General features: G+C 40.8%; 1 protein-coding gene across 1 annotated transcript; it reads right to left on the bottom strand.

The window, feature by feature from the left end:
• Nucleotides 1–18,313: 18,313 nt before the first annotated feature.
• Nucleotides 18,314–70,898, bottom strand: LOC134347546 (cell surface glycoprotein CD200 receptor 5-like). The gene is made up of 7 exons (XM_063049901.1): nucleotides 70,765–70,898; nucleotides 54,445–54,765; nucleotides 35,023–35,292; nucleotides 32,881–32,928; nucleotides 26,797–26,880; nucleotides 19,386–19,436; nucleotides 18,314–18,712 (listed from the first exon to the last, which is right to left on the bottom strand). The coding sequence occupies exons 1-7, from the start codon at nucleotides 70,868–70,870 to the stop codon at nucleotides 18,630–18,632; spliced, it is 963 nt and encodes a 320-aa protein (XP_062905971.1). The 5' UTR covers nucleotides 70,871–70,898; the 3' UTR covers nucleotides 18,314–18,629.
• Nucleotides 70,899–72,089: the final 1,191 nt, after the last annotated feature.

Raw genomic sequence — 72,089 nt, 5'->3', positions numbered from 1 at the left:
AACCAGAGACTGTCACAACTGCTTAATGCTAATGAGAAGGAGTTTGAGAACATTACTGGTAAACTCAAAGGCATGAAGGCCAGAATATGAACTGAATGAAGCAGCAACACAAGATTCCATAGAGCACATCCAGTGCCTTATTTACTATGTCCTAAAGTGGATGCTGAAGTTCAGAGCTTGGAGACTTCTGGCATTATCTCCAAGGCTGAGTCGAGAGAGTGGGCCATGCCCATTTTCCCAGTGATCAGGAAAGGGAAGGCCAGAGCTATTCGCATGTGCAGGGACTTCAAAGTGAGCATCAACGCTGTGTTGCATACTGTACAGTATCCCCTACTGCGAATTGAAGACATTTTTGTGTCTTTGGCAGGCGGGGAGAGTTTTTCAAAGATTGACTTGCCACAAGCCTATTTACAAATGGAGATTAGATTGAGAGTCAAGAAGGAAGTTCCTCACAATTAACACTCACAAGGGACTGTTCCAATATAATCGTCTTTGGCATTGCATCAACTCCAGCAATTTGGCAAAGAGCAAAGGACCAAGTGCTCCAAGATATCCCAGGAGCACAATGTAACCTTGACAACATCATTGTGCCTGGCAAGAACAATGAAGAGTGCCTCCAGAACCTTGGTAAAGTGTTTACCAGGCTGAGTGAGTATGGGCTACATGCAAAGAGAGAGAAACATGAGTTTTTCAAGTATGAAATCTCATATTGTGAACATGTCATTGACAAGCATGGCTTACGTAAGTTACAAGAGAAGACTGAAACAGTGCTGCAGGTACCCAAACCGGAAAATGTGTCACAACTCAGGTCATAGTTGGGCCTTGTGAACTACTACCATTGGTTTCTCCAAAGCATTGCAACAGTGCTGCACCCGTTGAACACACTGTTACAGACAGGAGCAAAGTGGGAGTGGTCAGAAAGATGTGAAAAAGCATTCAAGGAAACACAAAGACTAATAACATCAGATGAATTGCTCACCCATTATGACCCATCGCTGCCCATCAGATGGGAGTGCAACCCGTCCCCTTATGGCATTGGTGATGTTTTGCCACACACTATGAAAGATGGATCTGAAAGCCCGATTGCATTTGCTTCAAGATCATTGGCTTGCACAGAACACAACTACATACAGATCGACCAAGAGGTCTTTAGTCTAGTGTGAGTAGTAAAGAAGTTCCATCACTGCCTCTACAGGTAATGTTTATGCTAGTGACAGACCACCAGCCCCTTGTGTCCATCTTCAGTCCTCAGAAGGGAATCCCGGTTGCAATGCTGGGCACTTTTCCAGGAGTCCACTCTAATGACATAGAGTTCAAGGGTACCAAACAACACAGCAACAATGACGGCTTGTCACGTTTTCTACTGTTGAAAGCTGAAGAAGAAAAATCTTCATTCTATGACCCAGCAGAGGTGTTCCACACAGCATTGGTGGACCAGCTGCCAGTAACAATTTCTGAAATGCAAAGAGAAACAAGAAATGACCCGACATTGTCAAAAGTCAAAAGTCTATGACATCACCATGCAAGGATGGCCAGCTCATGGTAATCTTACGATTCCAGGTTTCTCAGTGAGGTGAGACCAACTGTCTGTATGTCAAATAACCTTGATGTTTGGATCTCGTGTTGTGTTTCCCTCTAAACTGTGCATCGAAGTGTTAGAGAATCTGCATGAAGGACACCTGGGTACAGTCAAGATTAAGAGTCTTGCCCAGAGCTAAATGTGGTGGCCAGGAATTGATAGACAAATTGAAGATTTGACTAAAAGCTACTCGGAATGCCGCAGAGTTCAAAATACATCCCCCCAGGCACATTTACAGCCATGGGGGTGACCGTCTTCACAATGGCAAATAATTCATGTTGTCTTTTCTGGGCCATTCATGAACTCCACGTTTCTGATTGCTGTGAATGCTCATTAGAAGTAGCCTGAGGTCATGCCAATAAAGTCAAGCACATCAGAAAAGTCTGTTTCCTCTCTGACGACTATCTTCTCCAGAATGGCTTACCCAAACAAATTGTGAGTGACAACAGACGACAATACGCCTCAGACGAATTCCAACTGTTAATGAAGAAAAATGTCATTGAATATTTCAAGTCAGCTCCTCACCACCCAGCAACGAATGGGTTAGCTGAAAGGTTAGTTCAAACCTTCAAGAAGTCCATTAAAGCTGTGGACAAACAGGAAATTTCTCTTCAACACAAGGTGGACAATTTCCTTTTTGCATTTCTGAACTCTGACATGCATCAACAAATCAAACACCTGCAATACTGTTCATGAACAGGAATCAGAGATCTCACATAGATCCCATGAAACTAGATCACTGAGGGAAGTGTAGAATAAACAGTTCAACCAGTTGCTATGTAAATCAACAAGGAGCTTCGAGGTTGGACAGGAAGTCCTAGCGTGTGATTACCGAGAGGACAAGTAGACACTCAGTAGGATAGCTACAGGAACCGGACCACTGACGGACACAGTGGATGTCAGAGATCATGCATGGAGATGTCATGTGGAACAGATACTGGATGCTCAGCCAAGGGACACACCTGGGTCGTCTGCTTCCAACAAGATGGACACATTTCATCCACCGGACTTACCATTCAGTGATGATCATGTCACTAACAGCAACATGACACCTGCAACAGAGAATGTTGTCTTTGACAAGACACCGGCCAACCCTGATACCACTTCATAGGTCCAGAGGTACTGCACTGAAAGAACAAAGTGCTTCTCAAAGAACTGGATCTTTAGTATAGACTTACTTTTAAAAAAATCAAGCAAACTCTGATATTGTGAAAGCTTGTTCATTTGAACATGGTCTGTTAAAGGGAAATTGAATGTTTTGATACATATACAGTTTTATGTTACATTAACCTAAAGGGGAGGAATTGTAGTGCAGGGATCTATTTCTTTTAGCGCAGTGACTCCCCTTGGCACTAATTATTGACTGATAACTTACGCATGCTCAATGATTTGTTGTTCTCTCTGCAAAGTGAATATACATGTAAACTTCACCTCTGAGTGCATGCAGAGTGCGCATGCGCCGGTCGTGCATGCAGCCTGGTACAGCCGTTCCGATCTATTCTTACTTTCTTCTTCTTACTTTTTAATTTACGTTATCTTTGTATTTTTTTTTCACGGTAACACGTCGAAGCTGCACCCTCTCTAACATGCTGGTAGAGAGAGTTTTATTTGGGTTTTCTTTAGCACTGGAAATGGTTACATCCCGACACGCGGGACAGAAGCAAGGTCGCATTGTGTATTTCACAGACCAGCAAAGACCGGCCGGTTTAGCGAACAGAGCGGTGGACACCCCTGCTGAAATCCGGAGGAAAACACACAGAGGGGGATCACAAAGCCGAGGAAAGAGGACCGGGTTGAGACAACAGAGACTTTTGGAGAAGAGGAGTTTGGTGGGTAATACCGTTCCGGCTGACCGGAAGTGTACTGACAGCGGTAAGCTTAAAGGAATTGGGTGCTTACTGTTCTGGCTAACAAGGGATGGTGCAATCCAGGGCATATTACGATCAAGGAACGTGTTTGCAGACTGGATATTGAACTTTTTACTGTTGGACTTCGGCCACATTCCACCGTGATACAACACTTGGCGGCACGGGAGGTCGTTCCTGCCTGTGGCCATCGAACGTGCAGCTCCTCCCGTGGAGGGTCAGACACCCTGAGCCAACAGACTGCTCCTGGACGTATTTTCCATCTGGCATAGTTCGCATTTTGGTGTTTGATTGTTTGGGTTTTTGTATTGCTATATTTACACTCTATTCTTGGTTGGTGCGGCTGTAACGAAACCAAATTTCCCTCGGGATTAATAAAGTATATCTATCTATCTATCTTTATTTATTTGATAATTCATTGTCCTGACACAACACGTACTGTCAGACTTGGAAATACAATCCTGTTCCGTTGTTATCACCACAGCATTGTGGAACTCTGACTCTTACAATAATACCTTTAAATGAATTGATTTTAGAGGACAGCTCACCCCTCCTTCTCTAGGGAAATTAGGCATGGCCAATATCCAAAACGGATAAACTCAGTGTTGAAAAACAGACTGAACAACCTCACATCAAGGAAGCACTAGGCATTACCATCGTCCTTAGAAGAAACCACCTTTATGGTTGAAACTGGTATAATGTGATACAAGAAAACAGAAGTATTAGAAAAGCTATTTTAAGTAACTTGGGAATGATCTTACCATTAAAACAATCTTGTCCCACAAAACAAAAAAGATACATACATATGTGGTAGTTCGCTTTGTGAAGATAAAATATATGAGCTTTAACTTTTATTTTTTTTCTCTCACCACCTGCTGGCAGCAGCTGTCTCAATCATTGCAACTAGGAAATAGTGTCAGAGTCCATTCCTTATCTGTGCTGCTGTCAGTCATAACGAGAGAGAACAAAAACAGGCCATTTGGTCACCATTAACTTCTCTTTTACAGTAATCCTTCATTAGCTCCATTTTTCATTTTCCCCACATTCTCATCCACACCCCCAGATTCCATAACTTGTCCAGAGACCAGGGGAACACAGAGTGGCCAACAACCTATACGTTAATGTGAAGTAGAAGAGGATGAGCAGGACCAGGTGGAAACCCACATGATCACAGGGAGATGGTGCAAACTGCACGTATACAGTAGCAGTAGCCAGGGCTAGACCTAGGTCCACAAAATTAGATCACTGGAGGAACTCAATGGATTGAATAGCATCTTGTGGATGGAGCGGAGAGTGGGGCTTTATAGAGGAATTGTCAGTATTTCTGGTGGAGTCTCTGTTTTAAGACAGAAAGTGGAGAAGGGAGATAGCTGGAATAAAGGGGACCACCTGGGTCTCTGCACTGTAAGGTAGTAACTCCACCAGCTCTGCCACACATCAATGTACATCAGAGCCAGTAATCATCTATCAATGTTCCCTCTAATCTGTAATGATTAACGTATGCAAAAATTTCGTGCTGTGCAATTTTTTGCCCAGTGACAAAAACATGTGTGCACTGAATTTTTCAGTGGAAGTAAATCTGAAACTATTCTAAGGATAATAAGCCATTCCGCTTTAAATGAACTAGGAGTTCTTTTGCACTTCACGCCCTTTGATTCTTTGGAATTCGACATAGTGGTTCAATAATTTCTTCAATAAAAACAGCATAAATAAGCCAGTTCTAAAATCTGCAAACAAATCATCACAAACTCCACGTTGTCAACACCATCTGCATCAGAAATAGGAAAAGGAAACGTGATCGTGTACAATCATGGAATATACTTACCATTCTATTGAGGTAGAGGGTGACAACCTTTTGTGTACAGTTTAAATTCCATTGTGTGCTAGTAGCTAAAGATGTGTGCATGTACACATGCACACACCTTAGAGGAAACATTGTTCTTCATGCTGAATTAGCCCTTCAGGGTGGATGACTAGCGGTTCCTCAGCTTTGGGTGGTGATTAGAAGGCCTTGTGTCTTTACACACTCCTTGTAGATCTGGGGAAAGATCATTTTGCTTTGTCTCTCAAGATAATGTTCTGATTTCACATTCCAATCACTGCTTTACTACTAGACCCTGTTAAACTCCCCACCAACTGCCTAGTTGGTCACTTTTTACACACCTGCTTCCCCCCAACCGATCCATTGACCACAATAGTTTCCTTTGCTAAATGCAATGACCATTCTTTAACTGTAGTGTAGCTGTTTGGTGCTGAGTTTTGTTTCTCATGTTCTCCCCATCTAACTCCACAAAGCAAAACTAAACCATCAAAAGTTTACAATAAGGTGATTTATTATTGGTGAAATAAATGTATATGTTGATATCTATGAATTCTAAGTTCCGGAGCAGAAAATCAAACCACTGGAGGAATTCAGAGGGTCAAACAATATGTGTGATAGCAGACTACCATCATTAACAAAACTTTCAGTGGCCTTTTCAATATTATTTGGCTTTGTGAAATTCATCCAGGCACCTAAATTCAGAATTTGAGAAGTCTTTTCCATCTACTTCCTGTGAAGAAAAGAGCTTCATCCTCATCACAGCAAATATCAATCTTGGAGCAAAGCCAAGCAAAGATGGTAGCCAAAGTCCTACATGACCTCTGCCAAGTTTTAGTGGTGGAAAATTAATGGACTTCCTGAGACTGAATCTATCCCAGGGATAAATATGCCTAATTAGGGTTGTAGTACAGGCTGAAACTCCAGTCGGGCTACACTTGGGATCTGATTAGTGCAGAAACACAGATAATCCTGGAGCACAGAAATCATCTCCAATCATCCTCTTGTGAGCTGACCTGATCTTTTTAAGTGTAGCCACTTCCCAGCTTACAAAGGGTTCCAAAATTCGCCTGCAACCTAAAGTTTCCAGAAGTCAGAAAAGTTGTTCGATGAGATCATTATCAGCTTTGATTGCAAAAGTTACATGGGTAGGTTAATTAGCTACAGATTAGCAGAGATATTAGTTAACTTTAAATCTTAGTTGGACTTAGTTGCAGAGTTTTACTACAAATTCAAACATGTTGCACCATCAGCTGTTGGATCACAGGCTGTTGGATCTGGGAGATTCAATCTGTAGTAACTTGAGATGAGTATAGTGCAGAAGTGAAGGAAAGCTTCTTGGGCCCTAACTCAGGCCATCCTGATCTTTTCTGGTGCCAGATCATCTATTTGACAAGTCTTAAAGCCGCATATGATTCGTGTCCACCCGTGTGGCAGTGTGTTAATTGTAAAACTCCATACAAAGCCATTTTACTTAAATTCTTGTGTAGGAACTAATTTTGAGGAGATTCCGTGCTTCTAGGTCATAAATTTTCATTGACATACTGTATGGTAATGTTATAGGTGACAGATGACACATATTGTTCGTAATGGAAACTGTTCTACATAATTCGTAAACATCGACATTCAGTTGTTGTGTGCATTTTAAGAGGTAGTGTCTGGCAAAATGATGTCAGTGCAAGGTGACAACTTTTGGTTTGTTCAGAATCAGGTTTATTATCACCGGCATATGACGTGAAATTTGTTAACTTAGCAGCAGCAGTTCAATGCAATACATAATCTAACAGAGAGAAAAAAAATTAAAAAAAAATAAACAAGTAAACCAATTATATATATTGAGTAAATTTTTTAAAGTGCAAAAACAGAAATACTGTATATTAAGAAAACAAAAAGTGAGGTAGTGTCCAAAGATTCAGTGTCCATTTAGCAATCAAATGGTGGAGGGGAAGAAGCTGTTCTTGAATTGGTGAGTGTGTGCCTTCAGGCTTCTATACCTCCTACCTGATGGTAACAGTGAGAAAAGGCCATGCCCTGGGTGCTGGAGGTCCTTAATAATGGATGCTGCCTTTCTGAGACACCGTTCCCTAGAGACATCCTGGGTACTTTGTAGGCTAGTACCCAAGATGGTGCTAACTGGATTTACAACTTCTGCAGCTTCTTTCGGTCCTGTGCAGTAGCACCTCCATAACAGACAGTGATGCAGCCTGTCAGAATGCTCTCCATGGTACAGCTATGGAAGTTTTTGATTGTATTTGTTGACATGCCAGATCTCTTCAAACTCCTAATAAAGTATAGCCACTGTCTTGTCTTCTTTATAACTACTTCAATATGTTGGGACCAGATTAGATCCTCAGAGATCTTGACACCCAGGAACTTGAAGCTGCTCACTCTCTCCACTTCTGCTCCCTCTATCAGGTTTGGTATGTGTTCCTTCGTCTTACCCTTCCTGAAGTCCACAATCAGCTCTTTCGTCTTACTGATGTTGAGTGCCACGTTCATAATAGAAGTAAAGGGTTGCAGCTTTGGTTAAGCTCAGAAAGCCGCTCTCGCATGTTTTATTCACAAAACTGTACATTGCCGACCCTAACACTCTCAGGTGATTCTAGAGTTACTCATGTCCATCTATGCAGTCACTTTGAAGCTGCCAGAGTTTTGGAAGCAGCATGCTCCCGTGTGGTTTGCACAGGTGGAAGCCCACTTCGCACTGCGAGAAATCACCACATATAATACCAAATTTTACTACATTGTAGCATCACTAAGTAGTTACTCTGCTGCCAGAGCGGTGAGTGTACTGGAGTACCAGCATGAGCGTGATAAATATGTCACTCTGAAAACTCACCTGTTAGAGACTTTCAGACAGACTGAGTCCAAGCCCACCAAATAGTTGTTCTCCTTTCCAGGCCTTCAAAGCTAATGGAGCACAAGTTATCTCTTCTGGGAAATCCCCACCATTGGAAGAGCTCTTTATGCAATAAATGCCTGATCAAGTTCACATAGCCCTCGCCAATACACCCATGAAAGACTATAGGGAGCTTACGAAAATAGCCGAAAGTGTACACTCAGCTAGGCAGAGGTGCATCATTCCTTCTCCTTTCTTTGTCTCAATAAGCCCTATCTGTAGAGCCCCTAGCAGACTCAAACCCGTGACTCTGAATCAGACGATGACTGTTCTGTGTTTTATCACGCATGTTTCAGTATGGATGCCAAGATGTACTGACCACCACGCAGCTTCAACAGTGCCAGCACATTGGGTCATCAGAGGTCTGTGAACGCCAAGGGATCCAGCAACCAGGGCCTTCTAATGTTTATTACGGACACCCTTTCAGGGCAACGTTCCTGTGCAGCACAGGTGCTATAATGAGTGTGCTGTTAGCAGCGCCCATTGATTATAAGGCAAACATCAACAGACCCTTGCTGGAGGCTTCCGGACTTATAGGACACGATGCATGATGCTCTGTGTCAGTGAGCAACACCTCACATGGGACTTTGTCTTGTCAAAAGTTATCAGACCTCTGCTTAACATAGTTTTCTTCTGTGCCAAAGGACTGTTAGTAGATCTTAAGAACTGCTGGTTTACGGACACAAAGGACTTTGGGTCATTGCCCTGTACCCTCAGTAAGTTCCCCATGCTGACCCTATCTAGCACATGCACCACTGCATGAGAATTCACCTGCCTGTTGTGCAAATTCCTAAATCTCATCAAGCCCACGTTTTCACTATAGTCACAAAGCATGTGGTCGAGTACTACATTGCCACAGCTGGCTTGCTGGTCCAAGCCCGTCCGCATAGACTCGACTCAGAAAAGCTGGCTGGCTCAGAAGCTGAGTTTGCTAACATGGAAATTCTAAGCATTGTATGCAGGGTGAATATCCCTTGGGCTTCAACTCTGCACATGGTCCCGATGGTGGTACCCATCCATGCAACGATTACCACTGCCTTAACAACACCCCTAATCATTACCCAGTCCCACATAGTCAAAATTTTAGCTGGAAAGATGATCTTTTTTCTAAAGTGGACTTTGTCAGGGGCTACCATCAGGTACATGTTTGCTTGGAGGATGTTCCCAAAACACTTGGCTTTTTTAGTTTCTGTTCAAGTTGAAAAATGCTGAAATGCTGAAAAATGCAGCCCAGACTTTCTAATGACTAATGGACACTGTGTTAAGGACTTAGATTTTCTTTTGTTTATCTGGATGACATACTTGTCGCCAGCGCATCCCAAAGTGAACACTTACCACATCTCCACACCCATTTCAGGCGCTTAGGACAACATAGGCTGATTATTAACCCTGCTAAATACCAGTTCAGGTTGTCTACTATTGACTTTCTTGGCCACTGTATTTCCGCAGAAGGTGTAACACCCTTGCCGTCAAAATTCACCGCTATTATGGACTTTCCACTGCCCCACACTACCAAAGCACTGCAAGAGTTTGAGCTATCACTGTTTCATTCCATGAACTACTGAGCTTATGTTCCCCTTGCATAGTACCCTTGATGGCAGTTTTCTAATTGCATGCTTGAGTGGTCGGTGGTCATGACCAGAGAATTTGACGGCATCAAAGGAGCTATTTCAAACCCAACCCTACAGGTGCACCCACTCTCCAACAAACCTATAGTCATCACTACTGACACCTCAGACTATGCTGTGGGTCCTGTGCATGAACAGATGGTTAGAGGCGTGTTGCAGCCACTTGCTTTCAGCTGGTAGCTTTGTGTCCCCGCCCCCACCCCCCCAAGAGGAAGATTAGCAGGTTTGACCATAAGCTTCTCAGTCTCTATCTGGCCATCTGCTATTTTCATTTTCTACTAGAGAATGGACATTTCACAGTGGTCGTTAATCACGAACTCCTCATGCGTGATGGCCAAAGTGTCAGATCCTTGGTCTGCACGTCAGCAATGCCAACTGGCCTACATTTCAGAATTTATGCCTGACATACAGGTACATTGTATAGGGTAATATGTAGGGCAACGTGACAGGTGACAGATGACACACATTGTTCATAATAGTAACTAATCTACATAAATCAGAAACACTGCCATTGAGTTGTTATGTTCACTTTAAGGGACGGTGTCTAACTTAATGACATTTGGTTTGTTTGTAATGGAAGTAAAAGGCTTTTGTTAATGTTGGAAACCACTTTTTTTAAACAATACTTTTTATAAGATTTGTACTTTTTAACAAAATCATGAATTTTTCACAGTATGTGGTGGTTCATCCCCACTCACTGGCAGAGACTGGTATAGCAGCTAAACTAACAGTTTATAACCTTTCTCATTTTTCATTGGCTAAATATTAGCACATTATTCATGTGATGTAATTGTTTTAGTTACGTAACCTATTAACTAGTTTATTCCTATCTAAGGAATTTCTTATCTTATCTATAAGAGTGATGGATTTTTCAGAGGTGCCATCTTTTTACTTTCTGTCTTCACATTCATTCACACCTCAGCATTGTTTCTCTGCTCTTTATTAATTTTGCTTAGTACTTGTATGTTTGTTTGTACTCTAAAATTAAGTGATCATTAGAAGTAAGACTGCTTGCCAGTGTTGACTCCCGGAAGAACCCTAAATAAATAAATACAACAATTCGGTGCCCAGATGTCGGGCGATTAATTGAAGAAAAAATGAACTGAGAAAGAAGGGTTTGAGCGGGCTGCTGGGATGTAGGATATTCCTTCATTCCTTAATTGTCCAAGAATAAGTATCTTCAGTACATCATTTAAAAGGAATTTAAGAGTGAGCAGAGTCTGTATTTATTGTGGCAGATTTTTCATGGCTGGCTTAAATTATCAGAACCCGGCGTCTGATACTACAGTCACCACGGCTTGTCTGAGTTGTTGGATAAGAGGCCAACAAAAGTTTTAAGATATTGAATGGATCTTTGTTTGGTTGTAACCTGATATTATCATCACAAGATTTTTGACATCTAAAAGTGAAGAGTGCTCCTTAAGATCAAAACTAATCCAATAGCCAAAGCTTTGAAACAGACTGCCAGGTCCTTCAATTTCCCAGCTGAGAGGGGAAAATCTCAAGCACTTACTTAAATGATGCATATCAATGATACCGTTGGTAAAGAAATAAAGAAGAAATGGGCTATCGATGCTTTGTCTAATGAGGACTGACTTATAAGTGACGTTGAAGTGATATGTTGGAGGATCAAAAAGATGTGGTCGGAAAGTAGAAAAAACAGCTAGGATGCTAGCAAGCTTAAAGGAGCTGCAAAGGCGCGAGTACGTTGAGTTGCTGGTCTAAATAAATACCTTAAAATGTGAATGTGCTGAATTAGAAAATCAAATTGATAAAAAAGAAAAATGCATAAAATGCTAAAAGAGCAGTATGAAAGAAATAATAAATCAGCAAAAAATGTCTGCATTAACAGAATGAGTTAAAAGACAACATGCAAAGTATGTCTGTAGTTGAGAGTGTAGACCTCTACCTTGCCGAGGCACAGCGACAACTCACGGATACCTCCTCTTATTTACCCCTCGATCGTGACCCCACTAAGGAGCACCAGGCCATTGTCTCCCACACCATCACCGACTTTATCCGCTCAGGGGATCTCCCATCCACGGCTACCAACCTTATAGTTCCCACACCTCGCACTTCCCGTTTCTACCTCCTACCCAAGATCCAAAAACCTGCCTGTCCTGGCCGACCTATTGTCTCAGCTTGCTCCTGCCCCACCGAACTCGTTTCTGCATACCTTGACACGGTTTTATCCCCCCTTGTTCAATCTCTTCCAACCTATGTTCGTGACACTTCTCACGCTCTTAAACTTTTTGATGATTTTAAGTCTCCTGGTCCCCACCGCTTTATTTTCACCGTGGATGTCCAGTCCCTATATACTTCCATCCCCCATCAGGAAGGTCTCAAAGCTCTACGCTTCTTTTTGGATTCCAGACCTAATCAGTTCCCCTCTACCACCACTCTGCTCCGTCTAGCGGAATTAGTCCTTACTCTTAATAATTTCTCCTTTGGCTCCTCCCACTTCCTCCAAACTAAAGGTGTAGCTATGGGCACCCGTATGGGTCCTAGCTATGCCTGCCTTTTTGTTGGGTTTGTGGAACAATCTATGTTCCGTGCCTATTCTGGTATCTGTCCCCCACTTTTCCTTCGCTACATCGACGACTGCATTGGCGCTGCTTCCTGCACGCATGCAGAACTCGTTGACTTTATTAACTTTGCCTCCAACTTTCACCCTGCCCTCAAGTTTACCTGGTCCATTTCCCACACCTCCCTCCCCTTTCTAGATCTTTCTGTCTCTGTCTCTGGAGACAGCTTATCCACTGATGTCTACTATAAGCCTACTGACTCTCATAGCTATCTGGACTATTCCTCTTCTCACCCTGTCTCTTGCAAAATCGCCATCCCCTTCTCGCAATTCCTCCGTCTCCGCCGCATCTGCTCTCAGGATGAGGCTTTTCATTCTAGGACGAGGGAGATGTCTTCCTTTTTTAAAGACAGGGGCTTCCCTTCCTCCACTATCAACTCTGCTCTTCAACGCATCTCCCCCATTTCATGTACATCTGCTCTCACTCCATCCTCCCGCCACCCCACTAGGAATAGGGTTCCCCTGGTCCTCTCCTACCACCCCACCAGCCTCCGGGTCCAACATATTATTCTCCGTAACTTCCACCACCTCCAACGAGATCCCACCACTAAGCACATCTTTCCCTCCCCCCCTCTCTCTGCATTCCGCAGGGATCGCTCCCTACGCAACTCCCTTGTCCATTCGTCCCCCCCATTCCTCCCCACTGATCTCCCTCCTGGCACTTATCCATGTAAGCGGAACAAGTGCTACACATGCCCTTACACTTCCTCCCTTACCACCATTCAGGGCCCCAAACAGTCCTTCCAGGTGAGGCAACACTTCACCTGTGAGTCGACTGGGGTGATATACTGTGTCCGGTGCTCCCGATGTGGCCTTTTATATATTGGCGAGACCCGACGCAGACTGGGAGACCGCTTTGCTGAACATCTACGCTCTGCCAGAGAAAGCAGGATCTCCCAGTGGCCACACATTTTAATTCCACATCCCATTCCCATTCTGACATGTCTATCCACGGCCTCCTCTACCGTAAAGATGAAGCCACGCTCAGGTTGGAGGAACAACACCTTATATTCCATCTGGGTAGCCTCCAACCTGATGGCATGAACATCGACTTCTCTAACTTCCGCTAAGGCCCCACCTCCCCCTCGTACCCCATCTGTTACCTTTTTTTATGCACACATTCTTTCTCTCACTCTCCTTTTTCTCCCTCTGTCCCTCTGAATATACCCCTTGCCCATCCTCTGGGTCCCCCCGCCTTGTCTTTCTTCCCGGACCTCCTGTCCCATGATCCTCTCGTATCCCTTTTGCCTATCGCCTGTCCAGCTCTTGGCTCCATCCCTCCCCCTCCTGTCTTCTCCCATCATTTTGGATCTCCCCCTCCCCCTCCCCCTCCAACTTTCAAATCCCTTACTCACTCTTCCTTCAGTTAGTCCTGACGAAGGGTCTCGGCCTGAAACTTCGACTGCACCTCTTCCTACAGATGCTGCCTGGCCTGCTGCGTTCACCAGCAACTTTGATGTGTGTTGCTTGAATTTCCAGCATCTGCAGAATTCCTGTTGTTTCCTGTAGTTGAGAGCTCTGTTCAGAGTTGCAAAGTGAAATGGGGCTATACTGCGTGGCATCAGGAAGACCTTCAGTGGATGTTATTAAAGGTGATATCAATCATGTTGAGAGGCTGCCAACACTGACTAGTCTCCAGAAAAAGTGACACCTTGGGAACTCCAAGGAACTGTAAAGTGTTACTGACTAACAGAGACCCCTAGTGGCTCAAGTGATGATGACAGTAACGAGGTAACTGGTCTGGCAGAGGTGGCAAGGCCTGCCACAGTAAAAACAAAGAGAGTGAAAACACGGAAGATTGATATTGGAGAGTATGAAAGGAAATAGGATGTTTGTCATCAACCACCAGATCTGGAAAAAATTGACCAATAGTCTAGGGAAGTTCCATATCCTAAAAAAGGAAGCTTAAAGACAGGCTGAACCTTAACAAATTAAGAATATATACAAGTTGCATCCATATGATGGCATTCAAATTTTAGCCACCATGCTAACAAGTCAGCAAATAAACCACTTGACAAGATGAGTTGAAGATAGAATAGGAGAGGACAAATAGGACTTACCAGCTGGTTGGGAAGCAATTAAGGATTGGTTGGAGGGCCAAGCCCCAAACCAGATTAATTGGAAGAAAGTGGTCGATTGTAAACAAAAACCTTCAGAAGATGTTTCTGAATATGAAGACTGCTATAGGACAGTATGGCTCAGTTACTCAGGAGTCCCAGGAATAAACAAAGATAATTTCAATGATGCTATATATGGCCCTCTCAAGCTGACTTTCATAGATGAATTGAAACCAGATGTTGCCAAAATGGTGAAGCTAACAAATCCAAATGGGAGTGAAATTCTTGTTTCCTACAGTGAACTGATACAAGTGGAGTGGGATATCAATGTCTGAAAAAGATCGGTACAGACAGACCAATGGTCTGCACCTGCTACCCAACTGAACAAGTGGAATTGGATATTTAAATTGTGTGATCGAAGAGGACATTGGGCTAGATCTTGCTGGCAAAAAAAAATCAACTTCACCACAAGGTCAACAACAATCTCAATAGCAAACTCAACCCTTTACCACACAAGGGAAGAAAAACATTGATTGGACAGCACAACTTCAGGCAATAATTGCAGACATAATGGAGATGCTGTCATTGTTGTAAAAATGACTAGGCCCTGTCCTTATCTGTAGCTGTAGAGCAAAAATCTGGTGGCTATATACACTGTTGTCAAAAGTTGAAGACTATGATGATTATGATTGAGCAAGAACAATAACATGCCAAGAAGATGCTAATTACCATAAAGAAGTGCTTTGTTGTGCCCAGATCTGGTTCTGTACACTAATGGCTCCACAACCATTGAGGGAGGAATTCAAATAGATGGTTGGGTGCTATCACAGAAAATGAAGTGATAGTTCAGGAAACATGGCTTCTGCTACCTCTGCACAACAGGCAAAACTGAAAGCTTTAATTGAAGCTGTAAGCTAGCAGAAGGAAGATCAGCTAATATCTACCTATATTCTTGATATACTTTTGGAGTTGTTCAAGAATTTGGAAATTTATGGAGCCAAAGAAGATTCTTACTGTCGTGTGGGACTCCAAACGAGAGTAGTGAACTAGTATGAAAGCTCATGGAAGTCATGCAACTACCATCAGAAGTTGCAGTATTAAACTGTAAAGGTCACTCCAATATGTCCACATATTCATTTGTAGACAAAACTACAAAAAGGGCAGCGGAAGAAGGAATAAAGAAAATAGAAGAAATGGAAGAGAACCCAATACTGAAATCAAGTTAAACTGTGTCACAGATGAGCATGGAAGATATTCAGGAAATGCAAGATCAATGCTCAAATGAAACAAGAGGTACTGGATGGAAAATGGTGGATAATTACATGACAATGGAGTATGGAGATATCGTACTAGTCGCAGACTGGTAGCCCCAGCTGAGGTGCTTCCTTACTTGGAGGTAAGATAGGGGTAAGATGGTAAGAAGGTAAGAGGAGTATTTGGTGGTTTGGTGCTACTGTTGCTGTTCTTTTCTGTGAGTGCGGGGGTCAGGGAATATCATGTGTAGGGGGTCATTGATTATTATTGTGACTTTTTTTTTGTTGCAGGGAAGGGGGGAGTTTTGGGGTCTGTGAGTTTTGTTTCTTTACATTTTCATGCCAGTTGGCAGTAGTTAATGTCTTTTCTTCCATCAACACCCATGGTCTTTCTATATTTAATAGCAATCTGGAGTAGATAAATATCAGAGTTGCATCATACATGCATACTTTGACAACAAAATTAACCTTTGAACATTTTTTGACCAAGGAATACATTTCACTGGAATTATGTCAACTGATGAACCTTGCATGGTCTTTCATCAGGTCAAGTTGAAAGTGTGAATGGCATCATCAAACAATGGCTTAGTGTCATGAGGAAGATCAGAATCAGAATCAGGTTTATTATCACCGACATGTGACGTGAAATTTGTTAACTTAGCAGCAGCAGTTCAATGCAATACATAATCTAGCAAAGAGAAAAAAAATAATAATAATAAACAAGTAAACTAAAACATAATAATAAATAAACAAGTAAATCAATTACGTATATTGAATAGATTATTAAAACTGTGCAAAAACAGAAATACTGTATACTAAAAAAATTGAGGTAGTCTCCAAAGCTTCAAAGTCCATCTAGGAATTGGATGGAAAAGGGGAAGAAGCTGTTCTTGAATCATTGAGTGTGTGCCTTCAGGCTTCTGTACCTCCTATCTGATGGTAACAGTGAGAAAAGGGCATGCCCTGGGTGCTTGACGTCTTTAATAATGGACGCTGCCTGTCTGAGACACCGCTCCCTAAAGATGTCCTGGATACTTTGTAGGCTAGTGCCCAAGATGGAGCTGACTACATTTAAAACCTTCTGCAGCTTCTTTCGGTCCTGTGCAGTAGCTTCTCCATATCAGACAGTGATGCAGCCTGTCAGAATGCTCTCTACAGTACAAATACAGATGTTTTTGAGTGTATTTGTTGTCATGCAAAATTGCTTCAAACTCCTAATAAAGCACAGCTGCTGTCTTGCCTTCTTTATGACTACATCAATATGTTGGGAGCAGGTTAGATCCTTAGAGATCTTGACACCCAGGAACTTGAAGCTGCTCACTCTCTCCACTTCTGATCCCTCTATCAGGATTGGTATGTATTCCTTCATCTTACCCTTCCTGAAGTCCACAATCAGCTCTTTTGTCTTACTGATGTTGAGTGCCAGGTTGTTGCTGTGGCACCATTCCACTAGTTGGCATATCTCACTCCTGTACGTCCTCTCATCACCACCTGAGATTCTACCAATAATGTTTGTATCATCAGCAAATTTGTAGATGGTATGGTGTACCATAGTCTATAGTTCTTACTTTGGTTTTATGCAGCATCAGGACCTCCCCAAACAAGAACACAAAATTGAGTCAATTTGACGTGGTGACGGGGTGACTTATGTCACTACTGTGAGTTCTCGGTCTCAGAGAGGCTGATATACATGTTATGTCAGGTAGTTTGGTTGGTTATCATGCGAAACTAACACAAGCTGTTCAGTCTGCTTCTCAACAGGGTTCTTCTGCTTGGAGTGGGTCCATGGGAAGGAAGACAAACCTTAATTCCTGGCGAGAGGATTCAGGTCAAGAAACTGCATAAGAAACCCTTAGGAACTTGGTGGTAAATTTCTTACCAAGAACTGCTCATTACCAACTCAGCAGTTAAGGTAGAAGGGAAAAGTAAGTGAATAAATGCTAGCCACTGCAAGTGAGCTAAAGTGCCTCCAGATTAAGATAAGTACTGTGGGAAGCACAAATATAATATTGGACATTATTATCATAATCGACATGTTTTATGTTTGTTTAAAAGTGATTACTGTAACATAGATACTTTAAGCTTTTCCACCTCAGAATTTTCAGATGTGATTCTGTCAGGGTCCCTTATAGAATCAAAAGTGGGGACTGTTGGAAATCAGTGTTTTTTGAAATAATACTTTTTAAAAGATTAGTACTTTTTACAAAACTCATGTATTTTTCACAATATGTGGTGTTTCATTCCCACTCAATGGTAGAAAGCAGTATAGCAACTAAACTAATGTTTTATCACCTTTCTCACTTTTCATTGGCTAAGTATTAGCATTTACCCATGTGATGTAATTGTTTGAATTATGTAGTCCATTAACTGATTTATTTCTATCTAAGGAATTTCTTATCTTATCTATAAAAGTGATGGATTTTTCAGAGGCACCATCTTTATTTCTTCTGTGTCTGCATTCATTCACGTCTTTGTATCATTTCTCAGCTCTTTATTTACTTCACTTAGTATGTGTATCTTTTTTGTACACTAAAATAAACAATCATTAGAATTAAGACTGCTCCTGATTTTTGACTCCAAGAAGAACCCCAAGGATCAGAAAATAAACAGATCCAACAATTATCACATAAAACAATTCTTACATGTTTTATTCACAATATTCTACAATACTACTGAATGCTAAATGCTAAAGCTATCAAAATTATATTGTAAATGAAAATAGAGCAGAAACTGGGAATCTGAAGTAAAGAAAAATACTTCATGTACTAAGCAATTAGGTAGCATTGGTAGAGAGATCAATGACCTTTCATGACAAGAGAGAAAAGGTTATGATGAAAGGTCATTGAACTGAAAGGCTAACTGTGTTTCTCTCCCCAAATTCGCGTATTTAAAAACTTACATAAGTGATATAAATTTATTATTTTTAAATTTCTTGGCTCATAGATTTATCCAGAATGTTGGTATCTTTTCATGTGGTATGTATTCTGATAAATTGGATCTTTAACCATTCGAAGTTGTTTTCTTCTCCCTGTTAAAATGAAAAAGAAATTTGTCTGTACCTTTTGTAAATTTCAAGTGCAATGGTCAAAATCAATTAATTAGATCTGCAGTTGGAAAGGCTATGCAAGGTCATTGATAAGACTTTAGTGCTGGAGATGACCGCAATGTACTGTTGAACATTGAGAGCTTGCTATGTTGGCACCGGAATGTATGGCGACATTTTTTGGATGTTGTAAATACATCCTTGGTATGATGGCTGTTAATACAAATGACGCGATTCACTGTATGTTTCGATAAATCTGAATCTGAATTTGGTACCACCAGAAAAGTGTCTTAAATAATGCTACCAGAGCGAAATAAACAATTCCTGTACCACAGGTGGGTTTTATAGTCAGCAAAGCCTATAATATGGTTGACATTGCCCACATTTTATAACAATGTAATTGGTGTCAATATCCAAGTTGGCATGCATAGTTATTACATCGGAATTTTGTGCATATCATATTACTGAGAAAGACTTCAAGAGTCATTCTTCAAACAGGGATTAGGCCCTTTGATTTCTAACTATAGTGATTAATACACTCGCAAGATGAGGCTGCCTCATGGACAGCCTACATAGGGCAGACCACATTCACTGAAATGTAACCTGAAACATATCCTTAGAGGGACCACTGGAATCACATCAAAGAAATTGTATTTACCTGAATGTGGAAGGGGGAGATTTATCATCTGGGTGTTTTCAGTGATTATTGCTGGAAAATTGAAGTTCAATGGTCAGACATAGAGAAGTTCACTTTGGTCACGGTGTCAAATATAATTATTTTAAACTGATAACAATCTCGCATTCACAATCATGCATATAGAAATGGATTAAATTTTTGGACTGGGGTCTTTTATTTGTTGTTTTATTAGAATAAAATAAACCATGCATATTATGGGAGCTTTGGAGAGTTCCTGCTTCAGCGTGGATTTCATAAAACCATAAGACATGGGAGTAGACTTAGGCTATTTGGCCCTTCGAGTCTGTTTTGCTATTCCATCATGGCTGATTCAGTATCCCCCTCAACTCTATTCTCCTGCCTTTTCCCCGTAACCTTTGATGCCCTGATTAATGAAGAACCTATCAAACTCAGCCTTAAATATACCCTATGACTTGGCCGGCACAGCTGTCTGTGGTAGTAAATTATACAGATTCACCACCCTCTGGCTAAAGACATTTTTCCTCAACTTTGTTTTAAATGGACCTCCCTGAGTTCTGAGACTGTGCCCTCTGGTCCTGGACTCTCTCATTATAGGAAGCATCCTCTCCACATTCACTCTGTCTAGGCTTTAAAATATTTTATAGGTTTCAAGGAGATCCCCCCGCATTCTTCTAAACTTCAGCAAGTTCAGGCCCAGAACCACTCTATCAAACATATGACAACTAGAGGTCATGGGTTAAGGGTGAAAGGTGAAATGTTTAAGGGAAACATGAGGGAGAACTGCTTCATGCAGAGGGTGGTGAGAGTGTGGAATGGGCTGCCAGTGCAAGCTGGGGATGCAGATCAATTTCAACATTTAAGAGAAATTTGGATAGGTACATGGATGGGAGGAGTATGGAAGGCTATGGTTCAAGTGCAGGTTAATGGGACTAGGCAGATTAATGGTTCAACATGGAATTGAAGGGCCAAAGGGCCTGTTTCTGTGCTGGAGGGTCCTAGGATTCTTATGTTGGAGAGGATTCTCAAGGACAGAATTTATGACATTTGAAGAAGCATTATGATTAGGGATAACTAACATGGCTTTGTGAATGGCAGATTGTGCTTCACGTGCCTAATAACGTTTTCAGGAGGTAACAGAAACATTTGAAGGTAGAGCAGTGAGTGTGGTGTAAATGGATTTTATTAAGGCTTTTGACAAGTTTCTCCATGGTGGGCTCATTGAGAAGATCATGAGGCATTGGTGCATTGAACCTTGACTACGTGGATTTGGAATTGACTTGCTCACAAAAGGTGATAAAGGTATTATACGGTGCACATTCTGCTTGGGGGTCGGTGACTCGTGGTGTTCTGTGGGGATCTGTTCCAGGATCCCTGCTCGTTGTGATTTTTGTAATTGGCTTCGATGAAAAAGTGGAAGGGTGGGTTAGTAGGTTAGCGGATGACACAAAGGTTGGATGTGTTGTTGGCAGTGTAGAAGGTTGTCAAAGATTACAGTGGGATAAAGACAGGATACAGAGTAGGATGGAGAAGTGGCAGATGGAGGTCAAACTAGAAAGGTCTGACTTTATAAACTTTGGAAAATCAAACTTGAATGTGAAATACAAGGTTAATGACAAAATTCATAATATTTCATAATAATATTCATAATCCAAGTCCATAGATCCCATAAATTGTCACACAAATTAATAGTGTGATTAAGAATATTTACAGTGTGCTGGTCTTTAATAATCAGGGGATTGAGTTCGAGAGATATTATGTAATGTTGCAGCTTTATAAAACACTAGTTAGACCACACTCAGTTCTAGTTTTTCCATTATTATAAGGACGTGGAACATTTAGAAAAGGTGCTGAGGAGATTTTCCAGGATACTTCCAGGATTAGAGGACATGTTTTATGAGAAATGTTGGAGCGAGTTAGGACTTTTGCTTTGGAGCTAACGAGGATGACATATGACTCATCCTGTCTCTGAATGTGAACAAAACAAAAGAGATGGTTGTTGACTTTAGGAGAGCACGGAGTGACCACTCTCCGTTGAACATTGATGGCTCTTCCGTTGAGATCGTTAAGAGCACCAAATTTCTTGGTGTTTACCTGGCGGAGAATCTCACCTGGACCCTCAACACCAGCTCCATAGTCAAGAAAGCCCAGCAGCATCTCTACTTTCTGTGAAGGCTGAGAAAAGTCCATCTCCCACCCCCCCATCCTCACCACATTCTACAGAGGTTGTATCGAGAGCATCCTGAGCAGCTGCATCACAGCCTGGTTCGGGAATTGCACCGTCTCAGATCGCAAGACCCTGCAGCGGATAGTGAGGTCAGCTGAGAAGATCATCAGGATCTCTCTTCCTGCTATTACAGACATTTACACCACACGCTGCACCCGCAAAGCTAACAGTATTGTGAAGGACCCCACACACCCCTTACACAAACTCTTCTCCCTCCTGCCATCTGGCAAAAGGCACCGAAGCATTCGGGCTCTCATGACCAGACTGTGCAACAGTTTCTTCCCCCAAGCCATCAAACTCCTCAATACTCAGAGTCTAGACTGACACCTACATCATTTATTATTATATTGTAATTTGTCCTCTACTGTGCCTATTGTCTTGTTTATTAATTATTGTACTGCCTTGCACTGTTTTGTGCACTTTATGTAGTCCTGTGCAGGTCTGTAGTCTAGTGCAGTTTTTATGTTTATTTTACATAGTCTAGTGTAGCCTTGTGTTGTGTAGTTTTGTGTTGTTTCATGTAGCACCAGGGTCCTGGAGGACGTTGTTTCATTTTTACTGTGTACTGTACCAGCAGCTTATGGTCAAAATGACAATAAACTTGACTTGACTTGACTTGACTTGATAGAGGTGTTTAAGATTACGAGAGGCATAGATAGAGTGGACAGGCAGCACCTTTTTCCAGGAGTGGTAATGGCTAACGCAGAGGACGTCAGTTCAAGGTGAGTAGAGGAACACTTACAGGACATGTCAGAATCAGGCTGTTTTACAGATTTATGGTTCCTGCAACGCACTGTCAGTGATACTAGTAGAGGCGGATGCAGTGTATAAAGCTCTTAGACAGGAACTGTCCCTGTTGTTTTCTGTGAGTGAGGGGGTCAGGATTGTTATGTGTAGGGGGTTGGTGTTTATTATTGTGGTTGTTTTTGCTGCTGGGGAGAGGTGATTTTGGGGTCTGCAAGTTTTGTTTCTTTCCTTTTTTCATGCGGGGGGGTAGTTGATGTCTTTTCTTTCAACAACTCACATGGCTTTTCTGTACTTAATGGTTATCTGGAGTAGACAAATATCAGATTTGTATTGTACATGCATACTTTAACAATAAAATTAACCCTTGAACATTTGGATGTGAGAAAATTGGAGGGTTATGAGCTGTGTGGGAGGAAAGGTTTAGATAGATTGTGGAGTAGGTTTATATTGGTTGCTCAACATTGTGGACCAAAGAGCCCATACTGTGCTCTACTGTTCTCTGTTCTACTATTAAATTAAAGTTAGTTGCATCAGTGTTGCATTTCAAAGTGATTCCTTTAGCAACCATGTATGAAAATCACCTGCACCATGATGGCCTTAAAGTAGAAATTCAGATCAATCTATCTATAAAGGTGCTACATCTATCTTTTACTATTCTGAGTGGACAAGCACTTGGCCTTGAACATCTCACTTTTCTTTGGCTATTTTATGGAATGTTGTCACCAGCAGATTTAAAGAAAGTTGTCCTCACTATAAAATGAGGGTTTTTATTTAACAATCAGAATCAGAATCAGGTTTATTATCACTGACATATGTCATGAAATCTGGTAACTTAAGCAGCAGCATAATACAGAAGTAAAAGAAGGTAAAAACAAGTAAATAAGCAAATCAATTCCAGTATATGTATTTTGACCAGATTAAAAATAGTGCAAAGACAGAAATAATATATATTAAAAATGTGAGGTGGTGTTCATGGGTTCAATGTCCATTTAGGAATTGGATGGCAGAGGAGAAGAAGCTGTTCCTGAATTGTTGAGTGTGTATCTTCAGGCTTCTGTACCTCCTACCTGATGGTACTAATGAGAAAAGGACATGCCCTGGGTACTGGAGGTCCTTAATAATAGACGCTGCCTTTCTGAGACACCGCTCCTTGAAGATGTCCTGGGCACTTTGTAGGCTAGTACCCAAGATGGAGCCCCCATATCAGACAGTGATGCAGCCTGTCAGAATGTTCTTCACGGTACATCTATGATGGTATCTATCATTGCTGCTGGTATGCTTTAAATAAATTTCATAGGAAGTCAGTGTTTAGTTCATGTCTGTTCTGAAATTTCCATGTCCACATTTAAAAATTCAAACATCATTCTCCTCGGTAAATGACAAGAACATTGATTTTGGCTGAGATAATTCAGTACTGGGGCATTATTACAGAAATCAGTAGTTACGGACTGTGAAAATGGAAAACAAGCTCTACTACCTCTGGTTATTGTCATTGTTGTCTGCTGGAAAACTAAAATCCAGGTATCAGTCATAGATAAGATCATCTTGGCTGCAGTGCCAAGTTGAGTTAGAATCACCTGCCAACACTCTTTCATTTCGACTCACCCATAAAAAAGTGTTCTCACTGTAAAGCAGCAGTGGACTATTAAATACAACTAATGAAGAGTAAATTATTTATCCATGTAGTAATATAGATCTTATGTGCCACAGACTGAATGTTATACAATGCATACTATGCATCACGTACACTTAGTATGATATCATAATCCACCTCTCTATATGATACACTTCACATGCTAATAGCACAGTTATAACACTCAAAGTGAGCTCACTGTTATCACACAAATAGCACTCTAAATAGTACCTTGACCACACAGTTCAATGATACCTAATGACCAGCTCTTCCCCTGCTCTAGCTCTCCACTTCCCATTCTCATCCCCTCCCTCCACCCTCCCAACCACTCTCCCTCCTTCCCTAACTCCTCATCACCTCCCTCACCCCTCCCCAGTCTCCCCTGTCTCTTCCATGTTCCCCAGACCTACTCCTCCACCTCTCTTCCTCACTCCCCATCTCCGCACCACCACAACCCTTCCACCACTCCCCCTTCTTCCCCCATCCTCTGCCTTTCCCTCTCTCCCCTCCTCTCTCCACCCACTCTCTACCCCTTCTCTCTCTCCTCTCCACTCTCCCCCAGATCTTCTATGTTCCCTGGCCACACTCCTCCACCTCTCCCCCTCACTCCCCATATCCGTACCTCTTCACCCCTGCCCCTCTCTCCTCTCCCATATCTACTCCACTCTCTCCCCGTAGGCCCCTCTTACCCCCCTCTCCCCACCACTCCCACCAACTGTATGCCCCTCTCTCCACACCTCTCCCCATCATTTCCCTGTCTCTCTATGTACCTCTCCCTGTCTCTCTCCTGTCCCCCACGCTCTGCCCATTCCTCCTCTCTCCCCTCCTGCTCCCCCACTCTCCTCACCAATTCCCACTCTCCCCCCTTCCATCTCCCTCTCTCCCTGCCTCCCCACATCCCTCCCGACCCCCCCACGTCCTCTCTACATCCCTCTCCCCTCTCCCAACCTCCTCCTCTCTCCTCTCCCTTCCCCTTCCTCCTCTCCCCTTCCTCCTCTTCCCCTTCCTCCTCTCCCCTCCCCTTCTTCCTGTCCCTCTCTCTTCACTCTCTATCCACTCACATCTCTACCCCATCCCTTCACACACCACTCTCTCCCCCCTTCTCTCTCCCCCTCTCTTTTTCTTGCCCATCTTCCCCCTTCCTCTTTCTCCCTTCCCTTCTCCCTATCCTCTCCAATCCCCCTCTCTCCTCCCTGCCATCTCCCCTCTGCCCTCCTTTCCTCTCCTCCCCCGTTCTCCACTCCCCCATACTTTTCCTTTCCCCTGTCCCCTCCATCTCCCTCACCTTCTGCTCCCCTCCCTCTCCCTAGCTCTCCCCCTCCTTCCTTTTTTCCCTCCCCTCGTTCCCGCCTTCTCCTGCTCTGTCACCTTCCCCTCCACCAACGTCCCCCCTCACTGTCCCCTCTCTGCCCCTCTCCCCCAACACCCTCATTCTTCTCTCACCCTTCCTTCATTCTTCACTCACTCTTTCCTCCCACCCCTCTCTTCTCCCTCTCCCTGCCCCACTCTCACTGATCCGTCTCTTCTCCCTTTCCCCTTCTCTTACTGTTTACCCCTTCCCCTCCCTCTTGTTGCCCTCTTCCCTTCCCCTCCCTCTCCCCTCCTCTTCCTCACTCCTCCCATCCTCACCATCCCTATTTCCCTACTCCTCTCACTTCTTCTCTTCCCCTACATCTTTCCTTTCTCCCTACATCCTCTCACCCTCTATTCCCAACTCTGCACACCTCTCTCCCTCTATAAATGTATCAAAGATATTACCCGTCAATTTCACAATTCTTCCTTAGAAAGGAAACAGGTTTTAATCAGTTTTATTTGCCTACCAAAATCCCTAGGGTGGTATATATTCTCAAGATTTTGCTGGAAAGGAATAAGATGTTTCATTTTATTCAAAACAGTCCCTCGTCCCAATTTCTTTAACAGTTTAAATACCTTGCTACACCTGAGTAGATAACTAGTATATCATCAGACATTTGACTGAGTCTCTTGAGGGAAGAAACTGAATGCTTCAATAAGATATTTCCCCAAGTTTTTTACTCTGGATCTCATCTGAAGTGCTTTGTAGAAATAGTTTATTTTTGCTTATTGAAAACAGATGGGATATTTTACTGAACCTACACATTTAAAATGCCTTAATTTCATGGTTCTTGGCATGTAACTTGATCTTCTGTATTCCTGTTTTGCTTTTGACAGGTTTTTCACCTGTGAGCGTGCTTCTGGGCCAAAAATAATATCTATTTTATCTAACGTTTTAATAAATAAAACACAGATGAGTTACTTCGTTCTTTTGAGAAAGTCAATTTAGTTTCAAAAATCTTTTTAGATGCAATAATTGTCAAGTCATAACTGTTCACTGATTAGATATAATTCATGAATACTGCCATTTTGTTGCTTTTAGCAGCTGTTTGTTTGTTGTTCCCATAATTTACTGAGGAACACACGTTGTTTTAAGTGGTTGCTTAACTATGCACCTGAAAATGACTGCACGATGGCAGGAGGCCTCTGATCCTGCTAGATTATTTCATTTTGATTACACGTTGTAATTGCAATGTTGTTAAAAATATCACAGCTTGATTCCATTTAACAACATGATGAATGTGTTCATCACTATGTTTGAAACCTCAGGGGTAAAAATTCACATTTGGTTGCTCACACCAAATGGCGTTGTATCCTGTTATATACGACTCCTTAATATTTGCTCTATAGCAATCAATGGTCTACACTAGGTCAATATTGATTGCCCCTACTGCCACAGAAGATAATCAAACATTTTATGTTTTAATAATTTAAGGAATTACTTTAACACTTACCCGGTACTGCACTTTTTTTCTTGATAATGCATATCATCAGCAGAAACATCCCAAGTGCGATGGCTGATGCACATGTTATTAAAGCTGATGTAAAAGAAGGAGATCTTAGATAAAACTTCTGAAGGCTAGTTGTGGTGGCAATAAACTGAATACAGAATTATAGAGTAGAGTCATGGAAAAGTATAGCACAGAAGTAGGCCCTTCAGCCTATCTAGTGCATACTGAAACATTTAAGCTATCTAGACCCATCGACCTGCACCCAGAGCATAATCCTCCATATCCCTATCATCTATGTACCCATCCAAACTTTTCTTAAATGTTGAAATTGTGCTTGCATCCTCCACTTGCACTGGCAGCTCATTCCACAGTTTTACGACTCTCCGAGTGAAGAAGTTTTCCATCATATATCCCTTAAACTTTTCACCTTTCTTCTTTAACCCATGACCTCTAGTTGTAGTCCTACGCAACCTGCTTGAATTTACCCTTTTTATGTCCCTCATAATTTTCTATAACACTATCAAATCTTCCCTCAAGCATTTATATTCCAAGGAATGAAGTCCTAACATATTCCATCAGTCCTTATAACTCAGGTCCTCCAATCCTTCAAATACCTCACACTTGTCTGCATTAAATTCCATCTGCCATTTTTCAGCCCATTTTTCCAGCTGGTCCAGCTCATGCGGCAATGTCTGATAGTCTTCTTCACTGTCCACTACACCCACAACCTTGGTGTCATCTGAAAATTCGCTGATCCAGTTTACCACATTATCATCCAGATCACTGATAGAGATAAAAAACAACAATGGACTTATCACCAATCCCTGTGGCACTCCACTAGTCACAGGTCTCCAGTCAGAGAGTCAACCATCCACTACCACTCTCTGACTTCTCCCACAAAGCCAATGTCTAACCCAATTTACTACCTCATCTTGAATGCCAAGCAACTGAACCTTCTTGACCAATCTCCCATGCAGGAGTTGTCAAAGTCCACGTAGACAACATCCGCTGCCTTGCCCTCATCCACTTTCCTGGTAACTCGCTCAAAAAGCTCTGTAAGATTGGTTAGACATGACCTACCACGCACAAAGCCATGCTGACGATCCCTAATCAGTCCACGCCTATCCAAGTATTTGTAAATGCCATGATATTTTTCCTGACTAGTAATGCCCCAAGCCTCCCCTTTAATTCCTCCTAAAATTCCATTTTAGATTCCACATGTGTCACATCTAAAACAATGGAACTCTGGGATATTAAGCTGTCAGTCCTGCCCCTCCTGCAACCAAGTCTCACTAATAGCTACAATATTATAATTCCAGGAGCTGATCCATGTCCTGAGTTCATCTGCCTTTTCTACCATGCTTCTTGTATTGAAATATATGCAGCTCAGAACACTAGTCGCACCTTTTGATTCCTGACTTTGTCTGAGGTCTTAACAGCAACTGTCTCCACATCCTCTCCACTATCTGTTCTAGCACTCTGGTTCCCATCCCCCTGCAACTCTAGTTTAAACACCACCCCCTACCCTACACTCCCCCACCCCGTGCAGCACCAGAAAACATTCCTGCTAAGATATTAGTCTTCGTCCAATTTAGTTGCAAACCATCTCTTCTGTATGGGTCTCACCTCCCCTGGAAGAGAGCCCAATGATCCAAATATCCGACACCCCCCCTCCTATAACAACACCTTAGCCACATGTTAAACTGTATAATCTTTCTAATTTTGGCCTCACTGGCATGTGGCGCAGGTAGCAATCCTGATATCACAACCCTGGAGGTCCTGTCCTTTAACTTAGTGTCATGGTCCGGTCCGTGAAGTCCATATTCTGGTTCACGGTCCAGTCCGTGGACTCAGGACGCTGGGTCTTCCAGCTGTCCCTTGTTTGGTTGAGTTAATCGTAGGCACCTGATTCCCATCTTGAGGCTTGGAATATAAATAGCCTTGGGGTTGAGTGTGAGCTGCTGGTTTGTCTTGTCAAGATCCCCTGGGAGCAACCTGCTGGTGGAAGGCTAGAGCGGCCACTTGCCATCTTTAGGCCGCGTTAGGGAACCATCCCCTCATGGAGCCTTGCTGCCGGTAGTCGGAGCTGTTTTTGCGGTATGGATTCAGCTGTTTCCCGGGCCAGCTGAGTGGCTGCCAGCCGCTCCGAGCTAGGTAGGGATCCGGCTGTTTCCAAAGCCAGCTGAGCTTGCTGGCCGGACTGTGACTCGGAGCAACCCTGATGCAGAGATGGAATTGTCTGTTCTTCTTTGGTGTTTTTCTCTTCTTGTCCTCGCCTCCGTGGGGTAAGTCCAGCCGTTCTGCCGTTACCCGACGGATGGTCCTGTCCCACCTTGGTGTGGAGATAAAGTTGAGTCCCGGCTTGTCCAAGTATAAGTCCTGGCTCTATGTTTATGTAACTGTCCAGTCTCGTGTTAGTATCGTGTTAAAGATGAGTCCTGGCTTTTCGAAGGATAAGTCCCGGCTCTATGTTGATGTACAGTCTGTCTCCAAGCTCCAGCCTCTGAGTTATCAGCCTCCACATTCCAAGAGCCCAGCTCCCAGCCTGCAGCCTCAAGACCCAAGACCCCAGCCTGTCTCCAAGCTCAAGCCTCAAGACCAAGACCCCAGCCTCAAGCCTCCAGACTCGAGAGCCCAGCCCGTGGCCCCAGGCCTCGAGTCTCGAGAGCCTAGCCCACGGCCCCAGGCCTTGAGTCTCGAGAGCCCAGCCCGCAGCCCCAGGCCTCGAGTCTCGAGAGCCCAGCCCGCGGCCCCAGGCCTCTAGACCCCAGCCACGTCCTGTCCTGTAGTCATGTCATATCCTTGCTTGGTTCTGGAGCCCGAGCCTGAGGCAAGACCCAGGTTCTGGGTCCTTGTCCAGTCTCTGGCTTGGAGCCCAAGCCCAGGCTCCTGGTGCACAGTTCCTTATCCGGGTTCCCTGTCTTGTCCATGTCCTAGACCAAGACAGCGTTCTTGTCCCTGCTCCTTGTCTGCATCCTGTCACGTCCTTACTCTAGTCAAGTCCTGTTCCTTGTACTTAAGTGTCTGTGTCTTGCATTTGGGTCCATTCCCAATGCCCCCATTGTGACACTTAGCAGTTGATTCCCTGTACTCATTTTGTAGAACCTCATCATGCTTCCTACTTATGTCATTGCTACCTACCTGGACTACGACCACGACCTCCCGCTGTTCACCCTCCCACTTAAGAAAGCCAAGGACTTGATCTGAGATGTCCCAGACCCTGCCACCAGGGAGTCAACATACCATTCAGGAATCTCGTTCTTGTCCACAGAACCTCATTTCTGTTCCCCTAATTAATGAATCCCCTATCACCACAGCTCACCTCTTCTCTCAATTTCCCTTCTGTATCATAGAGCTAGATGCAATGCCAGAGATCTAATTGCTGTGACTTTCCTTTGCTAGGTCATCCCCTCCCAAAAGTATCCAAAGTGGAATTCCTATTGTTGAAGTGGGTGGCCACAGAGGTACTCTGTACAGACTGTTTAATTCCTTTCCCCTTCCTGACCGTCACCCAGTCTCCTATGCCCTGCTTCTTAGCTGTAAGTACTTCTATCTTTTGATAAGTTTCACAGTGCTTATTGTCACACCTTGATAAGCAAACAGCAATGTTTTTATGGGAGTAGTTTATTATGAATTATTCTTGTGAAAGTTACAGTGCAATTGGAGTTCCCTGCAGTGGATTTTGTGGGTGGTGGTACAATGACTGTAGTTGAGAAATTAGTTTTTTTTTTAAATTGTAGTTGATTGGTACTAGTTAAGCAGAATGCTTTGTGATGGATGGCATTGAGCTTCTTGAAAGTTATTGGAATTCATGCAAGTGTGGGGTGTTCTATCACACTCCTAGCTTGTGCTTTACAGCCATTTGAAAGGCTTTGAGGTGAGTCACCCACCGCAAGATGCCCAGATTCTGACTTCCTCTTGTCGTCACAGTACTTGTATGGCTGGCCCAGTCAATTGCAACCCCAGGATTTGGCATTAGGAATCCCTTTTAATGTCAAGAGCTGTTGGTTAGGCTCACTTGCTGGAGGTTTGTCATTTACCCACAGTTTGCTGCATTAATATAACTTGCAATTATCAAATATGCCTGACTGCTTCTCAGCCAGTGAATAAAATTGAACGCCCCCAAAAATAGAACAGTACAACATAGGAACAAGTCCTTCAACCCACAATGCCAATGTAAATTATCCCATCTGCTTACACATGGTCTATTATCCCTGCCTGTTCAAGTGTCTGCTTGAGTGCCTCTTAAATATCTCTGATGTATCTGCTTCCACCACAGCTCTTGACAGTGCATTCCAGGCACTTACCATTCTCTGTATGGGGGGGGGGGGGAGAATTGTCTTGTAAATCTTTCTTAAGCTTATCTTTAAACTATCAATTTTCAAACTGGAACTCACTGGCCACAGACCTCCAATCAGAATAAAATCTTCCACCAACAGCTCCTGTCTTCTATAGCAAAGCCAGTTTTAAATCCGGTCTACCAAGTCTCCATAGATCCCTTGTACCTTAATCTTCCAGATCAGCTTATCATCAGGAACTTTGATGAGTGCTTTACTAAAGTCCATGTAGACACATCTACTACCCTGCTCTTATTAATCATCTTTATCACCTCTTCAAAGACGTAATCATGTTTGTAAGTCATGGCCTTCCTCGGCCAAAGCCAAGGTAACTTTCCTTAACAGATGCAAGTAAATCCTATCCTTATGAATCTTCTCCAGTAATGTCCCTACCACTGATATGAGGCTCACCAGCTATAATTTGTTGGATTATCCCTTGCTCTTATAAAATAAAGCAACAACATTGGCTTCAGCCCTCAGGGACCTCACCTATGGCTAAAGAGAATACAAAGGTTTAAGAGACTGCAGAGCAGGAATCTGAAGCCACTAACAGTGTCCTGAAGGATCTCAGTGGGTCATACAACATCTGTCAGAGGAAAGAATTTGTCACTGTTTCAGGACTGATTCAGGGTTTCAGCCTGAATCAACAGCAATTTCTTTCGTCATCCAGCATATTGTTTATAGATCTCTTCAGGCCCTGGGGATGTATCCACCTTAATGATCATCAAGAGACTCAACATTGTCTCCTCCTTGATATCAACAAGCTTTAAAATATAAACATACCCTCCCTCATCTCACTTTCCTCTATGCCCTTCTTGGTCAATATTGATGCAAAGTACTCATTTAATACATCATCTACTCCCTCTGGTTGAAGGCAAAAAAAACCCCTTGTGTCCTTCAGTTAAGGTAGGAAGGTCATTAATGGTTAGGTCAAGGGCATTGCCCTGAAGCTGTCTTGTCTTGTGTCTGGGATGATTTATGTCCAACACCTCATCCATCTATCTCTGTGCAAGATGTGACTCCCACTACTGGAATATTTTCCCTTTGATGCCATTAAATTCAGTCTTACAAGGATCAAACGCTGTCTTGCTATTAATGTGCAGTCTTTCTCATCTCACCTCTACATTTTAACTCTCATGATTGCAATGAAATCTGGAGTCAAATGGTCAAGGTCAAACCGAGACAGAGAATCAACGAGTAGATTGTTTGTGAATAAATATCACTTGATCACACTTTCACTTGATTTTCCTAATAACTGAGAACAGAGTGATTTGGTGATAATGAGATGGGTTGCTTTGTCTTGTTTTTTTGTGACCAAAACATATCTGCACAGTTTTTCATATTTCCAGGTTGATGCCAATATTTATGCAGGGACGGCTTGACAAGAATATCGTTAGTACTGCAGGGCATGTCTTCAGCATTACAGCTGGGATTTTGTTCAGTCCCGAAGCCTTTGCTGTATCCCTTGCTCTCAGCCATGTCTTGACATCATGCAGAGTGACTCAATTGATTCCTATTTGGTACTTAGCAAGAAGATTATCAGTAAAATGAAAATGAGAGAACACAATCCTGTACATTGTTTAACATGCTAGATCTCCCCTGTTTCAGATTTAGTAATTTTAAGTTAGTTACTGAAATAGTTCTGACAAGGAACTCATTTTAGAATTCAACGGTTGGGCTTACATAAACTCACATTAAAAATGGGTGTGCTTGTATCTGTTATAAACATATTCTTATAAATATGACTTACTGTAAATTAATTGTAGAGAAATCGACCTGGTCTTGTCTGTACTCATACCTGTTCAAAAGGTATAAAACATAAAAAACAATTATGCATGGAGTTATTAGGTATCCTATGGAGCACATGTTTCAAGGACTGTCTGAAAATGTTGGGAAAGATAACTGAAAATATTAAAAAAGGAAAACATTCTGCAACAAAATAATACTGATTCCTATTTTAACAAAGGTAAAACTATTATTTTGGAAAAGGAACTTAAACAGCTTGAGAGAAAAAAAACGTGCATTTATACTGTTTTTCATAATCTGAGAACAAATCACTTTATAAGCAGTGAAGTAGTTCTGAAGGTTGTCCTTGTTGTAATATAGGAAAATAGCTTTCAAGTTTAACATAAGTTCACACACAATAATGTAACAATTGGCCAGATAACCCATTTCTGGGCAATGATATTAGAGAAATAAATATTGGTCAGAATACCAGGAAAATCTGTAAATTATTTGACAATATACTTCATAATTTTCAAACTCTTTGAAAGGTGGATTTGGTTTTGTGTTTAATGCATAAATTTTCACTATGTAGTACTTCCTCAGGACTGCACTGAAGTATCACCTTATATCTTGTGCTTCCTTTTCTGGAGTGAACTTGAGTCTACACTCAATTGACTCAGAGATATTAATGCTGCCATTGAACCGTGGAATACATTGGTAATATTCATTTAATCGCAGTTAATCATGTACATTTACAAATTCATCACCAAAATAACATCCAAAACACTAAACAGAAAAAAAACTTTGTAAATGTACATGGAAGAAATACATCAGACCAACAGAGTAATTTTATTCTTTAGGTAAGTACATTATATAAACAGTACTAAAATTCATTGTGGATAAAATTAATCTTGTAATTCAATTCTCCCTCCGAAATTGCTGTGTTAGGAAACTATTTAGGTGATGGATAAAGGCACCCTGGTAGCTGTTTACACACTATGACCCGATGTGCAGAAGATTGTAGTTGATCAGGGTATTTTGTGAATGGAGTTATTATCAGGTTTCAAATTAGAAGCAGTTGGGTAGTTTTCTGGCCGGCTGGTGGCGCAGTAGCATCAGCGCCGGACTTCGGAGTGAAGGCTCCCAAGTTCAAATCCAAGTCGGGCCACCCCCCGAGCACGCTTTCCATCCGTGCCGGGTTGAGCGTCAAGCTAGCCACTTGGCCTCGTAAAAAACAAGGGTCAAGTCAGGAACGTTCATATCGTGACCCTGTTAATCCGGAAGGAGACCAATCCTGACACTATGTGCCAGACAAGAATGGCTGACTCTCTGGTGCAACACATTAATAGGAGGAGGTGGTTTTCTTAGCTCAACAGTCCAGGGAATTGAGCAAGCTTTTAGATGCAAATGACTCTGTCCAGGTGCTTTTTATGGTACACGTCTTATGGCATCTAAGGCAACAGGGAATGGTAATTTGTCACCTGGGGAATGCAAACTCTTACTGAATGATTTTGAATAAAACCACTTGTGACTGACTGGAGAGGTGTATTATGAATTCAGGGCTGCAGTGATGTCAGCTGATAATGGTAACTGACCATGTGAAATTCATGGGAAAACTTCTTCATAAATATAATATAGATAGACAATGGTTTACTTCACATAGCATACAGTACCAAAACAGAATTCCATACAAATTATCACAGTGTGAGTTGTGAACTTGATTGATTAAAAAACTAGTGGAGTGGAACTACACCGATGTTAAAGAGAAATAGATAACCACTGCCAAAAGGTCTCGGCCCAAAACATTGAATGTACTTTTTTTTTATAGATGCTGCCTGGCCTGCTGAATTCCCCCAGCATTTTGTGTGTGTGTTGCTTGGATTTCCAGCATCTGCAGATTTTCTCCTGTTTGTGATTTGATCACTGCAGAAATCTATTGCTTGAATGTTTAACTATTATTCATCTCATAATGCATTTACATTAGTGAGCCCCCAAAGAAGACGTTTATTTTTTTTCCAAATAGCTGTAGATTGCTTTATAGCCTCTTAAATTTATATCTTATTATTTGTAGAAAATCTGTTATCTATGTTATAAGAATACATAATGCAGGGCAAATGATTTTAATTTTCACAAGCTAAAGTGTAAGATAAGATTAAAAATAACGTACCGATAGAGATGGTGTGGTTCTGCATTTCATTAAATGCTGGGTGTTTTACGAAGCAGATTTGTTCTTCCTCAGTGATATTGATAGCTGTAATGAGCTGGCTTTCCACAGTCACAATGCCATTATTATTATCAATCAAAATCTCTGTGGAATTTCCAACAATATTCTCTTTCCAGGCAATAGTTGCTGCTGGTTTACCTTTTGAAGCAATGCATTTCAACTTCTTGTGGCCATTTGGTAAGATTGTGACGTTCACCATGACAACTGGTGGGACTGTAAGGAGAGGATTGTTTAGAATTATGATGTATGTCTAGCAAATGTACATCTGTTACTGAACACTACTGAGTTTTGGTTTGTTTTCTTAATTTGGATGGTTCTGAAAAAAAAACATTCTAGTAAATTCCAAGTTAGCTTCGACTTCACTATGAAGAAGTCTATCTGAAATGGAAGAAGAATTTGAAATGAAATTCAGAAAATGACTGGAAAGTGAAGTTCATTAAACCTTAATATTTTCCAAAAGTAATGAGAAAAAGCAGGCCTGTGCTGGTAAACAATTCACTGATTCCTACCGTTAAAAACACACTTTGAAGACCCTGCTTGGTAACTCATTTCTAGATATGAAATGAATATTTCCTGCCTTGTTTAATTCTGTGCAAAACTCTTATTTTTATCTTAATTATTGCAAAGTGGTATCATGAAAGACTCAGTGTTTCTCAGAATCCATATCTTTCCAAGTTGAGATTTCCTGGGAAAACAACATACTGGATCCATGTTCTATGGGTCACAAGTTGAGTTAACCCCAAGGCTGAACTAACATTTTGCAACCCCATGGCTCCCAGTTTCTTGGAGCCATTGGCAAGGTGCAACAAGCCTCAGCCAGTACAGATTGAAGCCCTGCCCTAGGACTAACCCAGTGGCCTTCTGACAGCCAATGCGATCAAGGGATTATTTCTAAAAAACCAGAGCTATTTATAAAGGTTGACATAAAAAGAATTAATAACAAAAGTAACATTTTCACTTAAAATAATTAACTAATATAAATAGATTAATGCTTTTAAAACAGATTTAGCCTCATTAACACTTTTAATGAAGGCCCACAGTCCTATTCATAGATGCATGAACTATAGCTGCTGTAAAGTTGAGTCAGATAAAGCAGATATCTGGGTCCTCAGCTCAAGTCTTTATTGAAATCCTTAGGACTGTATGGACCAACCAGCTATAGCTGAAAATGAGGGCTCTTCTGCCACAAGGGTCATTGAGACTGAATGGAAAGGCAGTTTCATGGAAACATACAAAACCTACAGCACAATATAGGCCCTTTGGCCCATAATGCTGTGCTGAACATGTACTTACTTTAGAAATTGTCTAGGGTTACCCATAGCCATCTATTTTTCTAAGCTCCATGTACCTATCCAGGAGTCTCCAGCAGCCCATTCCATGCACTCACCACCCTCAGCATAAAAAACTTAACCCTGACATCTCCTCTGTACCTACTTCCAAGCACCTTAAAACTGTGCCCTCTCGTGTTAGTCATTTCAGGCCTGGGGACAAAGCCTTTGACTATCTACACGATCATTGCCTCTTATCAGGTCACCTCATCCTCCGTCGCTCCAAGGAAAAAAGGCCAAGTTCACTCAACCTATTCTTATTGGTTATGCTCCCCAATCCAGGCAACATCCATGTAAATCTCCTCTGCACCCTTTCTATAGTTTCCACATCCTTTCTGTGGTGAGGTGACCAGAACTGAGCACAGTACTCCAAGTGGGGTCTGACCAGGGTCCTATATAGCTGTAACATTACCTCTTGAATCTTAAACTCAATCCCATGGTTGATGAAGGCCAATGCACCATTTGCCTTCTTAACCACAGAGTCAACCTGTGCAGCAGCTTTGAGTGACCTATGGACTCAGACCCCAAGATCCCTCTGATCCTCCACACTGCCAAGAGTCTTACCATTAATACTATATTCTGCCATCATATTTGACCTACCAAAATGAGCCACCTTACACTTATCTGGGTTGAGCTCCATCTGCCACTTCTCAGCCTAGATTTGTATCCTATCAATGCCCTGTTGTAACCCCTGACAGCCTTCCACACTATCCACAACACCCGGAACCTTTGTGTCATCAGCAAATTTACTAACCCATCCCTCCACTTCTTCATCCAGGTCATTTATAAAAATTCTGAAGAGAAGGGGTCCCAGAACAGATCCGTGAGGCACACCACTGGTCACTGACCTCCATGCAGAATATGACCCGTCTACAACCATTCTTTGCCTCCTGTGAGCAAGCCAATTCTGGATCCTCAAAGAAAGGTCCCCTTGGATTCCATGCCTCCTTGGTTTCTCAGTAAGCCTTGCATGGGTACCTTACCAAATGCCTTGCTGAAATCCTTGAATGTAAAGCATGTGATGTGAACTTTGCAGACCTCTTGGAAGTTGGTCTTAAGCGTTCTATTGCCTCACTAGCTAGCTAGAATAAAGTATTTTCTGTTTTCTCTCGTATTATCTGGGCCTTAACAAGTACAAAGTGTATTCTGGTCAGAAAGTAAGACAATACAGAAAAACATTCAGTGAGTATATTAAAGTTCTCCCTCCATTACTAACAAATCCTTGGAAATTTCAGTTAAAAATACAGATCAAAGTTCAACATTACGAACTTAGATGATATTTTGTGTTTCTGTTTGGATCAAAAAACTACAAGTGAAGGCTTTAATATTCAAGATATTCCAAACTATAATTTGCTTTTTAGTTTGTACTATTTAAATAATTGAACTCAGATAAAAACAGAAATACCCAAAATATTCCAAGAAAACCTTATTTCTTATTCCGTACTCTTTTCAGGAACTGAGCATTACTAACTCGGCCATCATTTACTGTTCATCCTCAATTACCCATCCCTAATTGCCCTTAAGTTGTTTGGGTTTCTGGCTTATTTCAGATAGCATTTCAGAGCTGACCACATTATTGAGTGTGGGGCACCAACTGGTCAAGAATGTTAGGTTTCCTCCATGAAGGACAACAGTACTTACAACAATCCAGATGCTTTATGAAAATCATTAACCATGACTAGCCTTTGCTTTAAATTCCATATCATTCACTGAATTTAAATTCTACTGCTGCCTTGGTGGGATTGAATAGACTGTCCAGATTGTTAGTCACCCAGACTTCTGAGGTGATTGCTTATGCCACACATATTGTGCACTGATTTATGGTCAGCTATTGTCAGAGCAACAGAAGTACAAAACAGCTAATTTAAGAAGTATTAAATTCAAGCTTCTGTATTTAAGGCACTGTTGTTTCTGAAAAGGCTCGGTGGTATTTCTTAAAATTATACTGAAGCTTGTGCTGAAATGTAGGCTGGTCTTATAACACTCAAGCCTGACAGTTTCAAGCAAACTGCTGCAATATTGGCTTGGTTTTGCAATATGCTTTAATGGTGTCCAACATACTCGTAGAATCCATCAGTTTCATCACCTCTCATTTATCTGATATAAACAGATAGAAAATATAGCATCGTCAATTGTCTTTGTTTTTGAATCATGATGCCAGTCTTTTAATTCATGGTGACACTTCTATTCATAACCACAAGTTTTGCCTAAAGAAACAAGTGGAAAATCGTGACTTTTGAGTGAAGGTAGAAACCCTGAATGTCCACTCAACAAGTCATCAATCTCAGGATTGAACTCTGCTGGAAACAGATCTAGCAAAGGGCCATAAGGTTTCAAAGACTTCCTAGCATTCAGGTTGGGAAATTTATCTGTTGAAAGGTATACTCAGAACAAGTCTGGCAGACACACAGATTTCGATCTGAAGAAACAGCTACAGAAGGAAACGTTACCTTCTCTATGATTTCATTTTTAATCAGATACAGTGAACTTCTTAACTGTTTTCTCATGTGTCTTTTATTCTTTGATAATTTTTGACTTACTAATTACAAAAATGGTTCTTTTTCTTTTTTTAAATTCAATAGCTTTAGCAGTTGTTGAATGTGAATGCCATAGACATTCTCAAGAATTCAAACTCTTTGACAACTTTAACAGCCAGTAAGCCTGGAATAGAGGCTGAACCAGATCCCAAAATACTTATCAGAGCAGGGCTTGCTGTCTGGGATCAGAAAGGTCCTTTTATGCATACGGCTTTATTGATCAGATAGCTGTCAGATTTTGAATAGAAATTTGCGCTGGGGTTCAGGGGCAGGATTCAACCAGTTAAGCCTGAGCTCAGTGTTTAGTAATGTATCCAGACCAACCTTCTGAAGAGTAAAATCTTGATGAAGTAATGGGTGGAAGAAAAGTGTAGGACAAGGTAAAAGAATTGCAGAAGAATTTTGAGACATTGAATTTCCTGCTTCCACACCATGGTTTCTGCTATAGCATGTGTTCTATTTTGCTTATAAGTGTCTTATATTCTACTTTTCAAAAAAGAGATGCTTTCTTGTTGCGGTACTTTTAAAAATGTTTTTATTGTTATTTTTTTGCAGTGCACTGTACTGCTGCTGCAAAACAAGAAATTTCACAACATATATCAGTGATAATAAATCTGATTCTGATTCTAGATTGGGTCATTGCTGGAAAATTACTTCCTTTAAATAAGGAGACATTTCTAAAATACAATTCCTTACTAAATTTCAACATCCTTTCATGTACACACTTTCCCCACAGTTAACTTTAAAAAGGTTACCTACTCCTTAGTTTCTTAATCATCAACAGCCCTTATCAGTAAAATGGAGTCATCTTTATCTGCAAATTACATCGCTGTTAAATTTAGATATGAAATTACATCTATTTTCCCCTGACAATTTTAATGAGTGCCAGAAGGCTGAAGTCCATTTTAGGTGCTAATTTGGATTCTCATGAATCAATATTGAAGTCTGCAGTGTAGATACTACTGATCTGGAATTAGTAACCGCCAAGCAGAGCTAAATTTTTCAAAGTGGTTGGGAGCTAAATTTGATAGCTTTTGAGAAATGGTGCAAAGGCCACGACAAATGATTAACCAGGACCTATTGATTGCAATGCTGGCTCCATGTCAACTCAGCAGTGCCTGCTTATTACAATGAATTCAGCATACAAGCCAGTGCCAACTGAACTGATCCATGGATGGAAGCTACTAGGAACCATTAGCATTCTGAATAACCTAAGCATTTACGTACATATATCTCAGAAAATTAATGTATGGATCACTTCATTTCATGGATTGCCAGTGGAAGTTATGCTCCATCAGAGTAAGCATTGAGCTCAAGGTCATCTTTCTGCCTTTCTGGTGTGCAATGGTGGTAATCCACTGCATCTTCAGGTTTATTAGTAGTAACAGGGACATAAGACTGGTCAGTGGAAGTTGAATAAGAGCTCTTTCCAGAAGATCCTATCAGCCAAGAACCTTCTGAAAGCTCAGGACTATAGACCATAAGACCATAAGGCATATGAGTATAATTAGTCCATTTGGTCCATTGAGCATGCTCCATGATGGGTATTTGTGAGAGTAAGAATTCGGCATGGACTAGAAGGGCCGAGATAGCCTGTTTCTGTGTTGTAATTGTTATATGGTTATATGATTCAATAATGGCTGAGTTATTATCCGTCTCAACCCCATTCTCCTATCTGCTTCCCATAATCTTTGATACCCTTACTAATCAAGCACCTATCAACCTCCACTTTAAATATACCCAACAACTTAGCCTCCACAGCCACCTATGGCAATGAATTCCATAGATTTACCACACTCGGACTAAAGAAATTCATCCTAATCTCTGTTCTAAAGGGATGTCCTTGTATTCTGAGGCCATGTCCTTCTATTCCGAGACGCCCCCCCCCCCCCCGGTAGGAAACATCCTCTGCAAGTCTATTCTATCTATTTCATTTAATATTTATTGGTTTCAATAAGATTCCTCTCATTCTTCTAAACTCCAGCAAGTACATATCCAAAGTCATCAAATGTTCCTCATACCTTAACATTTTCATTCCTGGGATTATTTTTGTGAACCCCTTGTGGACACTCTTGAATGCCAACATATTCTTTCTTAGTAGAAAGTAGAGACTTGTAGAGAAATTGCAGGAATGGACTCACTTGGAGCTTTATGGGAGCTGCCATTAAGTTTCTCAAGAGATGGTTGGTCTCTAGGCTCATTAGGCAATATTAATGAATCTAGCTGAGAAAGGCTAATGTTTGTTTGCAAAAGCTGGTCATTATGAGGATGAAATGAGTGGAAATAGCATTGTGGAGGAAGAGCAAAAATTAAAGCCAAGGGTGAAAGAATAAATTGCAGAAACTTGTAAAGGGAGGTAAAAGTTTGGAACACTCCTCTGGGTCAATTGTTAATTTAAAACCAAAGTTTAATAGATATAAGCTATTAGAAGCTGCTAATTAATATAAAGAAAGAACTGTTACATGCAGTTAATTCACCGATTAGATATACCATTGAATATTAGCCCAAGAGGCTAAATGGCCTGATGTTCCTAATTATGCTGTGTGACATTAAAACCAAATGCATTCACTGTGCTGTCTACAACAAAGATGCCAACATTACAATTCGTTTAAAGATTTGGGGCAAAACATTTTCTGAGCAAATGTTGGCACAGTTGCACTTTGTGATTGCATATCTATGCATGTTGCCAGTATTTTCTTTCTAGTGCATATATTTCCCATATGTTGATATCACATTATTAAGCATGGAGAATGTTTCAATTTGTGTTGCCAAGTTGTTAAATTTTCAGTGGAAATTTGTTCTTTAAAATTTGACAAGCAGTGTTGCACAGTGGTATCATAAAATTTACTCGTCTTTTTATTGAAATTAAAGAACAGGCAATCTGCCATGTTCTATATAGAGAAAGTGATTGGCTGCACTGCCTCCCAGCAGAATTTCATACTCAGTCAGAAATCTGAGAACTTATCATCATCTTTTTCTTAGCACAAAAATGTCAGTTAATATTATAAGGATAAGTGAAAATACATTCATACAGATTGTAAATGAAATGTAAGAACAAAATAGACCAAGATGATTCAGCAGAGGAAAAACAAAATTATGTAACAAGGCAGGTAGACAGACATCCCACCTCTCCCGGAAGTTTCGGGAGTCTCCAGCATATTAGTAGTGGCTCCCTGATGCCTGCAAATAATATATAATGTCCCAGAAATCAATTTTTTTGAGAGAAAGCGAGAGAGAGAGAGAGCGAGCACGAGAGAGAGAGAGAGACCACGAGAGAGAGAGAGCGAGCACGAGAGAGAGAGAGAGAGAGCGAGCACGAGAGAGAGAGAGAGAGAGCGAGCACGAGAGAGAGAGAGAGAGAGTGAGCGTGCGCACTATGGCAGAGTGTTCCAAAAAAAGAAATTATAAAACGTACGTCACCCCAGAATACGCTAAAGTGTACCCCTGCCTAATAGGGGTCAAAAATAATGACAGCGTTGCTCGCTGCACTGTTTGCAACAGTGACTTTTCTATTGCCCATGGTGGGTTAAGACTGTAAAAGACATGCTGAGGTGAGTTTAACAGGTGTCATTCGTTCATTAGCGTAGCTAACGTTATTTAAACTAGCTGGCTAGCTGCTATGGAGCTACTCTATTGCAGACATCCCACCTCTCCCGGAAGTTCTGGGAGTCTCCCGCAAATTGATGGTGCTACCTCCCTGAAATGAGTTTTTGCAGGGTGGGATGTCTGCAGGTAGAAGGAGATTTGAATTTTCTGTTAGGATACACACTATGAATAAATTGTTGTGCAGGAGCCACCTGACCACAATATCGCTTTGTTGAACTTCTACAGCAATGCTGGAACTCAGATACTTGATTTTTATCAATCACAAACATTTAATTTTAAGGGAGGTATAAATCCACTGACAAGATCCAGAAACTGTTTTATCTGTTTTATATAAAAGTAACCAGCTTTCATAAAAGACAGCCTACTGACTTCCCTTGCCATTTAACAGAATTACCTTCCCTGAATATACTGAGGATCAACATTGACCAGAACCTTAACTGGACAAAAGGACAATGGCTACAAGTGCAAGCCATGGACTGTGTCTTCCACTACAAGTGCCTAATGTTCCAATCCCCCTAGCTTCTCAAAGATCTATATCACTTACTCTCAATTCAACAGTGTAATATAATACTCTGCTCCAGTTTGAATGAGTGAAAACCTAGCAAAATTCAGAAGTCTGACAACATCCAGGATGAAACAGCCCCCATATGAATTTGCACCACATCTTGCACCTTAAATATCTGCTCCTTTACTACAAACCTAGAAGCCCAAAGATAACAACTACATAATATCATACTGAGAAGTGTACCATCAACTTCTCATCTTCATTGGGTTAAAAGTCTTAAAATGTCTGACCTAACAATATTGGCAGTATTTTCAATGGAGGGATGCACCAGTTAAGGAAACAACTCACCATCACCTATTCAAGGTTAATGGGAACAAACAGTAAATGTAAGATGTTCCAATAACTACGTGGCATATGAAAATTAATGAAAGGTCCCGCATGGGAGGTTAGTTAGGAAAATTCATTTGCTAGGTATACATGGAGAGGTGGTAAATTGGATTAGACATTGGCTCAATGGAAGAAGCCAAAGAGTGGTAGTAGAGAATTGCTTCTCCGAGTGGAGACCTGTGACTAGTGGACAAAGGGATCAGTGCTGGGTCCATTGTTATTTGTCATCTATATCAATGATCTGGATGATAATGTGGTAAATTGAATCAGCAAATTTGCTGATGATACAAAAATTGGTGGTGTAGTAGACAGTGAGGAAGGTTTTCAGAGCCTGCAGAGGGACTTGGACCAGCTGGAAAAATGGGCTGAAAAATGGCAGATGGAGTTTAATACAGACAAGTGTGAGGTATTGCACGTTGGAAAGACAAACCAAGGTAGAACATACAGGGTTAATGGTAAGGCACTGAGGAGTGCAATGGAACAGAGGGATCTGGGAATACAGATACAAAATTCCCTAAAAGTGGCATCACAGGTAGATAGGGTCGTAAAGAGAGCTTCTGGTACATTGGCCTTTATTAAGCAAAGTATTGAGTATAAGAGCTGGAATGTTATGATGAGGTTGTATAAGGCATTGGTGAGGCCGAATCTGGAGTATTGTGTTCAGTTTTGGTCACCAAATTACAGGAAGGATATTAATAAGGTTGAAAGAGTGCAGACAAAGTTTACAAGGATGTTGCCGGGACTTAAGAAACTCAGTTACAGAGAAAGGTTGAATAGGTTAGGACTTTATTCCCTGAAGCGTAGAAGAATGAGGGGAGATTTGATAGAGGCATATAAAATTATGATGGGTATAGACAGAGTGAATGCAAGCAGGCTTTTTCCACTGAGGCAAGGGGAGAAAAAAACCAGAGGACATGTGTTAAGCGTGAGGGGGGAAAAGTTTAAAGGGAACATTGGGGGGGGGGCTTCTTCACACAGAGAGTGGTGGGAGTATGGAATGAGCTGCCAGACGAGGTGGTAAATGTGGGTTCTTCTTTTAACATTTAAGAATAAATTGGATAGATACATGGATGGGAGGTGTATGGAGGGATATGGTCCGTGTGCTGGTCAGTGGGACTAGGCAGAAAATGGTTCGGCACAGCTAACAAGGGCCAAGAGGCCTGTTTCTGTGCTGTAATAAATATTAATAAAGAACAAAGATGGGGAGAAAGAGAATGGAGCAGTTTTAATCTCAGCACTAAACGGTATACAGGAAGGTGAAAATACCAGACTGGAGTTAATTAATAGATTGAAACCAAGTAAATCAATTGGACCGGGGCGGCCAACCTTTTACATTCCATGTGTCAATTTTTTCACGCACGAGTTCAGATGAGAGGAGTCAGACAAGGTTGTGTCTTTTCGCCAGACTTATTCAACCTGTATAGTGAAAATATCCGGAGAAGTATCAAAGACATCAAAGGATTCACAATTGGAGGCCATAATATAAATAGCATCAGATATGCTGATGACATCATACTAATAGCTGACTCAGAAACAAAACTTCAAGAACAACTCACTATAGTGGCAGCAGAAAGTAATCGCAGAGGCCTCTCAATCAACACCAAGAAGACAGAAAGCATGGTCACCTTCAGAAAGACAAACCTCCCACAATGTGTGATCAAGATCGGAAATACAAACAGCAAACAAGTCAACAAATTCAAATATCTTGGCAGCCTAATAACAAGTAATGGCAGGTGTGACACAGATATCAAATACAGAATAGCAATGGCGAAAGAAGCTTTCCAAAAATGAAGACCATATTAACAGACAGAAAGATGATCACGCACACTAAAAATAGAATACTGCAGTGCTACATTTATTCTATCCTGACTTATGGAAGTGAATGCTGGGCCATTTCTCCAGCAATGGAAAAGAGACTAGAAGTAGCTGAATTATGGTTCTACAGGAGAATGTTAAAAATATCATTGACCACACACACATCAAATGAAGAAGTTCTCAGAAGAGCCCAAGCAGTTCGATCACTCATACCAACAATAAGAGAAAGACAACTCAGATTCCTAGGACACATCATGCGGAAAGATGGACTAGAAAAACTCATCCTCTCTGGAAAGATTGAGGGGAGTAAACCTAGAGGAAGACCTTGGCTTATGTACATCAAAAGCACAGCCAGGTGGCTACACATCCAGGAAATGGAAGTCATCCAAAAAACGAAGGATAGATCTATATGGAAAACCATGGTCACCAAAGTCTGCATCAGATATGGTACCTAGACAGACAGACAGATGAGTTCAGATGCAATTTTTTTCACGCACGCGTTCTACATTAACATATTTTTACAAGAATTGAATGGGGGTACAAGAGTTGAATGGTGCACCTGAACTCGTGAGTGAAAAAATTGACGCATGGAATGTAAAAATTTGGCCACCCCTGAATTAGACAATGAGATATGGGGACTAATTAGTGAAAATATTCACTTAGAGTAGAGGTTCCCAACCTGGGGTCCAAGGACCACTCAGTTAATGTTAGGAATCCCTGACTTAGATGGTCTTAATAAGGTAGGGTGGGAATTCTTCCAAGATAGGCTAGCTTCGTTCAAGAAATCCACATCTGATACATGAAGGTGGATGCTTGCTTCAGTCTGACTTTGCACGCAGAATGAGTGCAGTTCTGGGTGCCAGACCCAAGGCTCGTATAAAACTGGGTCTCTCAAAATGGAGACGAAGAAACCAGGAAAATTAGGAGAAAAAAAAATTGCTTAGCTGGTTGCGGGCTGTGGACGGACTACAATCTGATAAGGTGTAGTTACGTTGCTAAAGATTCTTTCAAGATAAGTTCAAAATATAAAAGTTAAAAACAATACTAAAAAAGAGACACAAAACAATACTCGGGCTAATATTATAGATCGTAATTGGATAGAATGGACATCAAGCAAAGTAGATTAGAAAGGCTGAAAGGAAGTGTATAGACATTTCTTTTAAACCAAAATAAAATAAAGAATAAAAAATATAGTTGAATCAGAGATGACTACAGAGCTGCTGTCTTGAAGCAAGATGTAAATGTAAAATCGCAGATTATAGGTGTGCTAATGAAGCAGTAAGAGGAGGATTCCACATACTCACCACCCTCTGGCTAAAGAAATTCTTCCTCATCTCTGTTCTAAGTGGACATCCCTCATTTCAGAGGTTATTCCTTCTGGTCCTCGACTCCCCCACTATAGAAAACATTCTCTCTTCATCCATGCTGTTGAGGTCTTTCAACATTTGATATGTTTCATTCAGAGCCCTTCTCATTCTTCTAAAATCCAGTGAGTATAGGCCCAGAGCCATTAAACTCCCCTCATATGATAAGCCTTTCATTCCCGGAATCATTTTCGTGAGCCTCCTTTGAACCCTCTCCAATGTTAGCACATCTTATTTAAGTTTCTTAGATAAGGAGCCCAAAATTACTCACAATGCTCTGTGCAGCCCAGCAGTGCCTTATAAAACCTCAGCATTACAACCTTGTTTTCTACTCTAGTCCTCTCGAAATGAATTTGCCTTCCTCACCACCAACTCAACCTGCAAGTTAACCTTTAAGAAATCATGTATGAGAGCTCCCAAGTTCTTTGCGCTTCTTTTTATGAATCTTCTCTGTTTAGAAAATAGTCTACGCCTTTATTCTTTCTACCAAACTGCATTACCATACATTCCCATACATTGTATTCCATGTGCCATTTCTTTGTCCATTCTTCTAATCTGTCTAATTCCTTCTGCAGACACCCTGCTTCCTTAACACTACCTGCACCTCTACCTATTTTTGTATCGTCTGCAAATTTGGCCGCAATGCCATCAATTCCATCATCCAAACCATTGACATATAACGTAAGAAGAAGTGATCACAACACTGACTCCTGTAGATCACCAGCAGCCAACCAGAAAAGGCTCTATTTATTCCAACTATTTTCCTCCTGCCAATCAGCCAGTGCTCTATCCAAGCTAGCATCTTTCCTGTAATACCATGGGCTCTTACCTTGCTAAGCACCCTCATGTGTGGCACTGTGTCAAAGGCCTTCTGAAAATCAAAATACTCAATATTCACCGATTCTCCGTTATCTATCCTGCATGTTACTTCCTCAAGGAATTCCAAAAGATTTGTCAGGTATCGTTTTCCCTTAAAGAAACTGTATTGACTTTGGGCAACACACACAAAAGTTGCTGGTGAACGCAGCAGGCCAGGCAGCGTCTCTAGAAAGAGGTGCAGTCGACGTTTCAGGCCGAGACCCTTCATCAGGACTAACTGAAAGAAGAGTGAGTAAGGGATTTGGACGTTTCAGGCCGAGACCCTTCGTCAGGACTAACTGAAGGAAGAGGGAGTAAGGGATTTAGGGGAATTTATTGTATTGACTTTGGTCTATTTTATCATGCGCCTCCAGGTACCTCGAAATCTCATCAATAATAGACTCCATTATTGTTCCAACCACTGAAATCAGGCTAAATGACCTATAACCTCCTTTCTTCTGCCTCCCTCACTTCTTGAAGAGTTGAATGACATTTGCAATTTTCCAGTGCTCTGGAATCATGCTTTGGATTTCTAACATTTTAACTGTCACTCATTCTTTGGAACACCCTTCTGTTTTTGTGGTTGTCTGCAAAGAACAAGAATTTCAGGATGTATATTGCATACATTTTTCTGATATTAAATGGAACAATTGAATTATTGAATGATTGAATCTATTGATGCTTGAAAGATCATGACTCATGCCTTCACAATCTCTTCAGCTACCTCTTTCAGAACCATGAGGTGTACTCCTTCTGAACCACGTGGCTTAACTACCTTTCTGCTTCCCAAGCACAGAATAGCAATTGCCCTCACTTTTGCCCCTGACACTCTTGAATTTCTAGCATACTGCTAGTGTCTTCCACAGTGAAGACTGATGTAAAGTACTTATTCAGTTCATCTACCAATTTTTTCTCCCCCATTACTCCTTCTCCAGAACCATTTTTCAGTGGTCTGATATCTATTCTCAGCTCTCTTTCACTCTTCATATCCTCTTTGATGTTATTGGCTTGCTTACCTTCATAGTTCATCTTTCCCTTCCTTAAGGCATTTTAGTTGCCTTTAGTCGGCTTTTAAAGGTTTTCCAATCCTCTAACTTCCTACTAATTTTTGCTCTATTATATGCCCCATCTTTTGCTTTTATGTTGGCTTGTCAGCCGCAGTTCAGTCATCCCATCTTTAGAATACCTCTTCTTTGGGATCTATCTATTCTGTGCCTTCTGAATTGCTTCCAGAAACTCCAGCTGTTGCTGCTTTGCTATCATCTCTTCTATTGTCTCCCTCCAAACAGCTTTGGTCAGCTCCTCCCTCATGCCTCTGTAATTCCCCTTACTCTATTGTAATATGGATACATTTGACTTTAGCTTCATTACACAACACCCAATACAGAATAACTGATCCCCTAGTTGGTTCGACCACAAGCTGCTCTAAAAAGCCATCTCATAGGCATTTTAGAAATTCCCTCTCTTGGGATCCAGCACCCACCTGATCTTCCCAATCTGTTTGCATATTAAAATCCCCCATGACTATCATAACATTGCCCCTTTTAGATGTCTTTTCTATCTCCCATTGTAATTTGTATCCCACATTTTGGCTACTATTTGGAAGCCTGTATATAACTCCCATCAAGGTCATTTTACCCTTTCAGTTTCTTTACTCACAAAAATTCTACATCTTCCGATCCTGTTTCAACTCTTTCTAAGGATTTGACTTAATTTTTTTTACCAACAGAGCCACCCTACTACTTCTGCTTATCCGTCTGTCATTTTAATATACTGTGTATCCTTGGATGTTAAGCTGTCAACTATAATCTTTCAGCCATGACTCTGCGATGTCCTCAATATCATACCTGCCAAGCTCTAACTGTACTACGAGATTGTCTACCTTATTTCCTATACTATTGAGCATTCTGATACAACACCTTCTGTCCTGTGCTCATCACTCTTTTTGATTTTGTCCCCCTGTTACACTGCAACTCATCCCACTGACTGCAATTTTATCTTATCATCTGGCTGTCCTACCTGGCAATCTCACTACACATTGCCTCTGCTTTTGTACCTACTGCCCCACCCTCAGCCCTATCACTCAAGTACCCATCCCCCTGTCAAATTAGTTTAAACCCTCTCCACAGTCCTAGAAAACATGCCTGCATGGATTTGAACCCTTTTGAGCAGGTCATACCTTCCCCTGAAGATATCCCAATGATCCAGAAATCTGAAGCCCCCTGTGACCCCTGCACTAGTTCCTCAGCCACACATTCATCTGCCAAGTCATTTTATTCTTACCCTGACTGGCACATGGCACAGGTAGCAATCCAAAGATTACTACCCTTGAAGTCCTGCTTTTTATAGATCCCTAAACTTTCTCTTTAGGACCTCCTCCCTTTTCCTACCATGTCATTGGTGCCATTATGTCTCAAGACTTCTGGCTGTTCACCCTCCCTCTTTAAAATGTCATGGACCTGATCTAAGACATCCCTGATCCTGGCAGCGGGGAGGCAACTTATCATTTGGGTGTCTCTATCGTGCCCACAGAATCTCGTGTCTACTCCTGGGGAATTATGGAATTCCCTATCACTACTGCAGTCCTCCTCTTCCTCCTTCCCTTCTGAGTCGCAGCACCAGAGACCCAAGTGCTGTGGCTCCCCCTCCGTAGGTCACCACCCCCCACCCCAACAGTATTGAATAAGGTATACACACTTATTTTTATAAATAAATAATTATGATAGCTTTCAACAAAGAGACAAACACTGAAGCTAAAGAAGTGAGCCCTTAAGGCATAAATCTCAGAACACTGACAAAATCTAGAGTGGAAGTAATTGAAGTTGTTTCAACATTACAGGAAGGGCATGATATATAGCTGAGATTATTCTCACTGGAACATAGGAGGCTGAAGTGTGAACTTGGAGAGGTTTACAAATTTTTCAGAAGCATAAATAGGATAGATAGTCAGGGGTGGATCAAAAGAGTTTGTTTCTGTGCTATGTGTCTGAGATTCTAATGCAAATTTCCACATTACCTTTCATCTGTGGATGAAACCTAGAGAGATACATGTTTGCTCTATCTGTTGTCAATTTGTATTCCAGCCAATGTTGATCCTGATATTGGGCAGTAAATTGTGCGTCCAAGGCTAATTGCTTCTTCTCTTGCAATCATTCATAAATACAGTATGTCAATTTTATTTGCTTGCTGTGGAGCATTGCTTTGGGGAGTAGGGCTATGCTATGGGCAATTTTGTTACTATTCTTACCTCTACCACACCTCTGGCAGCTCCTTCCATATATCCACCACCCTCTGTGTGAAAAATCTGCCTCTCAGATTCCTTCCAAGCTTTCTCTCTTTCACTTCTAAGCTATACCACCTGGTATAGATAATTATTTATATATATTATTTATTTTAGACACCACTTCAATGGGAAACAGACACTGGCAATATATATGCTATATATGCTCTCATTAACACAAGAGATTCTGCAGATGCTGGAAATTCAGAGCCACGCACATTGCTGGAGAAACTCAGCAGGTCAGGCAGCATCTATGCAGTGGAATAAATAATCCAGATGATGGGTCTCAGCTCTAAATGTCAACAGTTTATTCCCTCCATAGTTGCTGCCTGACCTGCTTAATGCTTCAAGCATTTTGTGACATACTGTCATTGTTTGATGTTTCCCTGTCATGTCATCACTCATCTCCTGTCCCATGTAAAATAAATCCAGCTTATCCAAAATCTCCTTATATTTCAAGCTCTCAAAACCAGGTAACATGCTATTAATCTTTTCTGCACCCTATCTCACTAACTCATTCTTCCAATAATGTGATTACCAGAACTACACACAATACTCAAAGTAGGCCCAAACCGGTATTTTGTATTACTCTAACAAGACATCCAAACTCTTATATTCAGTGCCTCAGCCAATGAATGCAAGCACATTATATGTCTTTCTCACCACCTATATTCCACTTTCAAGGAACTATGTAATTGTACCTCATGGTATCTCTGATCAATAACACTCCTTAGGGCACTGGCCAGGTCTAACTTCCCAAAATGATTTAAATTTCACCTGCCATTTTCCCGGTTTCTCATTGGAGCCTCAGACAAACTCTTTCACTGTCCCACTACACCACCAATTCTGGTGTCATTTGTAAACTTTCTAATCATGCTTCCTACATTTTCATCCAAATCATTATAATATACTGTCTATGACAAATAACAAAGGGCCAAGCATCATTTCCTGGGCACACAACTGATGGCAGGCTCTCAACCTGAAGAACAACCTTTCATTATCATCCTCTGTTTCTTATCCACTTTTGTGTCCAAGCAAATTCTGTATGGTCTTGTCAATCCCCTTGGTTACCTCTTCAAAAAATACAATCAGATTTGTGAGGTATGATTTCACACACACCAAGCTATGCTGACTATTCTTAATCAATTCTTATCTTTCCAAATAGAACTAAATACTGCCCCCAGAACCCTTCCAATAACATTTCTGCCACTGATAATTCCTTCATTCAGGATAAGCCTATGGAATCTCTAACACAGAAGGCTGTGGAGACCACATTGTTGAAAGTATTAAAGAAGGGAGATAGATTTTTAGAAACACGAAAAATAGAGATATGAGAAGAGCTGGAATTTGTTATTGAGCTGAAGGATCAGCTACGATTGCATTGAATAATGTGACATGATTGAAGGTTGACTAGCTTACTCTTGCTCCTGTTCCCCATGTTTCCATACACAGTTGAAGTCAGAAGTTTACATACACCTTAGCTAAATACATATAAACTCAGTTTTTCACAATTCTTGACATTTAATCCTAGAAAACATTCCCTGTCTTAGGTCAGTTAGGATCACTACTTCATTTTAAGAATGTGAAATGTCAGAATAATAATAGAGAGAATGATTTATTTCAGCTTTTATTTCTTTCACCACTTTCCCAGTGGGTCAGAAGTTTACATACACTTTGTCAGTATTTGGTAGCATTGCCTTTAAATTGTTTAACTTGGGTCAAACGTTTTGGGTTGCCTTCCTCAAGCTTCTCACAGTAAGTTGCTGGAATTTTGTTCCATTCCTCCAGACAGAACTGGTACAACTGAGTCAGGTTTGTAGGCCTCCTTGCTCACACACGCTTTTTCAGTTCTGCCCACAAATTTTCTATCGGATTGAGGTCAGAAAATGATGTCAAGTCTGATTCATCCTTGGGAGCAATTTCCAAACGCCTGAAGGTACCACATTCATCTGTACAAACAATAGTACGCAAGTATAAACACCATGGGACCACGTTGCCATCATACTGCTCAGGAAGGAGACGCATTCTGTCTCCTAAAGATGAATGTACTTTGGCGCAAAAAGTGCAAATCAATCCCAGAACAACAGCAAAGGACCTTGTGAAGATGCTGGAGGAAACAGGTAGACAAGTATCTATATCCACAGTAAGACGAGTCCTATATCGACATAACCTGAAAGGCTGCTCAGCAAGGAAGAAGCCACTGCTCCAAAACTGCCATAAAAAAAGCCAGACTACAGTTTGCAAGTGCACATGGGGACAAAGATCTTACTTCTTGGAGGAATGTCCTCTGGTCTGATGAAACAAAAATTGAACTGTCTGGCCGTAATGACCGTTATTATATATGGAGGAAAAAGGGTGAGGCTTGCAAGTCAAAGAACACTATCCCAACCGTGAAGCATGGGGATGGCAGCATTATGTTGTGGGGGTGCTTTGCTGCAGGAGGGACTGTTGCACTTCAAAAAATAGATGGCATCATGAGGAAGGAAAATTATGTGGATATATTGAAGTAACGTCTCAAGACATCAGCCAGGAAGTTAAATTTCGGTCACAAATGGGTCTTCCAAATGGATAATGACCCCAATCATACCACCAAAGTTGTGGAAAAATTGCTTAAGGACAACAAAGTCAAGGTATTGGAGTGGCCATCACAAAGCCCTGACCTCAATCCGATAGAAAATTTGTGGGCAGAACTGAAAAAGCAAGTGCGAGCAAGGAGGTCTACAAACCTGACTGAGTTATACCAGTTCTGTCTGGAGGAATGGAACAAAATTCCAGCAACTTACTGTGAGAAGCTTGTGGAAGGGTACCCAAAATGTTTGACCCAAGTTAAACAATTTAAAGGTAATGCTACCGAATACTAACAAAGTGTATGTAAACTTCTGACACACTGGGAAAGTGATGAAAGAAATACTATTATTCTGACATATCACATTCTTAAGATAAAGTAGTGATCCTAACTGACCTAAGACAGGAATGTTTTCTAGGATTAAATGTCAGGAATTGTGAAAAACTGAGTTTAAATGTATTCGGCTAAGATATATGTAAACTTCTGACTTCAACTGTAATTGCGACTGAACTGAACGCCTGAAGGGCAGGAAGAAGCAATCTGCTGGAGGAACTCAGAAGGTCAAGCAGCATAAATGGGAGGAAAGGAATTATTGACATTTTGCTTCAAAATACTGCATTAGGACAGAATACCAGCCCTTAAAATCTTTTCTGCTCAGTGTATAGCCTAATGCAGTAGTAATCACACACCAGACACACTCAAGCAAGTATCAGAAGAGGTCCAGGCATCAATAATTTATTTTTTCTCAAGATGATTAATGAAAGGGAAATATGCAGCAATGTGCTTAATTAACAAAGGTCCACCTGAATGAATTAAACCTCTTCTGCAGTTCCACTTTTCCATAAACATGCAGCACATTTATTTTTACTTCATCACCATAAGACAACAAGGAGCACAGCATATTATTACATTACCTATTGTATTAATAGAATTATTAAGTATGTCCACCACTGCAGACTGTAAACTAGTACCTTGGAATATACATCAGATATGCAGTGCTATGAAAACATGGGTTTCGCAATTGTTTTACTAAATAATCTCAATGATATCCTCCAAACTTATAATTTCTATAACTTGAAGTGAAATAGTTCCATGAAGATTTTTTGCTGCTAATCTTACCTATTATGAATAAGAAAAAATGGCCTCGAAAAACTCCCCTGAAAGCTGAAATTTCACATGTGTAATTTCCTTCATCCGTAAGATTTACTGGCTGTATCTGGAGAACAGTTCCATCAGAAGATGAAATTGTTAGTCTATCATCTTTGAGGAACCAATGCAATTTGCCATGGTTACCATAGGATACAATGTCTTCGGATGTTGTTCCTGTTGACCGACTCCATTTAATCATTATAATTTCTTCAGACAGATGATTAGCAGAACAGTTCAAATTGATCTTATCTCCCAAGACAGTGGTTATATGTGCAGTACGAACTCGATTTTCTGCAAAAATAATGTAAAAGTTTTGCATGTCAATATGCAATACTTGCAAGTAATAAAATAAATTGCAATGGAGGCATATGAGCTCTGCTGTTATGTAGATCTGAGACATATAATTATGACCACAGCAAACAACTTTTTGTTTAAAACCAGTAATTTTTTATTTATTATTCAAAATATTGTTTTACTTTCAATAACGTGTTCAACAAATATAATTTTTAACTGAAGAATTAGTTACTATATATAAAAGCAACTTATTCTTCATATTGTTATTGATATAGAAGATTATAACTTACTGCATATCAAAAATTGTGAATTCTAGACAGTTAAAAAATGGTTGTAGTCAGCAGAAAATAACAGGTGCAGAATCAGATCGATCAAAGTGAAGAGAGATAATTTCAAACTAACGTATTCTCCTAAACTCCTTTCTAAACTTTTGCAATAATAAGCACTTAATAGATGAACCCGGTGTTCACTTTATTGTCAATACTCTCTTAAAAGCAGTAGCAACCATTAATTTACTTGTAATCTAAATTATGGGAACTCATGGATTTAGCAAATGTTTATCACCACAACCGCTTCCTTCAAAGTAGCAGTTTTGCTTTGGAGAGTTGCACCTATTATTTCAAGTAACAAAGAAATTAAGATGTCTCAACATAATTGATATTTATTAAACTATTTGAACAATATTAATTGTTGAAATAATATTACATTTTTGAAAACAAATCTGTTCCAAAAGGGAACTTACAAGAAATTTGTTGCTTACAAATAGACTCAATGCAGTTGCACAAACATTTGGAAGAATTATGTAAAATTACTTGTTTGATCATTACTGCAGCTTTTGCAGAAAATCCTGCTGTTCTATTGTGGAAACACAAGAAATTGTGGATGGGGAATATATTAATACAGGGTCTTGACCTGAAACATTGACTATCCTTTTGCCGTCACAGATGTTGCCTGACCTGATGAGTTCCTCCAGCAGACTTTTTTTTTGCTGTTGTATTTTTTGTTGTTTGAGACAGTTCTTTCCCCACCATACCGTGAATGGTTCTCAATGTATTTTGTTCTCAAAAGTGCAGGCAAAAATTCATATAGATAGTTGAAGGCTTTTTGTATGAGGTATAATTGGTGATCGTGTTAACTTAGAAGTTCTGTTCTAAACTTTGTCTTTGTTTTTGGAAACAGAAAAATAGTTCCAGGTGCAATGATGGCATAAGGCATGAAATGTTGCACCACACTGGAGCGTGATTACATCTTTTATCTCACAGTAATTTGTGTCAATTAAAAGAATCTAAACGAAGCCATCTGTAAATTGCATCCTTTTGCCAAAATTTCACTTAAACTATTTTTTAAAGAGGAAGCATGTTGTCAGTCAGTATGGCAACAACATCTTATCTGTAGTCTAAATGCATTTCCACACCCCAGTTTCATTAAAGGCCAGGATTTTACACAGATTATGTTGCTCCCTTGATGACAGATCTGCTTCCATATTCAAAAATACATAGCTTTGAGTTTAATATTTATTAATTTTCAACTTTCGAACCTTTTCCTGTTTCATGTTTGAGTGTTACCTAGGTTGAATATCACCAATAATTTTAATAAGTCAATTAGAAAGAAAACTGCAGGTGCTGATAATCTGAAAGCAAAAGAGAAAATGCTGGAAATGTACAGAAAGTTGGGCAGCATCCACAGAAAGAGAAACAAGTAGTGAGAGACAATATGGAAATAAACTATGATTTAGAAAATGTGTGATGGTATTGGGTTTGCTGACCACAAAGTTCTAAACTCAAACTAAGAATTTGCCCTGTCTGATATAAATAGCCACAAGTACTCTTACTAAAGGGAGATTATACTGTAATTACCCAATCTTCAAAGACTAGTTTACTTCACTGTTTATTCTTTACTGCGAGTTTAGTTGGCAATACCTTCTATCTGAGCAATGGGTCCCCTCTCCCTACTAACAAGAAGCTACTTCCAGCTGACAAAGTAGTTTAAAACACAGTTAATTTATTTTCACTGGTACATGTTCTTAACTGCAAACGACACTCTTAAAATAAATTTCAAAAACTTACAGAGGGTTTCTATCATAAACATTTCCAAAACAGAAATCACAAAGGATTAAGGATTTCCAGAACACGTGCCATTCCTATAAACTAAAAAGGCATGCCCACAATGCAGACGAACAAATTTTCCTTGCAGAAATGGAACCTGGAGGAATGAATTCTCATTCAACCCATGTTTCTTTCATGTTTCTTACCCTATTCCTAATAAGCCTGAACTTCTCTCTACATTTATACCCCTTTTCTCCACTTGGTTGACCTCACACACATGTGATAGTTCCTCAGATGTCCTTTTACACAAATGGTTGAAAAGCATCTTTTGGAGACATATACCTCAGTTTAATGTTTACAGTTCACAATTAGTGCAGAAAAGCTAACTTCTGAGTACGTAGACCTCCCAACAATAAATAAATTAGATATTGATATGTTCAATGATATTATCCATTTGTTCAGCAAGCTCCCTTGATCTAAGCAATTTAAGTGTCAGCTTGTCTGTTTGAAACAACCCATTGACTTATACTCCACTCTTGAGCAATAATAAAGCTGATGCAGTGAGAATATCTGCACAGACGGAGTTTTCAAAATACAGAGCTTGTTTGCAAAGCTGTTCTATAGAGAGTGCTTGTTTAACTTCAAACTGATTACTGCTTTTCATTTACATTTTAAAAACTGAAGAGTGACTTCCATTTACAACCAGAAGCTAAACAAGTTGTTAGTTGGGAATTTACTTATGGCTGTTTGCAATCATTCAAATGGCAGCAGCTGTTGTTTAGAAAGTAAGCTTAGCAAATATAAGATCTCCTGCCTGGGATAGTGAACGTCTATCACAATGGAATGGAGCATAACATGCTATCCGTTGATTACAGGAGACTGAATTTGGAAACTGAGATTCTTATTTGTGTCTACAGGGGAAAATTTGAAACAGAGTTGGTGGTAAAGCAGTTGAGCTGAAGGAATGAAAAGGGGTTAGAAAGTTGGAGAATCAGAGATCAGTGATGTGGAAGCCATGAAAGTAGAGATTCGGGGAATCAATGATCTTGAGTTACAGCTCAGGCGAGTAGTGCATGAGGAGGGAAGGTGACGGTGGAGTGGGGTGTATAATACATATAAATGTATACGGCGAATAAAGTTGATCCTTGATATAAAAGCTCTGCTTCAATGGGTTTCCAGTCCAGAGAGCAAAATTGAAGCATATTTCTTCTTTGAGTACCTGCCATTGAGCAGGCCTGATACAATGTCAATAAGCTTCTGCTAGCAAAACTTAAAAATTATGCCAACAGGGAAATGGCATTTCTGTCGCTTATCTGACAGGAAATTTTAGACGTGTGTTATGACCCACATGTGAGAAAGTGGACTAAATTTCTGAAGTAAAATGAAACAATCCAGAAATGGGTATTACAATACTTCACTCTCAGAAAAGTCCATTCTTAGACATGAGGGAGTTTCGTTCCTCTGTTTCATTTTCCACATTTCCTATCTGGCCATTGTGAAGATATATTAAAAAGTGTGACCAATTACTGTCAGTACATAGCTGCAATGCTTCAACACAGAAAGTTCTTCAGAATATCTATCTTTGCCAAGGAACCACTGTAAGAAATATTGCTTTTTACATTATAAGAATCTTTATAAAATAAAATAACTCTGTTTGTTGATTTAAATCCCTGGCAGCCTTAAGAATAGAAGATAGATATGGTGTCAAAAATGCTGATACATGAAATTATTCCCTGGATAACTTGACAGATTTGGAATATTGAATGTTAAGCTGATACTTCCGAAATCAGGCCGTAAGATTCAACTGAAAGAATATACATTGAACAAATTAAAGATACTTGATTTCCTGGCAAGTAAATTACCACAATAGCTGGCCGGTGGTGTAGTGGCATACACACCAGACTTTGAGGCAAATGGTCCCAGGTTTGTATCCTGCCAGTTCCTTGCATATTTTCCATCTGTGCTGGGTTGAGCATCGAGCTAACAACTCGGTCTCATAAACAACGGACAAATGCTAAAGAAACAGCAAGGTTGCCATCTGATGCACCACAAGGCGTGGAGAGGAACAACAACAAACTACCACAGAATGGCAAGAGTGGAGGGAAAAGGTCATCCACTTTATTTAGCTGATTACAGTCAATTAGCCAGCACAGAGAAAATTGAGATGTTGTTATGTTAATTTAGTTTAAAATAAGACAACCGTATCAAACTGTAAAGTCCTCAAATGAGACCATGGAGAATGCCTCAGGTGTATTACTGTCATATTGCAACCCAGTAAGCAGTGAAATAGTTCACGCACAAAACGCTGGAGGAACTCAGCAGGCCGGACAGCATCCGTGGAAACAAACAGTCAATGTTTCGGGCCGAGATCCTTCATCAGGACTGAAAAGGGAGGGGTCAGGGGCCCTATAAAGAAGGTGGGGGGAGGGTGGGAAGGAGAAGGCTGGTAGGTGCCAGGTGAAAAACCAGGAAGGGGAAAGATCAAGGGGTGGGGGACCGGATAGGCAGGAAAGTTGAAGAAGGAATAGGGGAAAGCACAATGCGTAGTAGAAGGAGGCGGAACCATGAGCGAGGTGATAGGCAGCTGGAGGAGGGGCAGAGTGAAACTGCGATTGGGGAAGGGAAGGGGAGGGAATTACTGGAAATTGGAGTATTCAATGTTCATGCCAATTATGAAATAGTTCACTTTATTGGTTCGTTACATGTAACTAAGAGGAGGATGAATCCTGTGACATTTTCTTAACATAATTAAAATTGTTAGTAGATAATACAATTTTTCTGATGAAACTCCCATCAAAGTTTGGATATGTTGTGTAATCTGGGGCATCAGCCTGCGAGAATAGAAACATAGAAGCATAGAAAACCTACAGCACAATACAGGCTCTTCGGCCCTCAAAGCTGTGCAGAACATCTCCTTATCTGAGAAGTTACCTAGGGTTACCCATAGGTCTCTTTTTTCTGAGCTCCATATACCTGTCCAGGAGTCTCTTAAAAGACCCTATCATTTTCAGCTCCACCACCGTCGCCGGCAGCCCATTCCACGCACTCACCACTCTCTGCGTAAAAAAACTTAACCCTTGACATCTCCTCTGTACCTACTTCCAAGCACCTTAAAACTGCACTCTCGTGCTAGCCATTTCAGCCCTGGGAAAAAGCCTCTGACTATCCACACGATCAATGCCTCTCATCATCTTATACACCTCTATCAGGTCAACTCTCATCCTCCGTCACTCCAAGGAAAAAAGGCTGAGTTCACTCAACCTATTATCATAAGGCATGCTCCCCAATCCAGGCAACATCCTTGTAGATCTCCTCTGCACCCTTTCTATGGTTTCCACATCCTTCCCATACTGAGGCAACCAGAACTGAGCACAGTACTCTATGTGGGGTCTGACCAGGGTCCTATGCTATATATGCAATATATGGCTATGCCATATAGCTATATGCAAAACAGAATTAACTCTGGAAAGGTACTGTATGCATAGACAAACAAAGCCATGGATATATCCAAGCCAGGCTGGAAATAACACTGGCCAATTGTAGACATTGAAGATCAGAGCAAAAAGTGGAAATTACTAACAAGTTGCTTAGCTACAAGTTTTGTGGGGAAAAAAGTGCATGTGATCTAGACTGAACATTTTTCTTTTCTCTCCAGACCATAGGACAACTGTAAGCGGCTGAATGATTACTGTAATGCAAGTTCCTAAGGCCTGTCGCTGTGGGAAGATGGAGCCACAGTGACGGTGAAGCCGCAAGATGGAAGGCAGTGGTTATATATCTCACATCATACGAGGTCATGATTAAAGTGGGTGACTCACCTCAGTAAAGTGGATACCACTTCAGGTAAACCAATAAGGAGCTTGCTTAATGGAAGCAGTTATGGAAGATGCACATTTAACCTAGCAAATGAGGCTGACAAAGCTCAACCAATGCTGCTGTTGGAGTGCGACCAGTTCAGACCATGTTGGGAAGAACGCTATTGACCCAAGTTTCTGGAACGAAGCGCTTTTGTGTCATTCTAAAATGGAACACTGTCACATGTGGAATATTCACTAGTTCCATTTCTGGAACTGCAGCGTGTTCCGTTTCCACTGCTCCCTACTTCTACAAAATAGCAGTATTGCCACTTTCAGAACCTCTCATCCCTTTAGAAGAGACTACTGTAAGAAATGTTCCTTTGCACAACATCAGTTATCTAATAAATAAAGTAACATTGTTAGTTTAAATAGCAGTTATCCTGCAGTATCTTAGATGGTGAATGCAGGAAGGTTCAGAAATATGCTAAGTATTTCCAGTATTTTCTGTTTTATTGCGTGTTAACAATGATTTAAACCCATTTTTCCTAAATGAAGTTTTTAATGTATAAACACATCTTGTGCAGGCCTAGCAAAATGACTTTACATCTCTGGGACAGTAAATGCAATATTAATCTCAGTATTTTATCACCATAATATCTGAGATCTACAAAAATGAATATTAGAAAGCTTAATTTAGTGAGAGCCTGTAAGTGTTGTGTATTACAGGGCTTTAATACTCTTTCATAAATGGCATACATTGGCAATGCTAGATGATACTTAATTTGCTCAACTAGACTACCACTGACAGAAACACCAAAATGCAATAAAGCATTCTGCTAAATCTTGGGGAATTTTTTTTATATTCGACAAATGCTACTACTACTCAACAGAAAATGAAGCTTGCCTGATGTGCTTCATCCATTTTATAGGTATATATTGTTTGTAACTGAAAACACTGCCCATGACATTCAATATACTTTTTATTCATTTTTTAAGAACATTCAAATTAGTAGAAATACTTGCACTTTTGGTCATAGTACATTTTCATGAATGCCTGTAATACCATTATAAAATGGTAACCTGGTCGCTAAATTAGAAGGTACATATCTGCAATGTGTTTCTTTTCTCTACTTTCAAACACTCTTCCTTCCTGGCTATTGATGAGATTGCTATCGCGTTAAACTTACACAATGTAAGGTGCCATTGGCATCTTCTCAGCAAGTAATTTTTATATGTATGAGTAAAGTGGCTTGGTAGGTTTTCCAAGTGTGCATGCACGTGCATACAAAACATTATAATTTGTGCAGCCAAGTACAGCTCTGAGACTGAAGGCTTATAAGGTAATTTACAATGTTGAACTTTGTTTGCTTTAATGTTTTTAATTGTTTAGAAGTATTTTATATAAATTTCTATACTTTTTTGCTTTAGAAGCATTTGGAGTCCTTTTACACTGGTCAAGCCAAATGGCAAAGTTCCTTTCAGCTATTTTATAATATGTAAGATATAGGACCAGAATTAGACCAGTAGGCCCATCAAGTCTGCTCTGCCATTCCATTGTGGCTAATTTATTATCCCTCTAAAACCCATTCTTCTGCCTTTTCCCTTTACCTTTTCATGCTCTGCCTAATCAAGAACCTATCAAACTCCATTTAAATATACTTCAAGACTTGGCCTCCACAGTTGTATGTGGCAATGAATTCCGCAGATTCACCAAATTCTGTCTAAAGAAATTCCTTCTCATCTCTGGTCTAAATGGACATCCCTCTATTCTAAGATTATGCCCTTTGTTTCTAGACTGATCCATTACAGGAAACATCCTCTCCACATCCACTTTATCTAATTCATTCAGTATTGTATACGTTTCAATGAGATTACTCCCCATTCTTCTAAGCTCCAACAAGTACAGGCCCAAAGCCATAAAATGATCCTCCTACATTAACCCTTTCAATCCAAGAATCATTCCCATGAACTTTCTCTGGACTCTCTCCAATGCCAACGCACCTTTTCTTATATAAGGGGCCCAGAACTGCTCACAATACTCCAAATGCAGTCTGACCTATGCTTTATAAAGCCTTAGCAATACATCACTGCTTTTATTTTCTAGTCCTCTTGAAATGAATGCTAACATTGCATTTGCCTTCCTTACCGCCTACTCAATCAGCAAGTTAAACTTTAGGGAATCCTACACAAGGACTCTGAAGTCCCTTTGCACCTCTGATTTTTGAATTTTCTCCCCGCTTATAAAATAGTCTATGCCTTTATTCTTTCTACCAAAGTGCATGACCATACATTTCTCTACGCTGCATACCATACGTCACTTCTTTGTCCATTCTCCCACTTTATCTAAGTCCTTCTACAGACTCCCTGCTTTCTCAACACTACCTGCCCCTCCACCTATCTTGGCATCTTCTACAAACATGACCATAAAACAATCAATCCTGTTAGATCTTGTCATATAACATGAAATGAAGCAGTCACGATACCAATCCATGTGAAAAACCGCCAGTCACCGGCAGCCAACCAGAAAAGGCTTTCTTTATTTCAACTCTTTGCCTCCTGCCAGTTAGTCGATCTTCTATCCATGCCAGTATCTTTCTTGTAATAGCATGGGCTCTTATCTCATTTAGCAACCTCATATGTAACACGTTTTCAAAGGCCTTCTGAAAATCTCAGTAAACAACATCCACTGACTCTCCTTTGTCTATCCTGCCTGTTATTTCCTCAAAGAGTTCCAACAGGTTTGTCAGGCTAGATTTCATCTGAGGGAAACCATGCTGACTTTGGCCTACTTTGTCATGCAGCTCCAAGTGCCTCGAAACCTCATCCTTAATAACAGATTCCGATATTTTCCCAGCCACTGAAGTCAGGCTAACTAGTCTATAATTCCCTTTCTTCTACCTTCCTCCCTTTTTAAAGAGTGAAATGACACTTGCAATTTTCCATTTCAGAATCTAGTCATTCTTGAAGGATCATTACTAATGCCTGCACAATCTCTTCAACTACGTCTTTTAGAACCCTGGGGTGTAGTCCATCTGGTCCAGTTGACTTATATACCTTCAGACCATTCAGCTTCCCAAAAAGCTTCTCCTTAGTCACAGCAACTACAATCACCTCTGCCCCCTCACACTCTCGAATCTCTGGCATGCTGCTTGTGTTTTCCACAGTTAAGATTGAGTTAAAATACTGTTTTTTTTTACCTCATTACTACATAATTTTCCAAGAGACCAATATCCACTCTCACCTCTCTTTTCTGAATAAGCTTTTGGTATCCTTTTTGATACTATTGGCTAGCTTATTTTTATATTTTAACTTTTCCCTCCTTAATGTTTTTTAGTTGCATTCCATTGTTTTTTAAAATCCTCTAACTTCCTATTAATTTTTGCTTTATTATATGCCATCTCTTTTGCTTCTATGTTATTTTTGACTTGCCTTGTCAGCCACGGTTGCTCATCCTCCTTTTAGAATAGTTTTTCATCTTAGGGATGTATCTATCCTGTGTCTTCTGAATTGCACCCAGAAACTCCAGCCATTGTTGTTCTGCCGTCATCCCTGCCAGTGTCCCTTTCAAATCAATTTTGGGCAGCTGTTCTCTCATGCCTCTGTAATTCTCCTTACCCCTCTGTAATACTGAAATATTTGACTTTATCTTCTCGCTCTCAAACCTCAGGATGAATTCTATCATGTTATGGTCACTGTCTCCTAAGCATTTCTTTACCTTAAGCTCCCTAATCAAATCTAGTTCATTACACAACATCCAATTCAGAATTGCCTTGCCCCTAGTGGACTCAACCACAAGCTGCTCTAAAAATCCATCTCATAGGGATCTACCTCTCTTAGGTAACAACACCACTCTAATTTTCCCAATCTACCTACTTATTGAAATCCCCCATGACAAGCATAACATTGCCCTTATTACATAGCTTTTCTGTTTCCCATTGAAATTTATATCCCCCAACCTGGCTACTGTTCAGAGTCTTGTGTACAACTTCCATCGCAGTCTTTTTATCTTTGCAGTTTCTTAACTCTACCCACAAGGATTCTACATCTTCTGATCCTATGTCACCTCTTTCTGAGGATTTTATTTCATTTTTGACCAATAGAGCCAACCCACCCCCTCTGCCTACCTGCAATAAAATATGTGTTCTTGGATGTTAAGTTCCTATCAGCCATGATGCACTAATGCCCACAAAATCATACCTACCAATCTCTAACTGTGCCACAAGATCATTTACCTTATTCTGCACACTGTGTGCATTCAATATAACACCATCAGTCCTGTATTCATCACCTTTTCAATTTTGCCCTCATGTTATACTTCAACTCATCCCACTGACTAATTTTGCCCTGTCATCTGTCTGTCCATCCTCAGTGTCTCACTACACACTGCATTGACTTGTATACCAACCTCCCCATCTTCAACCTTATCATTCCAGTTCCAACTCCCCTACCAACATAGCTTAAACCCTTCTAGAAAACCTGCTCGCAAGGATGTTGGTCCCCCTCGGGTTCAGGTGTAACCAATCCTTTTTGTACAGGTCATACCTTCCCCGGAAAGAACTTATGACCACACTCATTTAAGGACTCTTTTATCTTGTTATTTCACGCTCGTTATTTATTTCTATTCATTTATATCTGCATTTGCGCAGTTTGTTGCCCACTGACCCTGTTTACAGTTACTGTATGAGAGATTTACTGAGTATGCCCTCAGGAGAAAGAGTCTCAGGGTTGTATGTGGTGACGTATGTACTCTGATAATAAATTTTACTTTGACTTTGACATTGATTTTGACTTTTGGACGAAGTTTGTTCAGGCATGTGTCATGTGTGGCCCTGCTGAGATGCAGGTGCTTACCACCTTACCACAAGGTATCTGTGTGTCAACACCTGGTGATCAGAATAAGGAAAGGCAGAAATTCTTCTATACTTGAGCGGTGAATGAAGGTGGAAAGTTCTAATCTATTTAATTATATGGTTTCCCTCTTGGTTCAATTACCTCGAGAGACCTGAGCACAAAATTTGAGGCTTCATTTTCAGTGTCTCTGAGTGCACTGCTGCATGGGCAGAGGTGCCATCTATGAGGTAGACTCCATGGCTTTATTTAAAGTACAATAGGAGAGGGTTTCTAGTAACACACATAAAAGTTGCTGGTGAATGCAGCAGGCCAGGCAGCATCTCTAGGAAGAGCTACAGTCGATGTTTCGGGCCAAGACCCTTCATCAGGACTAACTGAAGGAAGAGTGAGAAAGGGATTTGAAAGTGGGAGGGGGAGATCCAAAATGATAGGAGAAGACAGGAGGGGGAGGGATGGAGCCAAGAGCTGAACAGGTGATTGGCAAAAGGGATATGAGAGGATCATGGGACAGGAGGCCCAGGGAGAAGGAAAAGGGGGAGGGAGGGAAAAAACCCAGAGGATGGGCAAGGGGTATATTGAGAGGGACAGGGCGATAAAAAGGAGAGAGAGAGAAAAAGAATGTGTCTATATAAATAAATAACGGATGGGGTACGAGGGGGAAGTGGGGCATTAGCAGAAGTTTGAGAAGTCAATGTTCATGCCATCAGGTTGGAGGCTACCCAGACGGAATATAAGGTGTTGTTGCTCCAACCTGAGTGTGGCTTCGTCTTTACAGTAGAGGAGGCCGTGGATAGACGTATCAGAATGGGAATGGGATGTGGAATTAAAATTGGTTTCTTGCTGCTTTTGGTCAATGTTTATCCCTCAACAGAATGCTGATTATTTGGCTAATAGAATATCATTAATGGGGGAGTCTGGGTGCTATTTTATCAATCGTAATAATTACTTGGATGCTTTGTGACATCCCCAGATTTCAAAACAAATGCTGCTCTTTAGATGTTCTTGCATGACAGTGGTTAAATTACTTATCTATTAAACCAGAGGTCTGGTTTTAACCACTCAAAGATGTGATTTCAAATTCTACCTTGACTGCTGTAAAACTTAAATTTCAATCAATAATCTGATATTTAAAAGAATCCAATTGTTTTTAGTAATAATGAACACAGAACTAATGAATTATTATAAAATCATCATCTGGCCATTCATTGACGTACCTGGTGTGGTCTATTATTCCAGACTAACAAAAATACCATTGATTATGAAATGACCAAGCTGCATCATAACTATCATGTTAAAAAAATATAAGATGGACATTGACATGTACACCAAAATCAGGCTGGGCAAATTCACAATCAGCTTAGTCTTCCTCACAAATACCTAGCTATGCAGCCTCCATGCCTTCAACTAGTTAAGCAACAGTTTGATGTCATTGAAAGTCCAAAACAAAATGCAAAAAAAAACAAACTGCACACAAGTGGCATCCAATCAGTAAATTAAACACATACAAATCAGGAAAGGTTGAGATTTGATCATGAGGAAGCCAAGCATGGACAAGAGGAGAATTATTTATTGGGTGATGTGGTGCAGAGTAGGCCATTCTGGCCCTCCAAGCCATCACCCAGCAACCCCCGACAACCCCAATCAACCCTAACCCATTCACAACACATTTACAATGACCCTGTGCATCTTTTGACTGTAGGAAGAAACTGGAGCACCCGGGGAAAGCCACGCATTCCACAGGGAGGACGCAAGAGACTCCTTACAGATGGCGCTGGAATTGAACTCCGAACTCCAATGGCCCAAGCTGTAACCGCTATGCTACCATGACCTCTACACCATAGTACAAATGAGTGTTGGACTTCCTAACGAACAGACCTCAGGCAGTCAGCATGCACAACCGCTCCTCTCTCCCCAACAACCTCAACAAGGATGCCCCAAAGGAATGTATACCATGCCCATTGCTGTATACACTGGTCACACATGACCACATGGCCAAACATCCGAGCAATCACATCGTCAGCTTTGCTGATGACACAACAGTAGTGGGGCTCATTACCAACAATGATGAAACGCCCTACAAAGAAGAGGTGGAAGAGCTTGAGGCCTGGTGCCAGGAAAATAACCTTTTCCTTTGTGTCAACAAGACAAAAAAGACTGTTATCGACTTCAGGAGAACTCACAGCACCCCAACCCTGCTTTACATCAGCAGCACAACCATGGAAACTGCAAGCAGTTTCAAACTCCAGGGAGTGTACATCATACACAAGCTCTCATGGTCCCAGAACACATCTTACACAGTCAAGAAAGCTCACCAATGCCTCTAATTTCTGAGGAGGCTGGAGAGAGCTGGACTGTGCACATCAAATATCTTGACTTTCTACAGATGTGCAGTTGAGAGCATCCTAACATGCTGCATGTGGGCTGTATGGGGTGTCAGGGAGGGGTAGCACCTCTGGTGGGGGAACATGTCGCATCCTTTTCAAGGTGGTTAGTCCACCTTTGGTCCCCACCTGGCACTCAACTCTCACCTGTGGCTCCCCATAGCTGTTTGCATGTGACAGTGGCCACATCCCGGGCAACGGCTTCGATAAGCCGGCTAAACCAGGTGAGGGTAGCCGATGGGTCCCAAACCCTCGGTGAGATAGGGAGTTGTCTATCCCAGCACGTGAAGACAGACTCCGGCGGATTGAGCGGACAAGACCAATGGAAGGTCCAACGGTCAAGAAGGCGGTCTCTGCAAACGTCGTGGAACGTGTAGAGCAGGACAAGACACAGAAGACGTCCTGGTCATCCACTGCACCTAGTCCCATCTCCAGCCGTCTCGGTTCTGTCTTGCCACTGGATCCAGATGGGAATTGGGAAGAGAGAGTGAGGGAGACGCTGCACAACTCTCCCTCACTTAAATCCAAATCACGCGCTAGTCTCGACACCGTCATAATAGTGTCGAGGTCCTCATTGTCGTCGGTGATGGACAAACAACAACAACAACGTGCTGCATCACTATGTAGTATGGAAACTGCATGACAATGGACAGGAGGGTTCTCTAATGAGTAGTTAAAACTGCTCAATACATCATCAGCACCAGTCTACCTGCCATCAAGGACATATATATATGTATATATATATAGAAAGGGGCTGGAAAAAGGCCAGCAATATCACAAAGGATCATACCCACCCTGCTCATGGACTGTTAGGGAACACCCAACTCCTATTAGGGAAGAGGCTACACAGCATCCAGACCAGGACTCTCAAACTCAAAAACAGTTGCTTCCCCCAAACCAGCAGGCTGATCAATACTTTCACCCATTAACCCACCCTAACAAATTCCCACTACCATTACTTTATCACTTCCTATTGGAGTCAGCAAATACACAGACACTGCTATACCTAACATCACTTTATGGACAAACAATCATGCATACAAGCTATTTTAATGTATTTATATTTATTCGATGCTTTATCTTAATATGTTTTTTTTTCTGCTGCATCAGATCCGGAGTAACAATTATTTTGTTCTCCTTTACACTTGTGTACTGAAAATGAAATTCAACAAATTTGAATCCTTTTGCATTTCAGATAACTGTCCAATGAAATCCCACTCATTAGAGATTCCATATATCATTATGAAAGGTCGGTCCAAGTGCTGATCAACAGTTCCACCACTACTTTATCATTCCCTGCTAGAGTGATCTTTTGCTTAGATGATGTACATGGGAACAGCCAATGGTGTAATTGGCTGGACATTAAGAACTTCAAGTTCTGCAGGTCTACCCCCATCAGCGAGTTGTTCATTGGCAAAGGAGCTGGAATCGGTGCAGACCATGTTGCTGCGAAGGCGATGTGCTAACAGTGAGTGATTGTCCTATTCGTTTTTCTTATGTTCGCAAGACACAGTTGAACATTGGTAATGTGAAATGTTGCAAGTCCGATTCACTAGTTTATTGGCGGGACCGACAGCGAGGGTGCTGCATGGCCTCAGTTCTAATGAGGACTGGGTCTCACGCCATGATGTTGCCTATTTGCAGCCACCCAGGAGAGAGGCCTCAGAATCGGAGCCCAGAAGCAATTTGCACATTCGTGCTCATGTCATTCTGCAGATGCACAGTAGAGATCATCCTAACAAGCTGCATCATTTAGCATGGAACCTGCACTGCAGTGGATGGGAAAGCTCTATAACGGGTAGTCAAAACTGCCAGTGCTTCAATGGCACCAGCCTATCTGCCATTAGAGATATATGTACAGAAAGGTGCCAGAAAAAGGCCTGTAACATCATGAATGATCCCACACACCTTGCTCATTGATAGATTGTCCCACTCCCATCAGAGAAGAGGCTACGTACCATCCTCACCCAGACCACTATGCTCAAAAACAGTTACTTTCCCCAAGCAGTAAGACTGATCAACACCCCACCCACTAACTCCACCACTACTTTATTATTTCCTGTTACTTTATATACAACCTGATCACTTTATGGACATACAATCAGCCTTTGTAAACCCTTGACGCCTTTAAAGCTGGATTTAGGGGCAGTACTGCAGAAAGATGGTTGGAGTTTAAAAAGTCAGAATATTCCAAACAGGGCTTCTTTTTAGAAAAAAGGGACATAACATAGCCGTTAGGCTCCTTAGCTAACAAATTTAGAAGCACTGTTATGGCTAACTTCATGTTTGTGTTTAATGTCTTGAATTGAATAGGAAGTACTAGTCTAAATTGCATGCTATTTTCTGATAAAATTAGATCACTTAAATATGGGAAATGGCATCATGATGAATCAGGTTAAAATCAGATTCATAACTCACTTCAATGTAAAGATAGAATAGATTGACAAAATGTTTACAGTGGAAATTATACTTAAATTTTACTTTATCAAAGATAAAAATACTTACTTCTGAAAATATTTAAAGGCTTTGGAGCTCAATGTTTCTTGAAGATAGTAAGTCCTATATAATTTACTTTTTTTAAACGGTTACCCAAAATAACTGATTCAAATGCCAACCCAACAAATAAACAAATATATTTCTATAACTGCAGAGCAATACAGAAAATATATTTTAAACACAAACATGTAATAATTTCATGAGGAAATGTTAAAATTGTGAAAAATTTGAAAATAGGTTCTAAAAGGTCCGAATTCACCTACTAAAAACACCATTTTTATCAAGAATTATGTTATCTTAAAGCAATATTTTAATTTGACTATTTTTGAAGGGAATAGTTGTGCAATAAGTAGTGTTCTGGTATTTCCAAAGAAGCAGTTATACAACAAATAAGCTTAACATATTTTTGAAAAAGGTATACTGTACCAGGTGAACAGGCGGTTAAGAAGAAAGTCACAATCAGAGCAACTTGAATACCGGCAGCGTTCAAACTATTCTTTTTGACGCTAACCAATTTTCTTGCCAGCCACATTCTCTCAAACACTTTACTTGATTTTACATTGGTACTGTTGGGTACATTCAAGCAGAATACAACCCATTTGAAAGAATCACTTTCAATTTATGTAGATAACTTGCTCCTGTGACAGGAAGTTGATATAGCACAAATATGCATTTCCTGCTTGTCAAACAATCTCTTCTGCACTGAGCTTCATTCAGCTGGATTTACGGCTAATGGACAAGAATTAAATAAAATGCAATTTTAGTCTTTACTTTTATACATGCAATCTACATGAAATCTCATGATATTCTACAGAAATAGAATAATCCAATTTATTTGTATGTAATCTTTCACAAAGATTTGAAACAGAAAATTAAGTTTTATTTTAAGTCTAGTATTAATGTCAATCACATTAAATTATTACCGATCATAATGGAGTGTCAACCACATGGGGACTCCTTCCCAGCACAACCCTGATACATGCTTGCCTCTAAAACTCACTGTTTGAAGGCCTTACCTCAACAAGTACTTGAATTTATATATGATCATTAAAAAACAATGAAACATCTTTAGGTACTTCATGATGGAATAAAAAATTATACTAGATAGTATGTAACACTTTATTTGAAGTAGTAAACTCCATGGTGATCCATAAAGCAGTTTTTGTAATCTGCTTTTAGGATTGAGTTCCATGATGGTCTTGGCATCACAGTCCTTATAAAAAGCTGTTGAAGATCCTCTATAGCCAGCAACACAACCTACATTTGGTAGTTATCCCAGGCCAATTGCTTCTAAAGGTATCAGAATTTTGCACAATTGACATGGAGGACTATCGTAGATTCATAGAGTTATACCACACAGAAATGGACTCATTGGCCCAACTGATGTGCACCGACTGTGATATCCATCGATGCTAATCACACTTGCTGACATTTGGCCTATATCACTCTACCCCCTTATTCAAGAATCTGTCTAAATTTGATTTTTTTTTATTGCTTTATTACTATCTGCCTGTATCACTTGCTCTTCCATCCTCTTATAAAACCATAAGGCATAGGAACATAATTAGGCCATTCAGCCCAATGAGTCAACTCCATCATTCTATCATGACTAATTCATTATTCCTCTCATTCTCCTGCCTTCTCCCCGTGACCTTTGATGCTTTGACTAATCAAGAGACTATCAATTTCCACTTTAAATATACCCCAAGACTTGGCCTACATGGCCACATCTGTGCCAATGAATTTCACAG

This window comes from Mobula hypostoma, chromosome 6 (genome assembly GCF_963921235.1).
Source record: "Mobula hypostoma chromosome 6, sMobHyp1.1, whole genome shotgun sequence".
NCBI classification, from domain to species: domain Eukaryota; kingdom Metazoa; phylum Chordata; class Chondrichthyes; order Myliobatiformes; family Myliobatidae; genus Mobula; species Mobula hypostoma.
This window is presented reverse-complemented; position numbering and strand designations above follow the sequence as displayed.

Bases quoted from the DNA above. Each gene is read 5' to 3' on its own strand.
- LOC134347546 (XM_063049901.1), bottom strand. From the start codon at position 70,870: ATGTGGCTGGCAAGAAAATTGGTTAGCGTCAAAAAGAATAGTTTGAAC. The intron at 32,929-35,022 runs GTACGTTATTTT...CCTTTTGAACAG, and splicing joins GAACCACACCATCTCTATCG to GTATGAGTACAGACAAGACC. The intron at 26,881-32,880 runs GTAAGTCATATT...CTTTTACATCAG, and splicing joins TTCTCTACAATTAATTTACA to CTTTAATAACATGTGCATCA.